Consider the following 72089-nt stretch of genomic DNA (forward strand, 5'->3'; position numbering starts at 1 on the left):
TTTGCGATGAAGACCATTGCGCTACATTTTTGCCCATTGAAGACCATTCAAAAAGCTTACAAAAGTTAGAAAACTACATTAGTACTTCCTTGAAAATGCTGCGTCACTTTCATTGCAAGTAGATAGAACCATTGGAACAAAGTGGTGTTGTGTTGAAAACTCCATGTAGAATAAAATCGCAGATGGTTAGGTTCACTGACAGAGCAAGTCTCTGTGGCGCAACTGGTTAGCGCGTTTGACTGTTAATCTAAAGGTTGGTGGTTCGAGCCCACCCAGGGACTAGTTTTTTCAGTTTGCAGTGCTCCTCGATGTGAAAACCTCTGACTGAACATGTCATGAGCTTTCCTGTGACTTTGGCCTGCTGATGGTCAATCACACCACAAGTCTCTGTGGCGCAATTGGTTAGCGCGTTAGACTGTTAATCTAAAGGTTGGTGGTTCGAGCCCACCCAGGGACGACATCTTCTATTATATGGAAAGACCTTCCTGGACTTGCAGTAAGCATGCTTTTGACCTTCTGTGATTCCAATTTCAGACGTGATTGGTGGGTTGTTGAACATGAAAGATGGCAAGTTACTATACCTACTGGAAAAATGGGGGTCAATTGTCTGTCATCTTCTGTTACTCAATATCTTGACCATTCTGTGGTCTCCAAGGAACATATCATTTATTCGTATTAATCTGGCTAGTATGACATTGTCATTTATGTCAATCTGGCATGAAGATCCTCATCATTTACATTTATGTCTTTAATGACCACAACATTTATCAATATGAATACAGCTATAAGAACATCGTTAGTGTGGAGGAATTATTTGGAGGTCAATGTTGAGATAGTGTGTGTGTGTGTGTGTGTGTGTGTGTGTGTACCTATACTCCATGAAAGTGACTCACCATTACATCATACTTCCATGGTCAGTCCCCTAATATTTTGTATGGGCTTGGCGATTATATATTACATTCACGAAAACGCAGTCGTTTAAGATATATATTAAATGATATTCATGATTGTGCATAAATGTACTTCTGCCAGATACCTTTTTATGACATTTTGCGATGAAGACCATTGCGCTACATTTTTGCCCATTGAAGACCATTCAAAAAGCTTACAAAAGTTAGAAAACTACATTAGTACTTCCTTGAAAATGCTGCGTCACTTTCATTGCAAGTAGATACAACCATTGGAACAAAGTGGTGTTGTGTTGAAAACTCCATGTAGAATAAAATCGCAGATGGTTAGGTTCACTGACAGAGCAAGTCTCTGTGGCGCAACTGGTTAGTGCGTTAGACTGTTAATCTAAAGGTTGGTGGTTCGAGCCCACCCAGGGACGAGATTTTTCAGTTTGCAGTGCTCCTCGATGTGAAAACCTCTCACTGAACATGTCATGAGCTTTCCTGTGACTTTGGCCTGCTGATGGTCAATCACACCACAAGTCTCTGTGGCGCAATTGGTTAGCGCGTTAGACTGTTAATCTAAAGGTTGGTGGTTCGAGCCCACCCAGGGACGACATCTTCTATTAATATGGAAAGACCTTCCTGGACTTGCAGTAAGCATGCTTTTGACCTTCTGTGATTCCAATTTCAGACGTGATTGGTGGGTTGTTGAACATGAAAGATGGCAAGTTACTATACCTACTGGAAAAATGGGGGTCAATTGTCTGTCATCTTCTGTTACTCAATATCTTGACCATTCTGTGGTCTCCAAGGAACATATCATTTATTCGTATTAATCTGGCTAGTATGACATTGTCATTTATGTCAATCTGGCATGAAGATCCTCATCATTTACATTTATGTCTTTAATGACCACAACATTTATCAATATGAATACAGCTATAAGAACATCGTTAGTGTGGAGGAATTATTTGGAGGTCAATGTTGAGATAGTGTGTGTGTGTGTGTGTGTGTGTGTGTGTATGTGTACCTATACTCCATGAAAGTGACTCACCATTACATCATACTTCCATGGTCAGTCCCCTAATATTTTGTATTTGCTTGGCGATTATATATTACATTCACGAAAACGCAGTCGTTTAAGATATATATTAAATGATATTCATGATTGTGCATAAATGTACTTCTGCCAGATACCTTTTTATGACATTTTGCGATGAAGACCATTGCGCTACATTTTTGCCCATTGAAGACCATTCAAAAAGCTTACAAAAGTTAGAAAACTACATTAGTACTTCCTTGAAAATGCTGCGTCACTTTCATTGCAAGTAGATACAACCATTGGAACAAAGTGGTGTTGTGTTGAAAACTCCATGTAGAATAAAATCGCAGATGGTTAGGTTCACTGACAGAGCAAGTCTCTGTGGCGCAACTGGTTAGCGCGTTAGACTGTTAATCTAAAGGTTGGTGGTTCGAGCCCACCCAGGGACGAGATTTTTCAGTTTGCAGTGCTCCTCGATGTGAAAACCTCTGACTGAACATGTCATGAGCTTTCCTGTGACTTTGGCCTGCTGATGGTCAATCACACCACAAGTCTCTGTGGCGCAATTGGTTAGCGCGTTAGACTGTTAATCTAAAGGTTGGTGGTTCGAGCCCACCCAGGGACGACATCTTCTATTGATATGGAAAGACCTTCCTGTACTTGCAGTAAGCATTCTTTTGACCTTCTGTGATTCCAATTTCAGACGTGATTGGTGGGTTGTTGAACATGAAAGATGAAAAGTTACTATACCTACTGGAAAAATGGGGGTCAATTGTCTGTCATCTTCTGTTACTCAATATCTTGACCATTCTGTGGTCTCCAAGGAACATATCATATATTCGTATTAATCTGGCTAGTGTGACATTGTCATTTATGTCAATCTGGCATGAAGATCCTCATCATTTACATTTATGTCTTTAATGACCACAACATTTATCAATATGAATACAGCTATAAGAACATCGTTAGTGTGGAGGAATTATTTGGAGGTAAATGTTGAGATAGTGTGTGTGTGTGTGTGTGTGTGTGTGTACCTATACTCCATGAAAGTGACTCACCATTACATCATACTTCCATGGTCAGTCCCCTAATATTTTGTATGGGCTTGGCGATTATATATTACATTCACGAAAACGCAGTCGTTTAAGATATATATTAAATGATATTCATGATTGTGCATAAATGTACTTCTGCCAGATACCTTTTTATGACATTTTGCGATGAAGACCATTGCGCTACATTTTTGCCCATTGAAGACCATTCAAAAAGCTTACAAAAGTTAGAAAACTACATTAGTACTTCCTTGAAAATGCTGCGTCACTTTCATTGCAAGTAGATACAACCATTGGAACAAAGTGGTGTTGTGTTGAAAACTCCATGTAGAATAAAATCGCAGATGGTTAGGTTCACTGACAGAGCAAGTCTCTGTGGCGCAACTGGTTAGCGCGTTAGACTGTTAATCTAAAGGTTGGTGGTTCGAGCCCACCCAGGGACGAGATTTTTCAGTTTGCAGTGCTCCTCGATGTGAAAACCTCTGACTGAACATGTCATGAGCTTTCCTGTGACTTTGGCCTGCTGATGGTCAATCACACCACAAGTCTCTGTGGCGCAATTGGTTAGCGCGTTAGACTGTTAATCTAAAGGTTGGTGGTTCGAGCCCACCCAGGGACGACATCTTCTATTAATATGGAAAGACCTTCCTGGACTTGCAGTAAGCATGCTTTTGACCTTCTGTGATTCCAATTTCAGACGTGATTGGTGGGTTGTTGAACATGAAAGATGGCAAGTTACTATACCTACTGGAAAAATGGGGGTCAATTGTCTGTCATCTTCTGTTACTCAATATCTTGACCATTCTGTGGTCTCCAAGGAACATATCATTTATTCGTATTAATCTGGCTAGTATGACATTGTCATTTATGTCAATCTGGCATGAAGATCCTCATCATTTACATTTATGTCTTTAATGACCACAACATTTATCAATATGAATACAGCTATAAGAACATCGTTAGTGTGGAGGAATTATTTGGAGGTCAATGTTGAGATAGTGTGTGTGTGTGTGTGTGTGTGTGTGTGTGTGTGTGTGTATGTGTACCTATACTCCATGAAAGTGACTCACCATTACATCATACTTCCATGGTCAGTCCCCTAATATTTTGTATGGGCTTGGCGATTATATATTACATTCACGAAAACGCAGTCGTTTAAGATATATATTAAATGATATTCATGATTGTGCATAAATGTACTTCTGCCAGATACCTTTTTATGACATTTTGCGATGAAGACCATTGCGCTACATTTTTGCCCATTGAAGACCATTCAAAAAGCTTACAAAAGTTAGAAAACTACATTAGTACTTCCTTGAAAATGCTGCGTCACTTTCATTGCAAGTAGATAGAACCATTGGAACAAAGTGGTGTTGTGTTGAAAACTCCATGTAGAATAAAATCGCAGATGGTTAGGTTCACTGACAGAGCAAGTCTCTGTGGCGCAACTGGTTAGCGCGTTAGACTGTTAATCTAAAGGTTGGTGGTTCGAGCCCACCCAGGGACTAGTTTTTTCAGTTTGCAGTGCTCCTCGATGTGAAAACCTCTGACTGAACATGTCATGAGCTTTCCTGTGACTTTGGCCTGCTGATGGTCAATCACACCACAAGTCTCTGTGGCGCAATTGGTTAGCGCGTTAGACTGTTAATCTAAAGGTTGGTGGTTCGAGCCCACCCAGGGACGACATCTTCTATTGATATGGAAAGACCTTCCTGTACTTGCAGTAAGCATTCTTTTGACCTTCTGTGATTCCAATTTCAGACGTGATTGGTGGGTTGTTGAACATGAAAGATGAAAAGTTACTATACCTACTGGAAAAATGGGGGTCAATTGTCTGTCATCTTCTGTTACTCAATATCTTGACCATTCTGTGGTCTCCAAGGAACATATCATTTATTCGTATTAATCTGGCTAGTATGACATTGTCATTTATGTCAATCTGGCATGAAGATCCTCATCATTTACATTTATGTCTTTAATGACCACAACATTTATCAATATGAATACAGCTATAAGAACATCGTTAGTGTGGAGGAATTATTTGGAGGTAAATGTTGAGATAGTGTGTGTGTGTGTGTGTGTGTGTGTGTACCTATACTCCATGAAAGTGACTCACCATTACATCATACTTCCATGGTCAGTCCCCTAATATTTTGTATGGGCTTGGCGATTATATATTACATTCACGAAAACGCAGTCGTTTAAGATATATATTAAATGATATTCATGATTGTGCATAAATGTACTTCTGCCAGATACCTTTTTATGACATTTTGCGATGAAGACCATTGCGCTACATTTTTGCCCATTGAAGACCATTCAAAAAGCTTACAAAAGTTAGAAAACTACATTAGTACTTCCTTGAAAATGCTGCGTCACTTTCATTGCAAGTAGATACAACCATTGGAACAAAGTGGTGTTGTGTTGAAAACTCCATGTAGAATAAAATCGCAGATGGTTAGGTTCACTGACAGAGCAAGTCTCTGTGGCGCAACTGGTTAGCGCGTTAGACTGTTAATCTAAAGGTTGGTGGTTCGAGCCCACCCAGGGAAGAGATTTTTCAGTTTGCAGTGCTCCTCGATGTGAAAACCTCTGACTGAACATGTCATGAGCTTTCCTGTGACTTTGGCCTGCTGATGGTCAATCACACCACAAGTCTCTGTGGCGCAATTGGTTAGCGCGTTAGACTGTTAATCTAAAGGTTGCTGTTTCGAGCCCACCCAGGGACGACATCTTCTATTAATATGGAAAGACCTTCCTGGACTTGCAGTAAGCATGCTTTTGACCTTCTGTGATTCCAATTTCAGACGTGATTGGTGGGTTGTTGAACATGAAAGATGGCAAGTTACTATACCTACTGGAAAAATGGGGGTCAATTGTCTGTCATCTTCTGTTACTCAATATCTTGACCATTCTGTGGTCTCCAAGGAACATATCATTTATTCGTATTAATCTGGCTAGTATGACATTGTCATTTATGTCAATCTGGCATGAAGATCCTCATCATTTACATTTATGTCTTTAATGACCACAACATTTATCAATATGAATACAGCTATAAGAACATCGTTAGTGTGGAGGAATTATTTGGAGGTCAATGTTGAGATAGTGTGTGTGTGTGTGTGTGTGTGTGTGTGTGTGTGTGTGTGTGTGTGTGTGTGTGTGTACCTATACTCCATGAAAGTGACTCACCATTACATCATACTTCCATGGTCAGTCCCCTAATATTTTGTATGGGCTTGGCGATTATATATTACATTCACGAAAACGCAGTCGTTTAAGATATATATTAAATGATATTCATGATTGTGCATAAATGTACTTCTGCCAGATACCTTTTTATGACATTTTGCGATGAAGACCATTGCGCTACATTTTTGCCCATTGAAGACCATTCAAAAAGCTTACAAAAGTTAGAAAACTACATTAGTACTTCCTTGAAAATGCTGCGTCACTTTCATTGCAAGTAGATACAACCATTGGAACAAAGTGGTGTTGTGTTGAAAACTCCATGTAGAATAAAATCGCAGATGGTTAGGTTCACTGACAGAGCAAGTCTCTGTGGCGCAACTGGTTAGCGCGTTAGACTGTTAATCTAAAGGTTGGTGGTTCGAGCCCACCCAGGGAAGAGATTTTTCAGTTTGCAGTGCTCCTCGATGTGAAAACCTCTGACTGAACATGTCATGAGCTTTCCTGTGACTTTGGCCTGCTGATGGTCAATCACACCACAAGTCTCTGTGGCGCAATTGGTTAGCGCGTTAGACTGTTAATCTAAAGGTTGGTGGTTCGAGCCCACCCAGGGACGACATCTTCTATTAATATGGAAAGACCTTCCTGGACTTGCAGTAAGCATGCTTTTGACCTTCTGTGATTCCAATTTCAGACGTGATTGGTGGGTTGTTGAACATGAAAGATGGCAAGTTACTATACCTACTGGAAAAATGGGGGTCAATTGTCTGTCATCTTCTGTTACTCAATATCTTGACCATTCTGTGGTCTCCAAGGAACATATCATTTATTCGTATTAATCTGGCTAGTATGACATTGTCATTTATGTCAATCTGGCATGAAGATCCTCATCATTTACATTTATGTCTTTAATGACCACAACATTTATCAATATGAATACAGCTATAAGAACATCGTTAGTGTGGAGGAATTATTTGGAGGTCAATGTTGAGATAGTGTGTGTGTGTGTGTGTGTGTGTGTGTACCTATACTCCATGAAAGTGACTCACCATTACATCATACTTCCATGGTCAGTCCCCTAATATTTTGTATGGGCTTGGCGATTATATATTACATTCACGAAAACGCAGTCGTTTAAGATATATATTAAATGATATTCATGATTGTGCATAAATGTACTTCTGCCAGATACCTTTTTATGACATTTTGCGATGAAGACCATTGCGCTACATTTTTGCCCATTGAAGACCATTCAAAAAGCTTACAAAAGTTAGAAAACTACATTAGTACTTCCTTGAAAATGCTGCGTCACTTTCATTGCAAGTAGATAGAACCATTGGAACAAAGTGGTGTTGTGTTGAAAACTCCATGTAGAATAAAATCGCAGATGGTTAGGTTCACTGACAGAGCAAGTCTCTGTGGCGCAACTGGTTAGTGCGTTAGACTGTTAATCTAACAGTTGGTGGTTCGAGCCCACCCAGGGACGAGATTTGTCAGTTTGCAGTGCTCCTCGATGTGAAAACCTCTGACTGAACATGTCATGAGCTTTCCTGTGACTTTGGTCTGCTGATGGTCAATCACGGCACAAGTCTCTGTGGCGCAATTGGTTAGCGCGTTAGACTGTTAATCTAAAGGTTGGTGGTTCGAGCCCACCCAGGGACGACATCTTCTATTGATATGGAAAGACCTTCCTGTACTTGCAGTAAGCATTCTTTTGACCTTCTGTGATTCCAATTTCAGACGTGATTGGTGGGTTGTTGAACATGAAAGATGAAAAGTTACTATACCTACTGGAAAAATGGGGGTCAATTGTCTGTCATCTTCTGTTACTCAATATCTTGACCATTCTGTGGTCTCCAAGGAACATATCATTTATTCGTATTAATCTGGCTAGTATGACATTGTCATTTATGTCAATCTGGCATGAAGATCCTCATCATTTACATTTATGTCTTTAATGACCACAACATTTATCAATATGAATACAGCTATAAGAACATCGTTAGTGTGGAGGAATTATTTGGAGGTCAATGTTGAGATAGTGTGTGTGTGTGTGTGTGTGTGTGTGTACCTATACTCCATGAAAGTGACTCACCATTACATCATACTTCCATGGTCAGTCCCCTAATATTTTGTATGGGCTTGGCGATTATATATTACATTCACGAAAACGCAGTCGTTTAAGATATATATTAAATGATATTCATGATTGTGCATAAATGTACTTCTGCCAGATACCTTTTTATGACATTTTGCGATGAAGACCATTGCGCTACATTTTTGCCCATTGAAGACCATTCAAAAAGCTTACAAAAGTTAGAAAACTACATTAGTACTTCCTTGAAAATGCTGCATCACTTTCATTGCAAGTAGATAGAACCATTGGAACAAAGTGGTGTTGTGTTGAAAACTCCATGTAGAATAAAATCGCAGATGGTTAGGTTCACTGACAGAGCAAGTCTCTGTGGCGCAACTGGTTAGCGCGTTAGACTGTTAATCTAAAGGTTGGTGGTTCGAGCCCACCCAGGGACGAGATTTTTCAGTTTGCAGTGCTCCTCGATGTGAAAACCTCTGACTGAACATGTCATGAGCTTTCCTGTGACTTTGGCCTGCTGATGGTCAATCACACCACAAGTCTCTGTGGCGCAATTGGTTAGCGCGTTAGACTGTTAATCTAAAGGTTGGTGGTTCGAGCCCACCCAGGGACGACATCTTCTATTAATATGGAAAGACCTTCCTGGACTTGCAGTAAGCATTCTTTTGACCTTCTGTGATTCCAATTTCAGACGTGATTGGTGGGTTGTTGAACATGAAAGATGGCAAGTTACTATACCTACTGGAAAAATGGGGGTCAATTGTCTGTCATCTTCTGTTACTCAATATCTTGACCATTCTGTGGTCTCCAAGGAACATATCATTTATTCGTATTAATCTGGCTAGTATGACATTGTCATTTATGTCAATCTGGCATGAAGATCCTCATCATTTACATGTATGTCTTTAATGACCACAACATTTATCAATATGAATACAGCTATAAGAACATCGTTAGTGTGGAGGAATTATTTGGAGGTCAATGTTGAGATAGTGTGTGTGTGTGTGTGTGTGTGTGTGTGTGTGTGTGTGTGTGTGTGTATGTGTACCTATACTCCATGAAAGTGACTCACCATTACATCATACTTCCATGGTCAGTCCCCTAATATTTTGTATGGGCTTGGCGATTATATATTACATTCACGAAAACGCAGTCGTTTAAGATATATATTAAATGATATTCATGATTGTGCATAAATGTACTTCTGCCAGATACCTTTTTATGACATTTTGCGATGAAGACCATTGCGCTACATTTTTGCCCATTGAAGACCATTCAAAAAGCTTACAAAAGTTAGAAAACTACATTAGTACTTCCTTGAAAATGCTGCGTCACTTTCATTGCAAGTAGATAGAACCATTGGAACAAAGTGGTGTTGTGTTGAAAACTCCATGTAGAATAAAATCGCAGATGGTTAGGTTCACTGACAGAGCAAGTCTCTGTGGCGCAACTGGTTAGCGCGTTAGACTGTTAATCTAAAGGTTGGTGGTTCGAGCCCACCCAGGGACTAGTTTTTTCAGTTTGCAGTGCTCCTCGATGTGAAAACCTCTGACTGAACATGTCATGAGCTTTCCTGTGACTTTGGCCTGCTGATGGTCAATCACACCACAAGTCTCTGTTGCGCAATTGGTTAGTGCGTTAGACTGTTAATCTAAAGGTTGGTGGTTCGAGCCCACCCAGGGACGACATCTTCTATTGATATGGAAAGACCTTCCTGTACTTGCAGTAAGCATTCTTTTGACCTTCTGTGATTCCAATTTCAGACGTGATTGGTGGGTTGTTGAACATGAAAGATGAAAAGTTACTATACCTACTGGAAAAATGGGGGTCAATTGTCTGTCATCTTCTGTTACTCAATATCTTGACCATTCTGTGGTCTCCAAGGAACATATCATTTATTCGTATTAATCTGGCTAGTATGACATTGTCATTTATGACAATCTGGCATGAAGATCCTCATCATTTACATTTATGTCTTTAATGACCACAACATTTATCAATATGAATACAGCTATAAGAACATCGTTAGTGTGGAGGAATTATTTGGAGGTCAATGTTGAGATAGTGTGTGTGTGTGTGTGTGTGTGTGTGTGTACCTATACTCCATGAAAGTGACTCACCATTACATCATACTTCCATGGTCAGTCCCCTAATATTTTGTATGGGCTTGGCGATTATATATTACATTCACGAAAACGCAGTCGTTTAAGATATATATTAAATGATATTCATGATTGTGCATAAATGTACTTCTGCCAGATACCTTTTTATGACATTTTGCGATGAAGACCATTGCGCTACATTTTTGCCCATTGAAGACCATTCAAAAAGCTTACAAAAGTTAGAAAACTACATTAGTACTTCCTTGAAAATGCTGCGTCACTTTCATTGCAAGTAGATAGAACCATTGGAACAAAGTGGTGTTGTGTTGAAAACTCCATGTAGAATAAAATCGCAGATGGTTAGGTTCACTGACAGAGCAAGTCTCTGTGGCGCAACTGGTTAGCGCGTTAGACTGTTAATCTAAAGGTTGGTGGTTCGAGCCCACCCAGGGACTAGTTTTTTCAGTTTGCAGTGCTCCTCGATGTGAAAGCCTCTGACTGAACATGTCATGAGCTTTCCTGTGACTTTGGCCTGCTGATGGTCAATCACACCACAAGTCTCTGTGACGCAATTGGTTAGCGCGTTAGACTGTTAATCTAAAGGTTGGTGGTTCGAGCCCACCCAGGGACGACATCTTCTATTGATATGGAAAGACCTTCCTGTACTTGCAGTAAGCATTCTTTTGACCTTCTGTGATTCCAATTTCAGACGTGATTGGTGGGTTGTTGAACATGAAAGATGAAAAGTTACTATACCTACTGGAAAAATGGGGGTCAATTGTCTGTCATCTTCTGTTACTCAATATCTTGACCATTCTGTGGTCTCCAAGGAACATATCATTTATTCGTATTAATCTGGCTAGTATGACATTGTCATTTATGTCAATATGGCATGAAGATCCTCATCATTTACATTTATGTCTTTAATGACCACAACATTTATCAATATGAATACAGCTATAAGAACATCGTTAGTGTGGAGGAATTATTTGGAGGTAAATGTTGAGATAGTGTGTGTGTGTGTGTGTGTGTGTGTGTGTGTGTGTACCTATACTCCATGAAAGTGACTCACCATTACATCATACTTCCATGGTCAGTCCCCTAATATTTTGTATGGGCTTGGCGATTATATATTACATTCACGAAAACGCAGTCGTTTAAGATATATATTAAATGATATTCATGATTGTGCATAAATGTACTTCTGCCAGATACCTTTTTATGACATTTTGCGATGAAGACCATTGCGCTACATTTTTGCCCATTGAAGACCATTCAAAAAGCTTACAAAAGTTAGAAAACTACATTAGTACTTCCTTGAAAATGCTGCGTCACTTTCATTGCAAGTAGATACAACCATTGGAACAAAGTGGTGTTGTGTTGAAAACTCCATGTAGAATAAAATCGCAGATGGTTAGGTTCACTGACAGAGCAAGTCTCTGTGGCGCAACTGGTTAGCGCGTTAGACTGTTAATCTAAAGGTTGGTGGTTCGAGCCCACCCAGGGACGAGATTTTTCAGTTTGCAGTGCTCCTCGATGTGAAAACCTCTGACTGAACATGTCATGAGCTTTCCTGTGACTTTGGCCTGCTGATGGTCAATCACACCACAAGTCTCTGTGGCGCAATTGGTTAGCGCGTTAGACTGTTAATCTAAAGGTTGGTGGTTCGAGCCCACCCAGGGACGACATCTTCTATTAATATGGAAAGACCTTCCTGGACTTGCAGTAAGCATGCTTTTGACCTTCTGTGATTCCAATTTCAGACGTGATTGGTGGGTTGTTGAACATGAAAGATGGCAAGTTACTATACCTACTGGAAAAATGGGGGTCAATTGTCTGTAATCTTCTGTTACTCAATATCTTGACCATTCAAGGTTGGTGGTTCGAGCCCACCCAGGGACTAGTTTTTTCAGTTTGCAGTGCTCCTCGATGTGAAAACCTCTGACTGAACATGTCATGAGCTTTCCTGTGACTTTGGCCTGCTGATGGTCAATCACACCACAAGTCTCTGTGGCGCAATTGGTTAGCGCGTTAGACTGTTAATCTAAAGGTTGGTGGTTCGAGCCCACCCAGGGACGACATCTTCTATTGATATGGAAAGACCTTCTTGTACTTGCAGTAAGCGTTCTTTTGACCTTCTGTGATTCCAATTTCAGACGTGATTGGTGGGTTGTTGAACATGAAAGATGAAAAGTTACTATACCTACTGGAAAAATGGGGGTCAATTGTCTGTCATCTTCTGTTACTCAATATCTTGACCATTCTGTGGTCTCCAAGGAACATATCATTTATTCGTATTAATCTGGCTAGTATGACATTGTCATTTATGTCAATCTGGCATGAAGATCCTCATCATTTACATTTATGTCTTTAATGACCACAACATTTATCAATATGAATACAGCTATAAGAACATCGTTAGTGTGGAGGAATTATTTGGAGGTAAATGTTGAGATAGTGTGTGTGTGTGTGTGTGTGTGTGTGTACCTATACTCCATGAAAGTGACTCACCATTACATCATACTTCCATGGTCAGTCCCCTAATATTTTGTATGGGCTTGGCGATTATATATTACATTCACGAAAACGCAGTCGTTTAAGATATATATTAAATGATATTCATGATTGTGCATAAATGTACTTCTGCCAGATACCTTTTTATGACATTTTGCGATGAAGACCATTGCGCTACATTTTTGCCCATTGAAGACCATTCAAAAAGCTTACAAAAGTTAGAAAACTACATTAGTACTTCCTTGAAAATGCTGCGTCACTTTCATTGCAAGTAGATAGAACCATTGGAACAAAGTGGTGTTGTGTTGAAAACTCCATGTAGAATAAAATCGCAGATGGTTAGGTTCACTGACAGAGCAAGTCTCTGTGGCGCAACTGGTTAGTGCGTTAGACTGTTAATCTAACAGTTGGTGGTTCGAGCCCACCCAGGGACGAGATTTGTCAGTTTGCAGTGCTCCTCGATGTGAAAACCTCTGACTGAACATGTCATGAGCTTTCCTGTGACTTTGGTCTGCTGATGGTCAATCACGGCACAAGTCTCTGTGGCGCAATTGGTTAGCGCGTTAGACTGTTAATCTAAAGGTTGGTGGTTCGAGCCCACCCAGGGACGACATCTTCTATTGATATGGAAAGACCTTCCTGTACTTGCAGTAAGCATTCTTTTGACCTTCTGTGATTCCAATTTCAGACGTGATTGGTGGGTTGTTGAACATGAAAGATGAAAAGTTACTATACCTACTGGAAAAATGGGGGTCAATTGTCTGTCATCTTCTGTTACTCAATATCTTGACCATTCTGTGGTCTCCAAGGAACATATCATTTATTCGTATTAATCTGGCTAGTATGACATTGTCATTTATGTCAATCTGGCATGAAGATCCTCATCATTTACATTTATGTCTTTAATGACCACAACATTTATCAATATGAATACAGCTATAAGAACATCGTTAGTGTGGAGGAATTATTTGGAGGTCAATGTTGAGATAGTGTGTGTGTGTGTGTGTGTGTGTGTGTACCTATACTCCATGAAAGTGACTCACCATTACATCATACTTCCATGGTCAGTCCCCTAATATTTTGTATGGGCTTGGCGATTATATATTACATTCACGAAAACGCAGTCGTTTAAGATATATATTAAATGATATTCATGATTGTGCATAAATGTACTTCTGCCAGATACCTTTTTATGACATTTTGCGATGAAGACCATTGCGCTACATTTTTGCCCATTGAAGACCATTCAAAAAGCTTACAAAAGTTAGAAAACTACATTAGTACTTCCTTGAAAATGCTGCATCACTTTCATTGCAAGTAGATAGAACCATTGGAACAAAGTGGTGTTGTGTTGAAAACTCCATGTAGAATAAAATCGCAGATGGTTAGGTTCACTGACAGAGCAAGTCTCTGTGGCGCAACTGGTTAGCGCGTTAGACTGTTAATCTAAAGGTTGGTGGTTCGAGCCCACCCAGGGACGAGATTTTTCAGTTTGCAGTGCTCCTCGATGTGAAAACCTCTGACTGAACATGTCATGAGCTTTCCTGTGACTTTGGCCTGCTGATGGTCAATCACACCACAAGTCTCTGTGGCGCAATTGGTTAGCGCGTTAGACTGTTAATCTAAAGGTTGGTGGTTCGAGCCCACCCAGGGACGACATCTTCTATTAATATGGAAAGACCTTCCTGGACTTGCAGTAAGCATGCTTTTGACCTTCTGTGATTCCAATTTCAGACGTGATTGGTGGGTTGTTGAACATGAAAGATGGCAAGTTACTATACCTACTGGAAAAATGGGGGTCAATTGTCTGTCATCTTCTGTTACTCAATATCTTGACCATTCTGTGGTCTCCAAGGAACATATCATTTATTCGTATTAATCTGGCTAGTATGACATTGTCATTTATGTCAATCTGGCATGAAGATCCTCATCATTTACATGTATGTCTTTAATGACCACAACATTTATCAATATGAATACAGCTATAAGAACATCGTTAGTGTGGAGGAATTATTTGGAGGTCAATGTTGAGATAGTGTGTGTGTGTGTGTGTGTGTGTGTGTGTGTGTGTGTGTGTGTGTGTGTGTATGTGTACCTATACTCCATGAAAGTGACTCACCATTACATCATACTTCCATGGTCAGTCCCCTAATATTTTGTATGGGCTTGGCGATTATATATTACATTCACGAAAACGCAGTCGTTTAAGATATATATTAAATGATATTCATGATTGTGCATAAATGTACTTCTGCCAGATACCTTTTTATGACATTTTGCGATGAAGACCATTGCGCTACATTTTTGCCCATTGAAGACCATTCAAAAAGCTTACAAAAGTTAGAAAACTACATTAGTACTTCCTTGAAAATGCTGCGTCACTTTCATTGCAAGTAGATAGAACCATTGGAACAAAGTGGTGTTGTGTTGAAAACTCCATGTAGAATAAAATCGCAGATGGTTAGGTTCACTGACAGAGCAAGTCTCTGTGGCGCAACTGGTTAGCGCGTTAGACTGTTAATCTAAAGGTTGGTGGTTCGAGCCCACCCAGGGACTAGTTTTTTCAGTTTGCAGTGCTCCTCGATGTGAAAACCTCTGACTGAACATGTCATGAGCTTTCCTGTGACTTTGGCCTGCTGATGGTCAATCACACCACAAGTCTCTGTGGCGCAATTGGTTAGCGCGTTAGACTGTTAATCTAAAGGTTGGTGGTTCGAGCCCACCCAGGGACGACATCTTCTATTGATATGGAAAGACCTTCCTGTACTTGCAGTAAGCATTCTTTTGACCTTCTGTGATTCCAATTTCAGACGTGATTGGTGGGTTGTTGAACATGAAAGATGAAAAGTTACTATACCTACTGGAAAAATGGGGGTCAATTGTCTGTCATCTTCTGTTACTCAATATCTTGACCATTCTGTGGTCTCCAAGGAACATATCATTTATTCGTATTAATCTGGCTAGTATGACATTGTCATTTATGTCAATCTGGCATGAAGATCCTCATCATTTACATTTATGTCTTTAATGACCACAACATTTATCAATATGAATACAGCTATAAGAACATCGTTAGTGTGGAGGAATTATTTGGAGGTCAATGTTGAGATAGTGTGTGTGTGTGTGTGTGTGTGTGTGTACCTATACTCCATGAAAGTGACTCACCATTACATCATACTTCCATGGTCAGTCCCCTAATATTTTGTATGGGCTTGGCGATTATATATTACATTCACGAAAACGCAGTCGTTTAAGATATATATTAAATGATATTCATGATTGTGCATAAATGTACTTCTGCCAGATACCTTTTTATGACATTTTGCGATGAAGACCATTGCGCTACATTTTTGCCCATTGAAGACCATTCAAAAAGCTTACAAAAGTTAGAAAACTACATTAGTACTTCCTTGAAAATGCTGCGTCACTTTCATTGCAAGTAGATACAACCATTGGAACAAAGTGGTGTTGTGTTGAAAACTCCATGTAGAATAAAATCGCAGATGGTTAGGTTCACTGACAGAGCAAGTCTCTGTGGCGCAACTGGTTAGCGCGTTAGACTGTTAATCTAAAGGTTGGTGGTTCGAGCCCACCCAGGGACGAGATTTTTCAGTTTGCAGTGCTCCTCGATGTGAAAACCTCTGACTGAACATGTCATGAGCTTTCCTGTGACTTTGGCCTGCTGATGGTCAATCACACCACAAGTCTCTGTGGCGCAATTGGTTAGCGCGTTAGACTGTTAATCTAAAGGTTGGTGGTTCGAGCCCACCCAGGGACGACATCTTCTATTAATATGGAAAGACCTTCCTGGACTTGCAGTAAGCATGCTTTTGACCTTCTGTGATTCCAATTTCAGACGTGATTGGTGGGTTGTTGAACATGAAAGATGGCAAGTTACTATACCTACTGGAAAAATGGGGGTCAATTGTCTGTCATCTTCTGTTACTCAATATCTTGACCATTCTGTGGTCTCCAAGGAACATATCATTTATTCGTATTAATCTGGCTAGTATGACATTGTCATTTATGTCAATCTGGCATGAAGATCCTCATCATTTACATTTATGTCTTTAATGACCACAACATTTATCAATATGAATACAGCTATAAGAACATCGTTAGTGTGGAGGAATTATTTGGAGGTCAATGTTGAGATAGTGTGTGTGTGTGTGTGTGTGTGTGTGTGTGTGTGTGTGTGTGTGTGTGTATGTGTACCTATACTCCATGAAAGTGACTCACCATTACATCATACTTCCATGGTCAGTCCCCTAATATTTTGTATGGGCTTGGCGATTATATATTACATTCACGAAAACGCAGTCGTTTAAGATATATATTAAATGATATTCATGATTGTGCATAAATGTACTTCTGCCAGATACCTTTTTATGACATTTTGCGATGAAGACCATTGCGCTACATTTTTGCCCATTGAAGACCATTCAAAAAGCTTACAAAAGTTAGAAAACTACATTAGTACTTCCTTGAAAATGCTGCGTCACTTTCATTGCAAGTAGATACAACCATTGGAACAAAGTGGTGTTGTGTTGAAAACTCCATGTAGAATAAAATCGCAGATGGTTAGGTTCACTGACAGAGCAAGTCTCTGTGGCGCAACTGGTTAGCGTGTTAGACTGTTAATCTAAAGGTTGGTGGTTCGAGCCCACCCAGGGACGAGATTTTTCAGTTTGCAGTGCTCCTCGATGTGAAAACCTCTGACTGAACATGTCATGAGCTTTCCTGTGACTTTGGCCTGCTGATGGTCAATCACACCACAAGTCTCTGTGGCGCAATTGGTTAGCGCGTTAGACTGTTAATCTAAAGGTTGGTGGTTCGAGCCCACCCAGGGACGACATCTTCTATTAATATGGAAAGACCTTCCTGTACTTGCAGTAAGCATGCTTTTGACCTTCTGTGATTCCAATTTCAGACGTGATTGGTGGGTTGTTGAACATGAAAGATGGCAAGTTACTATACCTACTGGAAAAATGGGGGTCAATTGTCTGTCATCTTCTGTTACTCAATATCTTGACCATTCTGTGGTCTCCAAGGAACATATCATTTATTCGTATTAATCTGGCTAGTATGACATTGTCATTTATGTCAATCTGGCATGAAGATCCTCATCATTTACATGTATGTCTTTAATGACCACAACATTTATCAATATGAATACAGCTATAAGAACATCGTTAGTGTGGAGGAATTATTTGGAGGTCAATGTTGAGATAGTGTGTGTGTGTGTGTGTGTGTGTGTGTGTGTGTGTGTGTGTGTGTGTGTGTGTGTGTGTGTGTGTGTGTATGTGTACCTATACTCCATGAAAGTGACTCACCATTACATCATACTTCCATGGTCAGTCCCCTAATATTTTGTATGGGCTTGGCGATTATATATTACATTCACGAAAACGCAGTCGTTTAAGATATATATTAAATGATATTCATGATTGTGCATAAATGTACTTCTGCCAGATACCTTTTTATGACATTTTGCGATGAAGACCATTGCGCTACATTTTTGCCCATTGAAGACCATTCAAAAAGCTTACAAAAGTTAGAAAACTACATTAGTACTTCCTTGAAAATGCTGCGTCACTTTCATTGCAAGTAGATAGAACCATTGGAACAAAGTGGTGTTGTGTTGAAAACTCCATGTAGAATAAAATCGCAGATGGTTAGGTTCACTGACAGAGCAAGTCTCTGTGGCGCAACTGGTTAGCGCGTTAGACTGTTAATCTAAAGGTTGGTGGTTCGAGCCCACCCAGGGACTAGTTTTTTCAGTTTGCAGTGCTCCTCGATGTGAAAACCTCTGACTGAACATGTCATGAGCTTTCCTGTGACTTTGGCCTGCTGATGGTCAATCACACCACAAGTCTCTGTGGCGCAATTGGTTAGCGCGTTAGACTGTTAATCGAAAGGTTGGTGGTTCGAGCCCACCCAGGGACGACATCTTCTATTAATATGGAAAGACCTTCCTGTACTTGCAGTAAGCATTCTTTTGACCTTCTGTGATTCCAATTTCAGACGTGATTGGTGGGTTGTTGAACATGAAAGATGAAAAGTTACTATACCTACTGGAAAAATGGGGGTCAATTGTCTGTCATCTTCTGTTACTCAATATCTTGACCATTCTGTGGTCTCCAAGGAACATATCATTTATTCGTATTAATCTGGCTAGTATGACATTGTCATTTATGTCAATCTGGCATGAAGATCCTCATCATTTACATTTATGTCTTTAATGACCACAACATTTATCAATATGAATACAGCTATAAGAACATCGTTAGTGTGGAGGAATTATTTGGAGGTCAATGTTGAGATAGTGTGTGTGTGTGTGTGTGTGTGTGTGTACCTATACTCCATGAAAGTGACTCACCATTACATCATACTTCCATGGTCAGTCCCCTAATATTTTGTATGGGCTTGGCGATTATATATTACATTCACGAAAACGCAGTCGTTTAAGATATATATTAAATGATATTCATGATTGTGCATAAATGTACTTCTGCCAGATACCTTTTTATGACATTTTGCGATGAAGACCATTGCGCTACATTTTTGCCCATTGAAGACCATTCAAAAAGCTTACAAAAGTTAGAAAACTACATTAGTACTTCCTTGAAAATGCTGCGTCACTTTCATTGCAAGTAGATACAACCATTGGAACAAAGTGGTGTTGTGTTGAAAACTCCATGTAGAATAAAATCGCAGATGGTTAGGTTCACTGACAGAGCAAGTCTCTGTGGCGCAACTGGTTAGCGCGTTAGACTGTTAATCTAAAGGTTGGTGGTTCGAGCCCACCCAGGGACGAGATTTTTCAGTTTGCAGTGCTCCTCGATGTGAAAACCTCTGACTGAACATGTCATGAGATTTCCTGTGACTTTGGCCTGCTGATGGTCAATCACACCACAAGTCTCTGTGGCGCAATTGGTTAGCGCGTTAGACTGTTAATCTAAAGGTTGGTGGTTCGAGCCCACCCAGGGACGACATCTTCTATTAATATGGAAAGACCTTCCTGGACTTGCAGTAAGCATGCTTTTGACCTTCTGTGATTCCAATTTCAGACGTGATTGGTGGGTTGTTGAACATGAAAGATGGCAAGTTACTATACCTACTGGAAAAATGGGGGTCAATTGTCTGTCATCTTCTGTTACTCAATATCTTGACCATTCTGTGGTCTCCAAGGAACATATCATTTATTCGTATTAATCTGGCTAGTATGACATTGTCATTTATGTCAATCTGGCATGAAGATCCTCATCATTTACATTTATGTCTTTAATGACCACAACATTTATCAATATGAATACAGCTATAAGAACATCGTTAGTGTGGAGGAATTATTTGGAGGTCAATGTTGAGATAGTGTGTGTGTGTGTGTGTGTGTGTGTGTGTGTGTGTGTGTGTGTGTGTGTGTATGTGTACCTATACTCCATGAAAGTGACTCACCATTACATCATACTTCCATGGTCAGTCCCCTAATATTTTGTATGGGCTTGGCGATTATATATTACATTCACAAAAACGCAGTCGTTTAAGATATATATTAAATGATATTCATGATTGTGCATAAATGTACTTCTGCCAGATACCTTTTTATGACATTTTGCGATGAAGACCATTGCGCTACATTTTTGCCCATTGAAGACCATTCAAAAAGCTTACAAAAGTTAGAAAACTACATTAGTACTTCCTTGAAAATGCTGCGTCACTTTCATTGCAAGTAGATACAACCATTGGAACAAAGTGGTGTTGTGTTGAAAACTCCATGTAGAATAAAATCGCAGATGGTTAGGTTCACTGACAGAGCAAGTCTCTGTGGCGCAACTGGTTAGCGCGTTAGACTGTTAATCTAAAGGTTGGTGGTTCGAGCCCACCCAGGGACTAGTTTTTTCAGTTTGCAGTGCTCCTCGATGTGAAAACCTCTGACTGAACATGTCATTAGCTTTCCTGTGACTTTGGCCTGCTGATGGTCAATCACACCACAAGTCTCTGTGGCGCAATTGGTTAGCGCGTTAGACTGTTAATCTAAAGGTTGGTGGTTTGAGCCCACCCAGGGACGACATCTTCTATTGATATGGAAAGACCTTCCTGTACTTGCAGTAAGCATTCTTTTGACCTTCTGTGATTCCAATTTCAGACGTGATTGGTGGGTTGTTGAACATGAAAGATGAAAAGTTACTATACCTACTGGAAAAATGGGGGTCAATTGTCTGTCATCTTCTGTTACTCAATATCTTGACCATTCTGTGGTCTCCAAGGAACATATCATTTATTCGTATTAATCTGGCTAGTATGACATTGTCATTTATGTCAATCTGGCATGAAGATCCTCATCATTTACATTTATGTCTTTAATGACCACAACATTTATCAATATGAATACAGCTATAAGAACATCGTTAGTGTGGAGGAATTATTTGGAGGTCAATGTTGAGATAGTGTGTGTGTGTGTGTGTGTGTGTGTGTACCTATACTCCATGAAAGTGACTCACCATTACATCATACTTCCATGGTCAGTCCCCTAATATTTTGTATGGGCTTGGCGATTATATATTACATTCACGAAAACGCAGTCGTTTAAGATATATATTAAATGATATTCATGATTGTGCATAAATGTACTTCTGCCAGATACCTTTTTATGACATTTTGCGATGAAGACCATTGCGCTACATTTTTGCCCATTGAAGACCATTCAAAAAGCTTACAAAAGTTAGAAAACTACATTAGTACTTCCTTGAAAATGCTGCGTCACTTTCATTGCAAGTAGATACAACCATTGGAACAAAGTGGTGTTGTGTTGAAAACTCCATGTAGAATAAAATCGCAGATGGTTAGGTTCACTGACAGAGCAAGTCTCTGTGGCGCAACTGGTTAGCGCGTTAGACTGTTAATCTAAAGGTTGGTGGTTCGAGCCCACCCAGGGACTAGTTTTTTCAGTTTGCAGTGCTCCTCGATGTGAAAACCTCTGACTGAACATGTCATGAGCTTTCCTGTGACTTTGGCCTGCTGATGGTCAATCACACCACAAGTCTCTGTGGCGCAATTGGTTAGCGCGTTAGACTGTTAATCTAAAGGTTGGTGGTTTGAGCCCACCCAGGGACGACATCTTCTATTGATATGGAAAGACCTTCCTGTACTTGCAGTAAGCATTCTTTTGACCTTCTGTGATTCCAATTTCAGACGTGATTGGTGGGTTGTTGAACATGAAAGATGAAAAGTTACTATACCTACTGGAAAAATGGGGGTCAATTGTCTGTCATCTTCTGTTACTCAATATCTTGACCATTCTGTGGTCTCCAAGGAACATATCATTTATTCGTATTAATCTGGCTAGTATGACATTGTCATTTATGTCAATCTGGCATGAAGATCCTCATCATTTACATTTATGTCTTTAATGACCACAACATTTATCAATATGAATACAGCTATAAGAACATCGTTAGTGTGGAGGAATTATTTGGAGGTCAATGTTGAGATAGTGTGTGTGTGTGTGTGTGTGTGTGTGTACCTATACTCCATGAAAGTGACTCACCATTACATCATACTTCCATGGTCAGTCCCCTAATATTTTGTATGGGCTTGGCGATTATATATTACATTCACGAAAACGCAGTCGTTTAAGATATATATTAAATGATATTCATGATTGTGCATAAATGTACTTCTGCCAGATACCTTTTTATGACATTTTGCGATGAAGACCATTGCGCTACATTTTTGCCCATTGAAGACCATTCAAAAAGCTTACAAAAGTTAGAAAACTACATTAGTACTTCCTTGAAAATGCTGCGTCACTTTCATTGCAAGTAGATACAACCATTGGAACAAAGTGGTGTTGTGTTGAAAACTCCATGTAGAATAAAATCGCAGATGGTTAGGTTCACTGACAGAGCAAGTCTCTGTGGCGCAACTGGTTAGCGCGTTAGACTGTTAATCTAAAGGTTGGTGGTTCGAGCCCACCCAGGGACGAGATTTTTCAGTTTGCAGTGTTCCTCGATGTGAAAACCTCTGACTGAACATGTCATGAGCTTTCCTGTGACTTTGGCCTGCTGATGGTCAATCACACCACAATTCTCTGTGGCGCAATTGGTTAGCGCGTTAGACTGTTAATCTAAAGGTTGGTGGTTCGAGCCCACCCAGGGACGACATCTTCTATTAATATGGAAAGACCTTCCTGGACTTGCAGTAAGCATGCTTTTGACCTTCTGTGATTCCAATTTCAGACGTGATTGGTGGGTTGTTGAACATGAAAGATGGCAAGTTACTATACCTACTGGAAAAATGGGGGTCAATTGTCTGTCATCTTCTGTTACTCAATATCTTGACCATTCTGTGGTCTCCAAGGAACATATCATTTATTCGTATTAATCTGGCTAGTATGACATTGTCATTTATGTCAATCTGGCATGAAGATCCTCATCATTTACATTTATGTCTTTAATGACCACAACATTTATCAATATGAATACAGCTATAAGAACATCGTTAGTGTGGAGGAATTATTTGGAGGTCAATGTTGAGATAGTGTGTGTGTGTGTGTGTGTGTGTGTGTGTGTGTGTGTGTGTGTGTGTGTGTGTATGTGTACCTATACTCCATGAAAGTGACTCACCATTACATCATACTTCCATGGTCAGTCCCCTAATATTTTGTATGGGCTTGGCGATTATATATTACATTCACGAAAACGCAGTCGTTTAAGATATATATTAAATGATATTCATGATTGTGCATAAATGTACTTCTGCCAGATACCTTTTTATGACATTTTGCGATGAAGACCATTGCGCTACATTTTTGCCCATTGAAGACCATTCAAAAAGCTTACAAAAGTTAGAAAACTACATTAGTACTTCCTTGAAAATGCTGCGTCACTTTCATTGCAAGTAGATACAACCATTGGAACAAAGTGGTGTTGTGTTGAAAACTCCATGTAGAATAAAATCGCAGATGGTTAGGTTCACTGACAGAGCAAGTCTCTGTGGCGCAACTGGTTAGCGCGTTAGACTGTTAATCTAAAGGTTGGTGGTTCGAGCCCACCCAGGGACGAGATTTTTCAGTTTGCAGTGCTCCTCGATGTGAAAACCTCTGACTGAACATGTCATGAGCTTTCCTGTGACTTTGGCCTGCTGATGGTCAATCACACCACAAGTCTCTGTGGCGCAATTGGTTAGCGCGTTAGACTGTTAATCTAAAGGTTGGTGGTTCGAGCCCACCCAGGGACGACATCTTCTATTAATATGGAAAGACCTTCCTGTACTTGCAGTAAGCATGCTTTTGACCTTCTGTGATTCCAATTTCAGACGTGATTGGTGGGTTGTTGAACATGAAAGATGGCAAGTTACTATACCTACTGGAAAAATGGGGGTCAATTGTCTGTCATCTTCTGTTACTCAATATCTTGACCATTCTGTGGTCTCCAAGGAACATATCATTTATTCGTATTAATCTGGCTAGTATGACATTGTCATTTATGTCAATCTGGCATGAAGATCCTCATCATTTACATGTATGTCTTTAATGACCACAACATTTATCAATATGAATACAGCTATAAGAACATCGTTAGTGTGGAGGAATTATTTGGAGGTCAATGTTGAGATAGTGTGTGTGTGTGTGTGTGTGTGTGTGTGTGTGTGTGTGTGTGTGTGTGTGTGTGTGTGTGTATGTGTACCTATACTCCATGAAAGTGACTCACCATTACATCATACTTCCATGGTCAGTCCCCTAATATTTTGTATGGGCTTGGCGATTATATATTACATTCACGAAAACGCAGTCGTTTAAGATATATATTAAATGATATTCATGATTGTGCATAAATGTACTTCTGCCAGATACCTTTTTATGACATTTTGCGATGAAGACCATTGCGCTACATTTTTGCCCATTGAAGACCATTCAAAAAGCTTACAAAAGTTAGAAAACTACATTAGTACTTCCTTGAAAATGCTGCGTCACTTTCATTGCAAGTAGATAGAACCATTGGAACAAAGTGGTGTTGTGTTGAAAACTCCATGTAGAATAAAATCGCAGATGGTTAGGTTCACTGACAGAGCAAGTCTCTGTGGCGCAACTGGTTAGCGCGTTAGACTGTTAATCTAAAGGTTGGTGGTTCGAGCCCACCCAGGGACTAGTTTTTTCAGTTTGCAGTGCTCCTCGATGTGAAAACCTCTGACTGAACATGTCATGAGCTTTCCTGTGACTTTGGCCTGCTGATGGTCAATCACACCACAAGTCTCTGTGGCGCAATTGGTTAGCGCGTTAGACTGTTAATCTAAAGGTTGGTGGTTCGAGCCCACCCAGGGACGACATCTTCTATTGATATGGAAAGACCTTCCTGTACTTGCAGTAAGCATTCTTTTGACCTTCTGTGATTCCAATTTCAGACGTGATTGGTGGGTTGTTGAACATGAAAGATGAAAAGTTACTATACCTACTGGAAAAATGGGGGTCAATTGTCTGTCATCTTCTGTTACTCAATATCTTGACCATTCTGTGGTCTCCAAGGAACATATCATTTATTCGTATTAATCTGGCTAGTATGACATTGTCATTTATGTCAATCTGGCATGAAGATCCTCATCATTTACATTTATGTCTTTAATGACCACAACATTTATCAATATGAATACAGCTATAAGAACATCGTTAGTGTGGAGGAATTATTTGGAGGTCAATGTTGAGATAGTGTGTGTGTGTGTGTGTGTGTGTGTGTACCTATACTCCATGAAAGTGACTCACCATTACATCATACTTCCATGGTCAGTCCCCTAATATTTTGTATGGGCTTGGCGATTATATATTACATTCACGAAAACGCAGTCGTTTAAGATATATATTAAATGATATTCATGATTGTGCATAAATGTACTTCTGCCAGATACCTTTTTATGACATTTTGCGATGAAGACCATTGCGCTACATTTTTGCCCATTGAAGACCATTCAAAAAGCTTACAAAAGTTAGAAAACTACATTAGTACTTCCTTGAAAATGCTGCGTCACTTTCATTGCAAGTAGATACAACCATTGGAACAAAGTGGTGTTGTGTTGAAAACTCCATGTAGAATAAAATCGCAGATGGTTAGGTTCACTGACAGAGCAAGTCTCTGTGGCGCAACTGGTTAGCGCGTTAGACTGTTAATCTAAAGGTTGGTGGTTCGAGCCCACCCAGGGACGAGATTTTTCAGTTTGCAGTGCTCCTCGATGTGAAAACCTCTGACTGAACATGTCATGAGCTTTCCTGTGACTTTGGCCTGCTGATGGTCAATCACACCACAAGTCTCTGTGGCGCAATTGGTTAGCGCGTTAGACTGTTAATCTAAAGGTTGGTGGTTCGAGCCCACCCAGGGACGACATCTTCTATTAATATGGAAAGACCTTCCTGGACTTGCAGTAAGCATGCTTTTGACCTTCTGTGATTCCAATTTCAGACGTGATTGGTGGGTTGTTGAACATGAAAGATGGCAAGTTACTATACCTACTGGAAAAATGGGGGTCAATTGTCTGTCATCTTCTGTTACTCAATATCTTGACCATTCTGTGGTCTCCAAGGAACATATAATTTATTCGTATTAATCTGGCTAGTATGACATTGTCATTTATGTCAATCTGGCATGAAGATCCTCATCATTTACATTTATGTCTTTAATGACCACAACATTTATCAATATGAATACAGCTATAAGAACATCGTTAGTGTGGAGGAATTATTTGGAGGTCAATGTTGAGATAGTGTGTGTGTGTGTGTGTGTGTGTGTGTGTGTGTGTGTGTGTGTGTGTGTGTATGTGTACCTATACTCCATGAAAGTGACTCACCATTACATCATACTTCCATGGTCAGTCCCCTAATATTTTGTATGGGCTTGGCGATTATATATTACATTCACGAAAACGCAGTCGTTTAAGATATATATTAAATGATATTCATGATTGTGCATAAATGTACTTCTGCCAGATACCTTTTTATGACATTTTGCGATGAAGACCATTGCGCTACATTTTTGCCCATTGAAGACCATTCAAAAAGCTTACAAAAGTTAGAAAACTACATTAGTACTTCCTTGAAAATGCTGCGTCACTTTCATTGCAAGTAGATACAACCATTGGAACAAAGTGGTGTTGTGTTGAAAACTCCATGTAGAATAAAATCGCAGATGGTTAGGTTCACTGACAGAGCAAGTCTCTGTGGCGCAACTGGTTAGCGCGTTAGACTGTTAACCTAAAGGTTGGTGGTTCGAGCCCACCCAGGGACGAGATTTTTCAGTTTGCAGTGCTCCTCGATGTGAAAACCTCTGACTGAACATGTCATGAGCTTTCCTGTGACTTTGGCCTGCTGATGGTCAATCACACCACAAGTCTCTGTGGCGCAATTGGTTAGCGCGTTAGACTGTTAATCTAAAGGTTGGTGGTTCGAGCCCACCCAGGGACGACATCTTCTATTAATATGGAAAGACCTTCCTGGACTTGCAGTAAGCATGCTTTTGACCTTCTGTGATTCCAATTTCAGACGTGATTGGTGGGTTGTTGAACATGAAAGATGGCAAGTTACTATACCTACTGGAAAAATGGGGGTCAATTGTCTGTCATCTTCTGTTACTCAATATCTTGACCATTCTGTGGTCTCCAAGGAACATATCATTTATTCGTATTAATCTGGCTAGTATGACATTGTCATTTATGTCAATCTGGCATGAAGATCCTCATCATTTACATTTATGTCTTTAATGACCACAACATTTATCAATATGAATACAGCTATAAGAACATCGTTAGTGTGGAGGAATTATTTGGAGGTCAATGTTGAGATAGTGTGTGTGTGTGTGTGTGTGTGTGTGTGTGTGTGTGTGTGTGTGTGTGTATGTGTACCTATACTCCATGAAAGTGACTCACCATTACATCATACTTCCATGGTCAGTCCCCTAATATTTTGTATGGGCTTGGCGATTATATATTACATTCACGAAAACGCAGTCGTTTAAGATATATATTAAATGATATTCATGATTGTGCATAAATGTACTTCTGCCAGATACCTTTTTATGACATTTTGCGATGAAGACCATTGCGCTACATTTTTGCCCATTGAAGACCATTCAAAAAGCTTACAAAAGTTAGAAAACTACATTAGTACTTCCTTGAAAATGCTGCGTCACTTTCATTGCAAGTAGATAGAACCATTGGAACAAAGTGGTGTTGTGTTGAAAACTCCATGTAGAATAAAATCGCAGATGGTTAGGTTCACTGACAGAGCAAGTCTCTGTGGCGCAACTGGTTAGCGCGTTAGACTGTTAATCTAAAGGTTGGTGGTTCGAGCCCACCCAGGGAAGAGATTTTTCAGTTTGCAGTGCTCCTCGATGTGAAAACCTCTGACTGAACATGTCATGAGCTTTCCTGTGACTTTGGCCTGCTGATGGTCAATCACACCACAAGTCTCTGTGGCGCAATTGGTTAGCGCGTTAGACTGTTAATCTAAAGGTTGGTGGTTCGAGCCCACCCAGGGACGACATCTTCTATTGATATGGAAAGACCTTCCTGTACTTGCAGTAAGCATTCTTTTGACCTTCTGTGATTCCAATTTCAGACGTGATTGGTGGGTTGTTGAACATGAAAGATGAAAAGTTACTATACCTACTGGAAAAATGGGGGTCAATTGTCTGTCATCTTCTGTTACTCAATATCTTGACCATTCTGTGGTCTCCAAGGAACATATCATTTATTCGTATTAATCTGGCTAGTATGACATTGTCATTTATGTCAATCTGGCATGAAGATCCTCATCATTTACATTTATGTCTTTAATGACCACAACATTTATCAATATGAATACAGCTATAAGAACATCGTTAGTGTGGAGGAATTATTTGGAGGTCAATGTTGAGATAGTGTGTGTGTGTGTGTGTGTGTGTGTGTACCTATACTCCATGAAAGTGACTCACCATTACATCATACTTCCATGGTCAGTCCCCTAATATTTTGTATGGGCTTGGCGATTATATATTACATTCACGAAAACGCAGTCGTTTAAGATATATATTAAATGATATTCATGATTGTGCATAAATGTACTTCTGCCAGATACCTTTTTATGACATTTTGCGATGAAGACCATTGCGCTACATTTTTGCCCATTGAAGACCATTCAAAAAGCTTACAAAAGTTAGAAAACTACATTAGTACTTCCTTGAAAATGCTGCGTCACTTTCATTGCAAGTAGATACAACCATTGGAACAAAGTGGTGTTGTGTTGAAAACTCCATGTAGAATAAAATCGCAGATGGTTAGGTTCACTGACAGAGCAAGTCTCTGTGGCGCAACTGGTTAGCGCGTTAGACTGTTAATCTAAAGGTTGGTGGTTCGAGCCCACCCAGGGAAGAGATTTTTCAGTTTGCAGTGCTCCTCGATGTGAAAACCTCTGACTGAACATGTCATGAGCTTTCCTGTGACTTTGGCCTGCTGATGGTCAATCACACCACAAGTCTCTGTGGCGCAATTGGTTAGCGCGTTAGACTGTTAATCTAAAGGTTGGTGGTTCGAGCCCACCCAGGGACGACATCTTCTATTGATATGGAAAGACCTTCCTGTACTTGCAGTAAGCATTCTTTTGACCTTCTGTGATTCCAATTTCAGACGTGATTGGTGGGTTGTTGAACATGAAAGATGAAAAGTTACTATACCTACTGGAAAAATGGGGGTCAATTGTCTGTCATCTTCTGTTACTCAATATCTTGACCATTCTGTGGTCTCCAAGGAACATATCATTTATTCGTATTAATCTGGCTAGTATGACATTGTCATTTATGTCAATCTGGCATGAAGATCCTCATCATTTACATTTATGTCTTTAATGACCACAACATTTATCAATATGAATACAGCTATAAGAACATCGTTAGTGTGGAGGAATTATTTGGAGGTCAATGTTGAGATAGTGTGTGTGTGTGTGTGTGTGTGTGTGTACCTATACTCCATGAAAGTGACTCACCATTACATCATACTTCCATGGTCAGTCCCCTAATATTTTGTATGGGCTTGGCGATTATATATTACATTCACGAAAACGCAGTCGTTTAAGATATATATTAAATGATATTCATGATTGTGCATAAATGTACTTCTGCCAGATACCTTTTTATGACATTTTGCGATGAAGACCATTGCGCTACATTTTTGCCCATTGAAGACCATTCAAAAAGCTTACAAAAGTTAGAAAACTACATTAGTACTTCCTTGAAAATGCTGCGTCACTTTCATTGCAAGTAGATACAACCATTGGAACAAAGTGGTGTTGTGTTGAAAACTCCATGTAGAATAAAATCGCAGATGGTTAGGTTCACTGACAGAGCAAGTCTCTGTGGCGCAACTGGTTAGCGCGTTAGACTGTTAATCTAAAGGTTGGTGGTTCGAGCCCACCCAGGGATGAGATTTTTCAGTTTGCAGTGCTCCTCGATGTGAAAACCTCTGACTGAACATGTCATGAGCTTTCCTGTGACTTTGGCCTGCTGATGGTCAATCACACCACAAGTCTCTGTGGCGCAATTGGTTAGTGCGTTAGACTGTTAATCTAAAGGTTGGTGGTTCGAGCCCACCCAGGGACGACATCTTCTATTGATATGGAAAGACCTTCCTGTACTTGCAGTAAGCATTCTTTTGACCTTCTGTGATTCCAATTTCAGACGTGATTGGTGGGTTGTTGAACATGAAAGATGAAAAGTTACTATACCTACTGGAAAAATGGGGGTCAATTGTCTGTCATCTTCTGTTACTCAATATCTTGACCATTCTGTGGTCTCCAAGGAACATATCATTTATTCGTATTAATCTGGCTAGTATGACATTGTCATTTATGTCAATCTGGCATGAAGATCCTCATCATTTACATTTATGTCTTTAATGACCACAACATTTATCAATATGAATACAGCTATAAGAACATCGTTAGTGTGGAGGAATTATTTGGAGGTAAATGTTGAGATAGTGTGTGTGTGTGTGTGTGTGTGTGTGTACCTATACTCCATGAAAGTGACTCACCATTACATCATACTTCCATGGTCAGTCCCCTAATATTTTGTATGGGCTTGGCGATTATATATTACATTCACGAAAACGCAGTCGTTTAAGATATATATTAAATGATATTCATGATTGTGCATAAATGTACTTCTGCCAGATACCTTTTTATGACATTTTGCGATGAAGACCATTGCGCTACATTTTTGCCCATTGAAGACCATTCAAAAAGCTTACAAAAGTTAGAAAACTACATTAGTACTTCCTTGAAAATGCTGCGTCACTTTCATTGCAAGTAGATACAACCATTGGAACAAAGTGGTGTTGTGTTGAAAACTCCATGTAGAATAAAATCGCAGATGGTTAGGTTCACTGACAGAGCAAGTCTCTGTGGCGCAACTGGTTAGCGCGTTAGACTGTTAATCTAAAGGTTGGTGGTTCGAGCCCACCCAGGGACGAGATTTTTCAGTTTGCAGTGCTCCTCGATGTGAAAACCTCTGACTGAACATGTCATGAGCTTTCCTGTGACTTTGGCCTGCTGATGGTCAATCACACCACAAGTCTCTGTGGCGCAATTGGTTAGCGCGTTAGACTGTTAATCTAAAGGTTGGTGGTTCGAGCCCACCCAGGGACGACATCTTCTATTAATATGGAAAGACCTTCCTGGACTTGCAGTAAGCATGCTTTTGACCTTCTGTGATTCCAATTTCAGACGTGATTGGTGGGTTGTTGAACATGAAAGATGGCAAGTTACTATACCTACTGGAAAAATGGGGGTCAATTGTCTGTCATCTTCTGTTACTCAATATCTTGACCATTCTGTGGTCTCCAAGGAACATATCATTTATTCGTATTAATCTGGCTAGTATGACATTGTCATTTATGTCAATCTGGCATGAAGATCCTCATCATTTACATTTATGTCTTTAATGACCACAACATTTATCAATATGAATACAGCTATAAGAACATCGTTAGTGTGGAGGAATTATTTGGAGGTCAATGTTGAGATAGTGTGTGTGTGTGTGTGTGTGTGTGTGTACCTATACTCCATGAAAGTGACTCACCATTACATCATACTTCCATGGTCAGTCCCCTAATATTTTGTATGGGCTTGGCGATTATATATTACATTCACGAAAACGCAGTCGTTTAAGATATATATTAAATGATATTCATGATTGTGCATAAATGTACTTCTGCCAGATACCTTTTTATGACATTTTGCGATGAAGACCATTGCGCTACATTTTTGCCCATTGAAGACCATTCAAAAAGCTTACAAAAGTTAGAAAACTACATTAGTACTTCCTTGAAAATGCTGCGTCACTTTCATTGCAAGTAGATACAACCATTGGAACAAAGTGGTGTTGTGTTGAAAACTCCATGTAGAATAAAATCGCAGATGGTTAGGTTCACTGACAGAGCAAGTCTCTGTGGCGCAACTGGTTAGCGCGTTAGACTGTTAATCTAAAGGTTGGTGGTTCGAGCCCACCCAGGGAAGAGATTTTTCAGTTTGCAGTGCTCCTCGATGTGAAAACCTCTGACTGAACATGTCATGAGCTTTCCTGTGACTTTGGCCTGCTGATGGTCAATCACACCACAAGTCTCTGTGGCGCAATTGGTTAGCGCGTTAGACTGTTAATCTAAAGGTTGGTGGTTCGAGCCCACCCAGGGACGACATCTTCTATTGATATGGAAAGACCTTCCTGTACTTGCAGTAAGCATTCTTTTGACCTTCTGTGATTCCAATTTCAGACGTGATTGGTGGGTTGTTGAACATGAAAGATGAAAAGTTACTATACCTACTGGAAAAATGGGGGTCAATTGTCTGTCATCTTCTGTTACTCAATATCTTGACCATTCTGTGGTCTCCAAGGAACATATCATTTATTCGTATTAATCTGGCTAGTATGACATTGTCATTTATGTCAATCTGGCATGAAGATCCTCATCATTTACATTTATGTCTTTAATGACCACAACATTTATCAATATGAATACAGCTATAAGAACATCGTTAGTGTGGAGGAATTATTTGGAGGTCAATGTTGAGATAGTGTGTGTGTGTGTGTGTGTGTGTGTGTACCTATACTCCATGAAAGTGACTCACCATTACATCATACTTCCATGGTCAGTCCCCTAATATTTTGTATGGGCTTGGCGATTATATATTACATTCACGAAAACGCAGTCGTTTAAGATATATATTAAATGATATTCATGATTGTGCATAAATGTACTTCTGCCAGATACCTTTTTATGACATTTTGCGATGAAGACCATTGCGCTACATTTTTGCCCATTGAAGACCATTCAAAAAGCTTACAAAAGTTAGAAAACTACATTAGTACTTCCTTGAAAATGCTGCGTCACTTTCATTGCAAGTAGATACAACCATTGGAACAAAGTGGTGTTGTGTTGAAAACTCCATGTAGAATAAAATCGCAGATGGTTAGGTTCACTGACAGAGCAAGTCTCTGTGGCGCAACTGGTTAGCGCGTTAGACTGTTAATCTAAAGGTTGGTGGTTCGAGCCCACCCAGGGACGAGATTTTTCAGTTTGCAGTGCTCCTCGATGTGAAAACCTCTGACTGAACATGTCATGAGCTTTCCTGTGACTTTGGCCTGCTGATGGTCAATCACACCACAAGTCTCTGTGGCGCAATTGGTTAGTGCGTTAGACTGTTAATCTAAAGGTTGGTGGTTCGAGCCCACCCAGGGACGACATCTTCTATTGATATGGAAAGACCTTCCTGTACTTGCAGTAAGCATTCTTTTGACCTTCTGTGATTCCAATTTCAGACGTGATTGGTGGGTTGTTGAACATGAAAGATGAAAAGTTACTATACCTACTGGAAAAATGGGGGTCAATTGTCTGTCATCTTCTGTTACTCAATATCTTGACCATTCTGTGGTCTCCAAGGAACATATCATTTATTCGTATTAATCTGGCTAGTATGACATTGTCATTTATGTCAATCTGGCATGAAGATCCTCATCATTTACATTTATGTCTTTAATGACCACAACATTTATCAATATGAATACAGCTATAAGAACATCGTTAGTGTGGAGGAATTATTTGGAGGTAAATGTTGAGATAGTGTGTGTGTGTGTGTGTGTGTGTGTGTACCTATACTCCATGAAAGTGACTCACCATTACATCATACTTCCATGGTCAGTCCCCTAATATTTTGTATGGGCTTGGCGATTATATATTACATTCACGAAAACGCAGTCGTTTAAGATATATATTAAATGATATTCATGATTGTGCATAAATGTACTTCTGCCAGATACCTTTTTATGACATTTTGCGATGAAGACCATTGCGCTACATTTTTGCCCATTGAAGACCATTCAAAAAGCTTACAAAAGTTAGAAAACTACATTAGTACTTCCTTGAAAATGCTGCGTCACTTTCATTGCAAGTAGATACAACCATTGGAACAAAGTGGTGTTGTGTTGAAAACTCCATGTAGAATAAAATCGCAGATGGTTAGGTTCACTGACAGAGCAAGTCTCTGTGGCGCAACTGGTTAGCGCGTTAGACTGTTAATCTAAAGGTTGGTGGTTCGAGCCCACCCAGGGACGAGATTTTTCAGTTTGCAGTGCTCCTCGATGTGAAAACCTCTGACTGAACATGTCATGAGCTTTCCTGTGACTTTGGCCTGCTGATGGTCACTCACACCACAAGTCTCTGTGGCGCAATTGGTTAGCGCGTTAGACTGTTAATCTAAAGGTTGGTGGTTCGAGCCCACCCAGGGACGACATCTTCTATTAATATGGAAAGACCTTCCTGGACTTGCAGTAAGCATGCTTTTGACCTTCTGTGATTCCAATTTCAGACGTGATTGGTGGGTTGTTGAACATGAAAGATGGCAAGTTACTATACCTACTGGAAAAATGGGGGTCAATTGTCTGTCATCTTCTGTTACTCAATATCTTGACCATTCTGTGGTCTCCAAGGAACATATCATTTATTCGTATTAATCTGGCTAGTATGACATTGTCATTTATGTCAATCTGGCATGAAGATCCTCATCATTTACATTTATGTCTTTAATGACCACAACATTTATCAATATGAATACAGCTATAAGAACATCGTTAGTGTGGAGGAATTATTTGGAGGTCAATGTTGAGATAGTGTGTGTGTGTGTGTGTGTGTGTGTGTGTGTGTGTGTGTGTGTGTGTGTGTGTGTGTATGTGTACCTATACTCCATGAAAGTGACTCACCATTACATCATACTTCCATGGTCAGTCCCCTAATATTTTGTATGGGCTTGGCGATTATATATTACATTCACGAAAACGCAGTCGTTTAAGATATATATTAAATGATATTCATGATTGTGCATAAATGTACTTCTGCCAGATACCTTTTTATGACATTTTGCGATGAAGACCATTGCGCTACATTTTTGCCCATTGAAGACCATTCAAAAAGCTTACAAAAGTTAGAAAACTACATTAGTACTTCCTTGAAAATGCTGCGTCACTTTCATTGCAAGTAGATAGAACCATTGGAACAAAGTGGTGTTGTGTTGAAAACTCCATGTAGAATAAAATCGCAGATGGTTAGGTTCACTGACAGAGCAAGTCTCTGTGGCGCAACTGGTTAGCGCGTTAGACTGTTAATCTAAAGGTTGGTGGTTCGAGCCCACCCAGGGAAGAGATTTTTCAGTTTGCAGTGCTCCTCGATGTGAAAACCTCTGACTGAACATGTCATGAGCTTTCCTGTGACTTTGGCCTGCTGATGGTCAATCACACCACAAGTCTCTGTGGCGCAATTGGTTAGCGCGTTAGACTGTTAATCTAAAGGTTGGTGGTTCGAGCCCACCCAGGGACGACATCTTCTATTGATATGGAAAGACCTTCCTGTACTTGCAGTAAGCATTCTTTTGACCTTCTGTGATTCCAATTTCAGACGTGATTGGTGGGTTGTTGAACATGAAAGATGAAAAGTTACTATACCTACTGGAAAAATGGGGGTCAATTGTCTGTCATCTTCTGTTACTCAATATCTTGACCATTCTGTGGTCTCCAAGGAACATATCATTTATTCGTATTAATCTGGCTAGTATGACATTGTCATTTATGTCAATCTGGCATGAAGATCCTCATCATTTACATTTATGTCTTTAATGACCACAACATTTATCAATATGAATACAGCTATAAGAACATCGTTAGTGTGGAGGAATTATTTGGAGGTCAATGTTGAGATAGTGTGTGTGTGTGTGTGTGTGTGTGTGTACCTATACTCCATGAAAGTGACTCACCATTACATCATACTTCCATGGTCAGTCCCCTAATATTTTGTATGGGCTTGGCGATTATATATTACATTCACGAAAACGCAGTCGTTTAAGATATATATTAAATGATATTCATGATTGTGCATAAATGTACTTCTGCCAGATACCTTTTTATGACATTTTGCGATGAAGACCATTGCGCTACATTTTTGCCCATTGAAGACCATTCAAAAAGCTTACAAAAGTTAGAAAACTACATTAGTACTTCCTTGAAAATGCTGCGTCACTTTCATTGCAAGTAGATACAACCATTGGAACAAAGTGGTGTTGTGTTGAAAACTCCATGTAGAATAAAATCGCAGATGGTTAGGTTCACTGACAGAGCAAGTCTCTGTGGCGCAACTGGTTAGCGCGTTAGACTGTTAATCTAAAGGTTGGTGGTTCGAGCCCACCCAGGGACGAGATTTTTCAGTTTGCAGTGCTCCTCGATGTGAAAACCTCTGACTGAACATGTCATGAGCTTTCCTGTGACTTTGGCCTGCTGATGGTCAATCACACCACAAGTCTCTGTGGCGCAATTGGTTAGTGCGTTAGACTGTTAATCTAAAGGTTGGTGGTTCGAGCCCACCCAGGGACGACATCTTCTATTGATATGGAAAGACCTTCCTGTACTTGCAGTAAGCATTCTTTTGACCTTCTGTGATTCCAATTTCAGACGTGATTGGTGGGTTGTTGAACATGAAAGATGAAAAGTTACTATACCTACTGGAAAAATGGGGGTCAATTGTCTGTCATCTTCTGTTACTCAATATCTTGACCATTCTGTGGTCTCCAAGGAACATATCATTTATTCGTATTAATCTGGCTAGTATGACATTGTCATTTATGTCAATCTGGCATGAAGATCCTCATCATTTACATTTATGTCTTTAATGACCACAACATTTATCAATATGAATACAGCTATAAGAACATCGTTAGTGTGGAGGAATTATTTGGAGGTAAATGTTGAGATAGTGTGTGTGTGTGTGTGTGTGTGTGTGTACCTATACTCCATGAAAGTGACTCACCATTACATCATACTTCCATGGTCAGTCCCCTAATATTTTGTATGGGCTTGGCGATTATATATTACATTCACGAAAACGCAGTCGTTTAAGATATATATTAAATGATATTCATGATTGTGCATAAATGTACTTCTGCCAGATACCTTTTTATGACATTTTGCGATGAAGACCATTGCGCTACATTTTTGCCCATTGAAGACCATTCAAAAAGCTTACAAAAGTTAGAAAACTACATTAGTACTTCCTTGAAAATGCTGCGTCACTTTCATTGCAAGTAGATACAACCATTGGAACAAAGTGGTGTTGTGTTGAAAACTCCATGTAGAATAAAATCGCAGATGGTTAGGTTCACTGACAGAGCAAGTCTCTGTGGCGCAACTGGTTAGCGCGTTAGACTGTTAATCTAAAGGTTGGTGGTTCGAGCCCACCCAGGGACGAGATTTTTCAGTTTGCAGTGCTCCTCGATGTGAAAACCTCTGACTGAACATGTCATGAGCTTTCCTGTGACTTTGGCCTGCTGATGGTCAATCACACCACAAGTCTCTGTGGCGCAATTGGTTAGCGCGTTAGACTGTTAATCTAAAGGTTGGTGGTTCGAGCCCACCCAGGGATGACATCTTCTATTAATATGGAAAGACCTTCCTGGACTTGCAGTAAGCATGCTTTTGACCTTCTGTGATTCCAATTTCAGACGTGATTGGTGGGTTGTTGAACATGAAAGATGGCAAGTTACTATACCTACTGGAAAAATGGGGGTCAATTGTCTGTCATCTTCTGTTACTCAATATCTTGACCATTCTGTGGTCTCCAAGGAACATATCATTTATTCGTATTAATCTGGCTAGTATGACATTGTCATTTATGTCAATCTGGCATGAAGATCCTCATCATTTACATTTATGTCTTTAATGACCACAACATTTATCAATATGAATACAGCTATAAGAACATCGTTAGTGTGGAGGAATTATTTGGAGGTCAATGTTGAGATAGTGTGTGTGTGTGTGTGTGTGTGTGTGTGTGTGTGTGTGTGTGTGTGTGTGTGTGTATGTGTACCTATACTCCATGAAAGTGACTCACCATTACATCATACTTCCATGGTCAGTCCCCTAATATTTTGTATGGGCTTGGCGATTATATATTACATTCACGAAAACGCAGTCGTTTAAGATATATATTAAATGATATTCATGATTGTGCATAAATGTACTTCTGCCAGATACCTTTTTATGACATTTTGCGATGAAGACCATTGCGCTACATTTTTGCCCATTGAAGACCATTCAAAAAGCTTACAAAAGTTAGAAAACTACATTAGTACTTCCTTGAAAATGCTGCGTCACTTTCATTGCAAGTAGATACAACCATTGGAACAAAGTGGTGTTGTGTTGAAAACTCCATGTAGAATAAAATCGCAGATGGTTAGGTTCACTGACAGAGCAAGTCTCTGTGGCGCAACTGTTTAGCGCGTTAGACTGTTAATCTAAAGGTTGGTGGTTCGAGCCCACCCAGGGACGAGATTTTTCAGTTTGCAGTGCTCCTCGATGTGAAAACCTCTGACTGAACATGTCATGAGCTTTCCTGTGACTTTGGCCTGCTGATGGTCAATCACACCACAAGTCTCTGTGGCGCAATTGGTTAGCGCGTTAGACTGTTAATCTAAAGGTTGGTGGTTCGAGCCCACCCAGGGACGACATCTTCTATTAATATGGAAAGACCTTCCTGGACTTGCAGTAAGCATGCTTTTGACCTTCTGTGATTCCAATTTCAGACGTGATTGGTGGGTTGTTGAACATGAAAGATGGCAAGTTACTATACCTACTGGAAAAATGGGGGTCAATTGTCTGTCATCTTCTGTTACTCAATATCTTGACCATTCTGTGGTCTCCAAGGAACATATCATTTATTCGTATTAATCTGGCTAGTATGACATTGTCATTTATGTCAATCTGGCATGAAGATCCTCATCATTTACATTTATGTCTTTAATGACCACAACATTTATCAATATGAATACAGCTATAAGAACATCGTTAGTGTGGAGGAATTATTTGGAGGTCAATGTTGAGATAGTGTGTGTGTGTGTGTGTGTGTGTGTGTGTGTGTGTGTGTGTGTATGTGTACCTATACTCCATGAAAGTGACTCACCATTACATCATACTTCCATGGTCAGTCCCCTAATATTTTGTATGGGCTTGGCGATTATATATTACATTCACGAAAACGCAGTCGTTTAAGATATATATTAAATGATATTCATGATTGTGCATAAATGTACTTCTGCCAGATACCTTTTTATGACATTTTGCGATGAAGACCATTGCGCTACATTTTTGCCCATTGAAGACCATTCAAAAAGCTTACAAAAGTTAGAAAACTACATTAGTACTTCCTTGAAAATGCTGCGTCACTTTCATTGCAAGTAGATAGAACCATTGGAACAAAGTGGTGTTGTGTTGAAAACTCCATGTAGAATAAAATCGCAGATGGTTAGGTTCACTGACAGAGCAAGTCTCTGTGGCGCAACTGGTTAGCGCGTTTGACTGTTAATCTAAAGGTTGGTGGTTCGAGCCCACCCAGGGACTAGTTTTTTCAGTTTGCAGTGCTCCTCGATGTGAAAACCTCTGACTGAACATGTCATGAGCTTTCCTGTGACTTTGGCCTGCTGATGGTCAATCACACCACAAGTCTCTGTGGCGCAATTGGTTATGGCGTTAGACTGTTAATCTAAAGGTTGGTGGTTCGAGCCCACCCAGGGACGACATCTTCTATTGATATGGAAAGACCTTCCTGTACTTGCAGTAAGCATTCTTTTGACCTTCTGTGATTCCAATTTCAGACGTGATTGGTGGGTTGTTGAACATGAAAGATGAAAAGTTACTATACCTACTGGAAAAATGGGGGTCAATTGTCTGTCATCTTCTGTTACTCAATATCTTGACCATTCTGTGGTCTCCAAGGAACATATCATTTATTCGTATTAATCTGGCTAGTATGACATTGTCATTTATGTCAATCTGGCATGAAGATCCTCATCATTTACATTTATGTCTTTAATGACCACAACATTAATCAATATGAATACAGCTATAAGAACATCGTTAGTGTGGAGGAATTATTTGGAGGTCAATGTTGAGATAGTGTGTGTGTGTGTGTGTGTGTGTGTGTGTGTGTGTGTGTGTGTATGTGTACCTATACTCCATGAAAGTGACTCACCATTACATCATACTTCCATGGTCAGTCCCCTAATATTTTGTATGGGCTTGGCGATTATATATTACATTCACGAAAACGCAGTCGTTTAAGATATATATTAAATGATATTCATGATTGTGCATAAATGTACTTCTGCCAGATACCTTTTTATGACATTTTGCGATGAAGACCATTGCGCTACATTTTTGCCCATTGAAGACCATTCAAAAAGCTTACAAAAGTTAGAAAACTACATTAGTACTTCCTTGAAAATGCTGCGTCACTTTCATTGCAAGTAGATAGAACCATTGGAACAAAGTGGTGTTGTGTTGAAAACTCCATGTAGAATAAAATCGCAGATGGTTAGGTTCACTGACAGAGCAAGTCTCTGTGGCGCAACTGGTTAGCGCGTTTGACTGTTAATCTAAAGGTTGGTGGTTCGAGCCCACCCAGGGACTAGTTTTTTCAGTTTGCAGTGCTCCTCGATGTGAAAACCTCTGACTGAACATGTCATGAGCTTTCCTGTGACTTTGGCCTGCTGATGGTCAATCACACCACAAGTCTCTGTGGCGCAATTGGTTAGGGCGTTAGACTGTTAATCTAAAGGTTGGTGGTTCGAGCCCACCCAGGGACGACATCTTCTATTGATATGGAAAGACCTTCCTGTACTTGCAGTAAGCATTCTTTTGACCTTCTGTGATTCCAATTTCAGACGTGATTGGTGGGTTGTTGAACATGAAAGATGAAAAGTTACTATACCTACTGGAAAAATGGGGGTCAATTGTCTGTCATCTTCTGTTACTCAATATCTTGACCATTCTGTGGTCTCCAAGGAACATATCATTTATTCGTATTAATCTGGCTAGTATGACATTGTCATTTATGTCAATCTGGCATGAAGATCCTCATCATTTACATTTATGTCTTTAATGACCACAACATTTATCAATATGAATACAGCTATAAGAACATCGTTAGTGTGGAGGAATTATTTGGAGGTCAATGTTGAGATAGTGTGTGTGTGTGTGTGTGTGTGTGTGTACCTATACTCCATGAAAGTGACTCACCATTACATCATACTTCCATGGTCAGTCCCCTAATATTTTGTATGGGCTTGGCGATTATATATTACATTCACGAAAACGCAGTCGTTTAAGATATATATTAAATGATATTCATGATTGTGCATAAATGTACTTCTGCCAGATACCTTTTTATGACATTTTGCGATGAAGACCATTGCGCTACATTTTTGCCCATTGAAGACCATTCAAAAAGCTTACAAAAGTTAGAAAACTACATTAGTACTTCCTTGAAAATGCTGCGTCACTTTCATTGCAAGTAGATACAACCATTGGAACAAAGTGGTGTTGTGTTGAAAACTCCATGTAGAATAAAATCGCAGATGGTTAGGTTCACTGACAGAGCAAGTCTCTGTGGCGCAACTGGTTAGCGCGTTAGACTGTTAATCTAAAGGTTGGTGGTTCGAGCCCACCCAGGGACGAGATTTTTCAGTTTGCAGTGCTCCTCGATGTGAAAACCTCTGACTGAACATGTCATGAGCTTTCCTGTGACTTTGGCCTGCTGATGGTCAATCACACCACAAGTCTCTGTGGCGCAATTGGTTAGCGCGTTAGACTGTTAATCTAAAGGTTGGTGGTTCGAGCCCACCCAGGGACGACATCTTCTATTAATATGGAAAGACCTTCCTGGACTTGCAGTAAGCATGCTTTTGACCTTCTGTGATTCCAATTTCAGACGTGATTGGTGGGTTGTTGAACATGAAAGATGGCAAGTTACTATACCTACTGGAAAAATGGGGGTCAATTGTCTGTCATCTTCTGTTACTCAATATCTTGACCATTCTGTGGTCTCCAAGGAACATATCATTTATTCGTATTAATCTGGCTAGTATGACATTGTCATTTATGTCAATCTGGCATGAAGATCCTCATCATTTACATTTATGTCTTTAATGACCACAACATTTATCAATATGAATACAGCTATAAGAACATCGTTAGTGTGGAGGAATTATTTGGAGGTCAATGTTGAGATAGTGTGTGTGTGTGTGTGTGTGTGTGTGTGTGTGTGTGTGTGTGTGTGTGTATGTGTACCTATACTCCATGAAAGTGACTCACCATTACATCATACTTCCATGGTCAGTCCCCTAATATTTTGTATGGGCTTGGCGATTATATATTACATTCACGAAAACGCAGTCGTTTAAGATATATATTAAATGATATTCATGATTGTGCATAAATGTACTTCTGCCAGATACCTTTTTATGACATTTTGCGATGAAGACCATTGCGCTACATTTTTGCCCATTGAAGACCATTCAAAAAGCTTACAAAAGTTAGAAAACTACATTAGTACTTCCTTGAAAATGCTGCGTCACTTTCATTGCAAGTAGATACAACCATTGGAACAAAGTGGTGTTGTGTTGAAAACTCCATGTAGAATAAAATCGCAGATGGTTAGGTTCACTGACAGAGCAAGTCTCTGTGGCGCAACTGGTTAGCGCGTTAGACTGTTAATCTAAAGGTTGGTGGTTCGAGCCCACCCAGGGACGAGATTTTTCAGTTTGCAGTGCTCCTCGATGTGAAAACCTCTGACTGAACATGTCATGAGCTTTCCTGTGACTTTGGCCTGCTGATGGTCAATCACACCACAAGTCTCTGTGGCGCAATTGGTTAGCGCGTTAGACTGTTAATCTAAAGGTTGGTGGTTCGAGCCCACCCAGGGACGACATCTTCTATTAATATGGAAAGACCTTCCTGGACTTGCAGTAAGCATGCTTTTGACCTTCTGTGATTCCAATTTCAGACGTGATTGGTGGGTTGTTGAACATGAAAGATGGCAAGTTACTATACCTACTGGAAAAATGGGGGTCAATTGTCTGTCATCTTCTGTTACTCAATATCTTGACCATTCTGTGGTCTCCAAGGAACATATCATTTATTCGTATTAATCTGGCTAGTATGACATTGTCATTTATGTCAATCTGGCATGAAGATCCTCATCATTTACATTTATGTCTTTAATGACCACAGCATTTATCAATATGAATACAGCTATAAGAACATCGTTAGTGTGGAGGAATTATTTGGAGGTCAATGTTGAGATAGTGTGTGTGTGTGTGTGTGTGTGTGTGTGTGTGTGTGTGTGTGTGTGTGTGTGTGTGTATGTGTACCTATACTCCATGAAAGTGACTCACCATTACATCATACTTCCATGGTCAGTCCCCTAATATTTTGTATGGGCTTGGCGATTATATATTACATTCACGAAAACGCAGTCGTTTAAGATATATATTAAATGATATTCATGATTGTGCATAAATGTACTTCTGCCAGATACCTTTTTATGACATTTTGCGATGAAGACCATTGCGCTACATTTTTGCCCATTGAAGACCATTCAAAAAGCTTACAAAAGTTAGAAAACTACATTAGTACTTCCTTGAAAATGCTGCGTCACTTTCATTGCAAGTAGATAGAACCATTGGAACAAAGTGGTGTTGTGTTGAAAACTCCATGTAGAATAAAATCGCAGATGGTTAGGTTCACTGACAGAGCAAGTCTCTGTGGCGCAACTGGTTAGCGCGTTTGACTGTTAATCTAAAGGTTGGTGGTTCGAGCCCACCCAGGGACTAGTTTTTTCAGTTTGCAGTGCTCCTCGATGTGAAAACCTCTGACTGAACATGTCATGAGCTTTCCTGTGACTTTGGCCTGCTGATGGTCAATCACACCACAAGTCTCTGTGGCGCAATTGGTTAGGGCGTTAGACTGTTAATCTAAAGGTTGGTGGTTCGAGCCCACCCAGGGACGACATCTTCTATTGATATGGAAAGACCTTCCTGTACTTGCAGTAAGCATTCTTTTGACCTTCTGTGATTCCAATTTCAGACGTGATTGGTGGGTTGTTGAACATGAAAGATGAAAAGTTACTATACCTACTGGAAAAATGGGGGTCAATTGTCTGTCATCTTCTGTTACTCAATATCTTGACCATTCTGTGGTCTCCAAGGAACATATCATTTATTCGTATTAATCTGGCTAGTATGACATTGTCATTTATGTCAATCTGGCATGAAGATCCTCATCATTTACATTTATGTCTTTAATGACCACAACATTAATCAATATGAATACAGCTATAAGAACATCGTTAGTGTGGAGGAATTATTTGGAGGTCAATGTTGAGATAGTGTGTGTGTGTGTGTGTGTGTGTGTACCTATACTCCATGAAAGTGACTCACCATTACATCATACTTCCATGGTCAGTCCCCTAATATTTTGTATGGGCTTGGCGATTATATATTACATTCACGAAAACGCAGTCGTTTAAGATATATATTAAATGATATTCATGATTGTGCATAAATGTACTTCTGCCAGATACCTTTTTATGACATTTTGCGATGAAGACCATTGCGCTACATTTTTGCCCATTGAAGACCATTCAAAAAGCTTACAAAAGTTAGAAAACTACATTAGTACTTCCTTGAAAATGCTGCGTCACTTTCATTGCAAGTAGATACAACCATTGGAACAAAGTGGTGTTGTGTTGAAAACTCCATGTAGAATAAAATCGCAGATGGTTAGGTTCACTGACAGAGCAAGTCTCTGTGGCGCAACTGGTTAGCGCGTTAGACTGTTAATCTAAAGGTTGGTGGTTCGAGCCCACCCAGGGACGAGATTTTTCAGTTTGCAGTGCTCCTCGATGTGAAAACCTCTGACTGAACATGTCATGAGCTTTCCTGTGACTTTGGCCTGCTGATGGTCAATCACACCACAAGTCTCTGTGGCGCAATTGGTTAGTGCGTTAGACTGTTAATCTAAAGGTTGGTGGTTCGAGCCCACCCAGGGACGACATCTTCTATTAATATGGAAAGACCTTCCTGGACTTGCAGTAAGCATGCTTTTGACCTTCTGTGATTCCAATTTCAGACGTGATTGGTGGGTTGTTGAACATGAAAGATGGCAAGTTACTATACCTACTGGAAAAATGGGGGTCAATTGTCTGTCATCTTCTGTTACTCAATATCTTGACCATTCTGTGGTCTCCAAGGAACATATCATTTATTCGTATTAATCTGGCTAGTATGACATTGTCATTTATGTCAATCTGGCATGAAGATCCTCATCATTTACATTTATGTCTTTAATGACCACAACATTTATCAATATGAATACAGCTATAAGAACATCGTTAGTGTGGAGGAATTATTTGGAGGTCAATGTTGAGATAGTGTGTGTGTGTGTGTGTGTGTGTGTGTGTGTGTGTGTGTGTGTGTGTGTATGTGTACCTATACTCCATGAAAGTGACTCACCATTACATCATACTTCCATGGTCAGTCCCCTAATATTTTGTATGGGCTTGGCGATTATATATTACATTCACGAAAACGCAGTCGTTTAAGATATATATTAAATGATATTCATGATTGTGCATAAATGTACTTCTGCCAGATACCTTTTTATGACATTTTGCGATGAAGACCATTGCGCTACATTTTTGCCCATTGAAGACCATTCAAAAAGCTTACAAAAGTTAGAAAACTACATTAGTACTTCCTTGAAAATGCTGCGTCACTTTCATTGCAAGTAGATAGAACCATTGGAACAAAGTGGTGTTGTGTTGAAAACTCCATGTAGAATAAAATCGCAGATGGTTAGGTTCACTGACAGAGCAAGTCTCTGTGGCGCAACTGGTTAGCGCGTTTGACTGTTAATCTAAAGGTTGGTGGTTCGAGCCCACCCAGGGACTAGTTTTTTCAGTTTGCAGTGCTCCTCGATGTGAAAACCTCTGACTGAACATGTCATGAGCTTTCCTGTGACTTTGGCCTGCTGATGGTCAATCACACCACAAGTCTCTGTGGCGCAATTGGTTAGGGCGTTAGACTGTTAATCTAAAGGTTGGTGGTTCGAGCCCACCCAGGGACGACATCTTCTATTGATATGGAAAGACCTTCCTGTACTTGCAGTAAGCATTCTTTTGACCTTCTGTGATTCCAATTTCAGACGTGATTGGTGGGTTGTTGAACATGAAAGATGAAAAGTTACTATACCTACTGGAAAAATGGGGGTCAATTGTCTGTCATCTTCTGTTACTCAATATCTTGACCATTCTGTGGTCTCCAAGGAACATATCATTTATTCGTATTAATCTGGCTAGTATGACATTGTCATTTATGTCAATCTGGCATGAAGATCCTCATCATTTACATTTATGTCTTTAATGACCACAACATTTATCAATATGAATACAGCTATAAGAACATCGTTAGTGTGGAGGAATTATTTGGAGGTCAATGTTGAGATAGTGTGTGTGTGTGTGTGTGTGTGTGTGTACCTATACTCCATGAAAGTGACTCACCATTACATCATACTTCCATGGTCAGTCCCCTAATATTTTGTATGGGCTTGGCGATTATATATTACATTCACGAAAACGCAGTCGTTTAAGATATATATTAAATGATATTCATGATTGTGCATAAATGTACTTCTGCCAGATACCTTTTTATGACATTTTGCGATGAAGACCATTGCGCTACATTTTTGCCCATTGAAGACCATTCAAAAAGCTTACAAAAGTTAGAAAACTACATTAGTACTTCCTTGAAAATGCTGCGTCACTTTCATTGCAAGTAGATACAACCATTGGAACAAAGTGGTGTTGTGTTGAAAACTCCATGTAGAATAAAATCGCAGATGGTTAGGTTCACTGACAGAGCAAGTCTCTGTGGCGCAACTGGTTAGCGCGTTAGACTGTTAATCTAAAGGTTGGTGGTTCGAGCCCACCCAGGGATGAGATTTTTCAGTTTGCAGTGCTCCTCGATGTGAAAACCTCTGACTGAACATGTCATGAGCTTTCCTGTGACTTTGGCCTGCTGATGGTCAATCACACCACAAGTCTCTGTGGCGCAATTGGTTAGCGCGTTAGACTGTTAATCTAAAGGTTGGTGGTTCGAGCCCACCCAGGGACGACATCTTCTATTAATATGGAAAGACCTTCCTGGACTTGCAGTAAGCATGCTTTTGACCTTCTGTGATTCCAATTTCAGACGTGATTGGTGGGTTGTTGAACATGAAAGATGGCAAGTTACTATACCTACTGGAAAAATGGGGGTCAATTGTCTGTCATCTTCTGTTACTCAATATCTTGACCATTCTGTGGTCTCCAAGGAACATATCATTTATTCGTATTAATCTGGCTAGTATGACATTGTCATTTATGTCAATCTGGCATGAAGATCCTCATCATTTACATTTATGTCTTTAATGACCACAACATTTATCAATATGAATACAGCTATAAGAACATCGTTAGTGTGGAGGAATTATTTGGAGGTCAATGTTGAGATAGTGTGTGTGTGTGTGTGTGTGTGTGTGTGTGTGTGTGTGTGTGTGTGTGTGTGTATGTGTACCTATACTCCATGAAAGTGACTCACCATTACATCATACTTCCATGGTCAGTCCCCTAATATTTTGTATGGGCTTGGCGATTATATATTACATTCACGAAAACGCAGTCGTTTAAGATATATATTAAATGATATTCATGATTGTGCATAAATGTACTTCTGCCAGATACCTTTTTATGACATTTTGCGATGAAGACCATTGCGCTACATTTTTGCCCATTGAAGACCATTCAAAAAGCTTACAAAAGTTAGAAAACTACATTAGTACTTCCTTGAAAATGCTGCGTCACTTTCATTGCAAGTAGATAGAACCATTGGAACAAAGTGGTGTTGTGTTGAAAACTCCATGTAGAATAAAATCGCAGATGGTTAGGTTCACTGACAGAGCAAGTCTCTGTGGCGCAACTGGTTAGCGCGTTTGACTGTTAATCTAAAGGTTGGTGGTTCGAGCCCACCCAGGGACTAGTTTTTTCAGTTTGCAGTGCTCCTCGATGTGAAAACCTCTGACTGAACATGTCATGAGCTTTCCTGTGACTTTGGCCTGCTGATGGTCAATCACACCACAAGTCTCTGTGGCGCAATTGGTTAGCGCGTTAGACTGTTAATCTAAAGGTTGGTGGTTCGAGCCCACCCAGGGACGACATCTTCTATTGATATGGAAAGACCTTCCTGTACTTGCAGTAAGCATTCTTTTGACCTTCTGTGATTCCAATTTCAGACGTGATTGGTGGGTTGTTGAACATGAAAGATGAAAAGTTACTATACCTACTGGAAAAATGGGGGTCAATTGTCTGTCATCTTCTGTTACTCAATATCTTGACCATTCTGTGGTCTCCAAGGAACATATCATTTATTCGTATTAATCTGGCTAGTATGACATTGTCATTTATGTCAATCTGGCATGAAGATCCTCATCATTTACATTTATGTCTTTAATGACCACAACATTTATCAATATGAATACAGCTATAAGAACATCGTTAGTGTGGAGGAATTATTTGGAGGTCAATGTTGAGATAGTGTGTGTGTGTGTGTGTGTGTGTGTGTACCTATACTCCATGAAAGTGACTCACCATTACATCATACTTCCATGGTCAGTCCCCTAATATTTTGTATGGGCTTGGCGATTATATATTACATTCACGAAAACGCAGTCGTTTAAGATATATATTAAATGATATTCATGATTGTGCATAAATGTACTTCTGCCAGATACCTTTTTATGACATTTTGCGATGAAGACCATTGCGCTACATTTTTGCCCATTGAAGACCATTCAAAAAGCTTACAAAAGTTAGAAACTACATTAGTACTTCCTTGAAAATGCTGCGTCACTTTCATTGCAAGTAGATACAACCATTGGAACAAAGTGGTGTTGTGTTGAAAACTCCATGTAGAATAAAATCGCAGATGGTTAGGTTCACTGACAGAGCAAGTCTCTGTGGCGCAACTGGTTAGCGCGTTAGACTGTTAATCTAAAGGTTGGTGGTTCGAGCCCACCCAGGGACGAGATTTTTCAGTTTGCAGTGCTCCTCGATGTGAAAACCTCTGACTGAACATGTCATGAGCTTTCCTGTGACTTTGGCCTGCTGATGGTCAATCACACCACAAGTCTCTGTGGCGCAATTGGTTAGCGCGTTAGACTGTTAATCTAAAGGTTGGTGGTTCGAGCCCACCCAGGGACGACATCTTCTATTAATATGGAAAGACCTTCCTGGACTTGCAGTAAGCATGCTTTTGACCTTCTGTGATTCCAATTTCAGACGTGATTGGTGGGTTGTTGAACATGAAAGATGGCAAGTTACTATACCTACTGGAAAAATGGGGGTCAATTGTCTGTCATCTTCTGTTACTCAATATCTTGACCATTCTGTGGTCTCCAAGGAACATATCATTTATTCGTATTAATCTGGCTAGTATGACATTGTCATTTATGTCAATCTGGCATGAAGATCCTCATCATTTACATTTATGTCTTTAATGACCACAACATTTATCAATATGAATACAGCTATAAGAACATCGTTAGTGTGGAGGAATTATTTGGAGGTCAATGTTGAGATAGTGTGTGTGTGTGTGTGTGTGTGTGTGTGTGTGTGTGTGTGTGTGTGTGTGTGTGTATGTGTACCTATACTCCATGAAAGTGACTCACCATTACATCATACTTCCATGGTCAGTCCCCTAATATTTTGTATGGGCTTGGCGATTATATATTACATTCACGAAAACGCAGTCGTTTAAGATATATATTAAATGATATTCATGATTGTGCATAAATGTACTTCTGCCAGATACCTTTTTATGACATTTTGCGATGAAGACCATTGCGCTACATTTTTGCCCATTGAAGACCATTCAAAAAGCTTACAAAAGTTAGAAAACTACATTAGTACTTCCTTGAAAATGCTGCGTCACTTTCATTGCAAGTAGATAGAACCATTGGAACAAAGTGGTGTTGTGTTGAAAACTCCATGTAGAATAAAATCGCAGATGGTTAGGTTCACTGACAGAGCAAGTCTCTGTGGCGCAACTGGTTAGCGCGTTTGACTGTTAATCTAAAGGTTGGTGGTTCGAGCCCACCCAGGGACTAGTTTTTTCAGTTTGCAGTGCTCCTCGATGTGAAAACCTCTGACTGAACATGTCATGAGCTTTCCTGTGACTTTGGCCTGCTGATGGTCAATCACACCACAAGTCTCTGTGGCGCAATTGGTTAGCGCGTTAGACTGTTAATCTAAAGGTTGGTGGTTCGAGCCCACCCAGGGACGACATCTTCTATTGATATGGAAAGACCTTCCTGTACTTGCAGTAAGCATTCTTTTGACCTTCTGTGATTCCAATTTCAGACGTGATTGGTGGGTTGTTGAACATGAAAGATGAAAAGTTACTATACCTACTGGAAAAATGGGGGTCAATTGTCTGTCATCTTCTGTTACTCAATATCTTGACCATTCTGTGGTCTCCAAGGAACATATCATTTATTCGTATTAATCTGGCTAGTATGACATTGTCATTTATGTCAATCTGGCATGAAGATCCTCATCATTTACATTTATGTCTTTAATGACCACAACATTTATCAATATGAATACAGCTATAAGAACATCGTTAGTGTGGAGGAATTATTTGGAGGTCAATGTTGAGATAGTGTGTGTGTGTGTGTGTGTGTGTGTACCTATACTCCATGAAAGTGACTCACCATTACATCATACTTCCATGGTCAGTCCCCTAATATTTTGTATGGGCTTGGCGATTATATATTACATTCACGAAAACGCAGTCGTTTAAGATATATATTAAATGATATTCATGATTGTGCATAAATGTACTTCTGCCAGATACCTTTTTATGACATTTTGCGATGAAGACCATTGCGCTACATTTTTGCCCATTGAAGACCATTCAAAAAGCTTACAAAAGTTAGAAAACTACATTAGTACTTCCTTGAAAATGCTGCGTCACTTTCATTGCAAGTAGATACAACCATTGGAACAAAGTGGTGTTGTGTTGAAAACTCCATGTAGAATAAAATCGCAGATGGTTAGGTTCACTGACAGAGCAAGTCTCTGTGGCGCAACTGGTTAGCGCGTTAGACTGTTAATCTAAAGGTTGGTGGTTCGAGCCCACCCAGGGACGAGATTTTTCAGTTTGCAGTGCTCCTCGATGTGAAAACCTCTGACTGAACATGTCATGAGCTTTCCTGTGACTTTGGCCTGCTGATGGTCAATCACACCACAAGTCTCTGTGGCGCAATTGGTTAGCGCGTTAGACTGTTAATCTAAAGGTTGGTGGTTCGAGCCCACCCAGGGACGACATCTTCTATTAATATGGAAAGACCTTCCTGGACTTGCAGTAAGCATGCTTTTGACCTTCTGTGATTCCAATTTCAGACGTGATTGGTGGGTTGTTGAACATGAAAGATGGCAAGTTACTATACCTACTGGAAAAATGGGGGTCAATTGTCTGTCATCTTCTGTTACTCAATATCTTGACCATTCTGTGGTCTCCAAGGAACATATCATTTATTCGTATTAATCTGGCTAGTATGACATTGTCATTTATGTCAATCTGGCATGAAGATCCTCATCATTTACATTTATGTCTTTAATGACCACAACATTTATCAATATGAATACAGCTATAAGAACATCGTTAGTGTGGAGGAATTATTTGGAGGTCAATGTTGAGATAGTGTGTGTGTGTGTGTGTGTGTGTGTGTGTGTGTGTGTGTGTGTGTGTGTGTGTGTGTATGTGTACCTATACTCCATGAAAGTGACTCACCATTACATCATACTTCCATGGTCAGTCCCCTAATATTTTGTATGGGCTTGGCGATTATATATTACATTCACGAAAACGCAGTCGTTTAAGATATATATTAAATGATATTCATGATTGTGCATAAATGTACTTCTGCCAGATACCTTTTTATGACATTTTGCGATGAAGACCATTGCGCTACATTTTTGCCCATTGAAGACCATTCAAAAAGCTTACAAAAGTTAGAAAACTACATTAGTACTTCCTTGAAAATGCTGCGTCACTTTCATTGCAAGTAGATAGAACCATTGGAACAAAGTGGTGTTGTGTTGAAAACTCCATGTAGAATAAAATCGCAGATGGTTAGGTTCACTGACAGAGCAAGTCTCTGTGGCGCAACTGGTTAGCGCGTTTGACTGTTAATCTAAAGGTTGGTGGTTCGAGCCCACCCAGGGACTAGTTTTTTCAGTTTGCAGTGCTCCTCGATGTGAAAACCTCTGACTGAACATGTCATGAGCTTTCCTGTGACTTTGGCCTGCTGATGGTCAATCACACCACAAGTCTCTGTGGCGCAATTGGTTAGCGCGTTAGACTGTTAATCTAAAGGTTGGTGGTTCGAGCCCACCCAGGGACGACATCTTCTATTGATATGGAAAGACCTTCCTGTACTTGCAGTAAGCATTCTTTTGACCTTCTGTGATTCCAATTTCAGACGTGATTGGTGGGTTGTTGAACATGAAAGATGAAAAGTTACTATACCTACTGGAAAAATGGGGGTCAATTGTCTGTCATCTTCTGTTACTCAATATCTTGACCATTCTGTGGTCTCCAAGGAACATATCATTTATTCGTATTAATCTGGCTAGTATGACATTGTCATTTATGTCAATCTGGCATGAAGATCCTCATCATTTACATTTATGTCTTTAATGACCACAACATTTATCAATATGAATACAGCTATAAGAACATCGTTAGTGTGGAGGAATTATTTGGAGGTCAATGTTGAGATAGTGTGTGTGTGTGTGTGTGTGTGTGTGTACCTATACTCCATGAAAGTGACTCACCATTACATCATACTTCCATGGTCAGTCCCCTAATATTTTGTATGGGCTTGGCGATTATATATTACATTCACGAAAACGCAGTCGTTTAAGATATATATTAAATGATATTCATGATTGTGCATAAATGTACTTCTGCCAGATACCTTTTTATGACATTTTGCGATGAAGACCATTGCGCTACATTTTTTCCCATTGAAGACCATTCAAAAAGCTTACAAAAGTTAGAAAACTACATTAGTACTTCCTTGAAAATGCTGCGTCACTTTCATTGCAAGTAGATACAACCATTGGAACAAAGTGGTGTTGTGTTGAAAACTCCATGTAGAATAAAATCGCAGATGGTTAGGTTCACTGACAGAGCAAGTCTCTGTGGCGCAACTGGTTAGCGCGTTAGACTGTTAATCTAAAGGTTGGTGGTTCGAGCCCACCCAGGGACGAGATTTTTCAGTTTGCAGTGCTCCTCGATGTGAAAACCTCTGACTGAACATGTCATGAGCTTTCCTGTGACTTTGGCCTGCTGATGGTCAATCGCACCACAAGTCTCTGTGGCGCAATTGGTTAGCGCGTTAGACTGTTAATCTAAAGGTTGGTGGTTCGAGCCCACCCAGGGACGACATCTTCTATTGATATGGAAAGACCTTCCTGGACTTGCAGTAAGCATGCTTTTGACCTTCTGTTATTCCAATTTCAGACGTGATTGGTGGGTTATTGAACATGAAAGATGACAAGTTACTATACCTACTGGAAAATGGGGGTCAATTGTCTGTCATCTTCTGTTACTCAATATCTTGACCATTCTGTGGTCTCCAAGGAACATATCATTTATTCGTATTAATCTGGCTAGTATGACATTGTCATTTATGTCAATCTGGCATGAAGATCCTCATCATTTACATTTATGTCTTTAATGACCACAACATTTATCAATATGAATACAGCTATAAGAACATCGTTAGTGTGGAGGAATTATTTGGAGGTCAATGTTGAGATAGTGTGTGTGTGTGTGTGTGTGTGTGTGTATGTGTACCTATACTCCATGAAAGTGACTCACCATTACATCATACTTCCATGGTCAGTCCCCTAATATTTTGTATGGGCTTGGCGATTATATATTACATTCACGAAACGCAGTCGTTTAAGATATATATTAAATGATATTCATGATTGTGCATAAATGTACTTCTGCCAGATACCTTTTTATGACATTTTGCGATGAAGACCATTGCGCTACATTTTTTCCCATTGAAGACCATTCAAAAAGCTTACAAAAGTTAGAAAACTACATTAGTACTTCCTTGAAAATGCTGCGTCACTTTCATTGCAAGTAGATACAACCATTGGAACAAAGTGGTGTTGTGTTGAAAACTCCATGTAGAATAAAATCGCAGATGGTTAGGTTCACTGACAGAGCAAGTCTCTGTGGCGCAACTGGTTAGCGCGTTAGACTGTTAATCTAAAGGTTGGTGGTTCGAGCCCACCCAGGGACGAGATTTTTCAGTTTGCAGTGCTCCTCGATGTGAAAACCTCTGACTGAACATGTCATGAGCTTTCCTGTGACTTTGGCCTGCTGATGGTCAATCACACCACAAGTCTCTGTGGCGCAATTGGTTAGCGCGTTAGACTGTTAATCTAAAGGTTGGTGGTTCGAGCCCACCCAGGGACGACATCTTCTATTGATATGGAAAGACCTTCCTGGACTTGCAGTAAGCATGCTTTTGACCTTCTGTTATTCCAATTTCAGACGTGATTGGTGGGTTATTGAACATGAAAGATGACAAGTTACTATACCTACTGGAAAATGGGGGTCAATTCTCTGTCATCTTCTGTTACTCAATATCTTGACCATTCTGTGGTCTCCAAGGAACATATCATTTATCCGTATTAATCCGGCTAGTGTGACAACGTCATTTATGTCAATCTGGCATGAAGATCCTCATCATTTACATTTATGTCTTTAATGACCACAACATTTATCAATATGAATACAGCTATAAGAACATCGTTAGTGTGGAGGAATTATTTGGAGGTCAATGTTGAGATAGTGTGTGTGTGTGTGTGTGTGTGTGTGTGTGTGTATGTGTACCTATACTCCATGAAAGTGACTCACCATTACATCATACTTCCATGGTCAGTCCCCTAATATTTTGTATGGGCTTGGCGATTATATATTACATTCACGAAAACGCAGTCGTTTAAGATATATATTAAATGATATTCATGATTGTGCATAAATGTACTTCTGCCAGATACCTTTTTATGACATTTTGCGATGAAGACCATTGCGCTACATTTTTTCCCATTGAAGACCATTCAAAAAGCTTACAAAAGTTAGAAAACTACATTAGTACTTCCTTGAAAATGCTGCGTCACTTTCATTGCAAGTAGATACAACCATTGGAACAAAGTGGTGTTGTGTTGAAAACTCCATGTAGAATAAAATCGCAGATGGTTAGGTTCACTGACAGAGCAAGTCTCTGTGGCGCAACTGGTTAGCGCGTTAGACTGTTAATCTAAAGGTTGGTGGTTCGAGCCCACCCAGGGATGAGATTTTTCAGTTTGCAGTGCTCCTCGATGTGAAAACCTCTTACTGAACATGTCATGAGCTTTCCTGTGACTTTGGCCTGCTGATGGTCAATCACACCACAAGTCTCTGTGGCGCAATTGGTTAGCGCGTTAGACTGTTAATCTAAAGGTTGGTGGTTCGAGCCCACCCAGGGACGACATCTTCTATTAATATGGAAAGACCTTCCTGGACTTGCAGTAAGCATGCTTTTGACCTTCTGTGATTCCAATTTCAGACGTGATTGGTGGGTTGTTGAACATGAAAGATGACAAGTTACTATACCTACTGGAAAAATGGGGGTCAATTGTCTGTCATCTTCTGTTACTCAATATCTTGACCATTCTGTGGTCTCCAAGGAACATATCATTTATTCGTATTAATCTGGCTAGTATGACATTGTCATTTATGTCAATCTGGCATGAAGATCCTCATCATTTACATTTATGTCTTTAATGACCACAACATTTATCAATATGAATACAGCTATAAGAACATCGTTAGTGTATAGGAATTATTTGGAGGTCAATGTTGAGATAGTGTGTGTGTGTGTGTGTGTGTGTGTGTGTGTGTATGTGTACCTATACTCCATGAAAGTGACTCACCATTACATCATACTTCCATGGTCAGTCCCCTAATATTTTGTATGGGCTTGGCGATTATATATTACATTCACGAAAACGCAGTCGTTTAAGATATATATTAAATGATATTCATGATTGTGCATAAATGTACTTCTGCCAGATACCTTTTTATGACATTTTGCGATGAAGACCATTGCGCTACATTTTTGCCCATTGAAGACCATTCAAAAAGCTTACAAAAGTTAGAAAACTACATTAGTACTTCCTTGAAAATGCTGCGTCACTTTCATTGCAAGTAGATAGAACCATTGGAACAAAGTGGTGTTGTGTTGAAAACTCCATGTAGAATAAATTCGCAGATGGTTAGGTTCACTGACAGGGCAAGTCTCTGTGGCGCAACTGGTTAGCGCGTTAGACTGTTAATCTAACAGTTGGTGGTTCGAGCCCACCCAGGGACGAGATTTGTCAGTTTGCAGTGCTCCTCGATGTGAAAACATCTGACTGAACATGTCATGAGCTTTCCTGTGACTTTGGCCTGCTGATGGTCAATCACACCACAAGTCTCTGTGGCGCAATTGGTTAGCGCGTTAGACTGTTAATCTAAAGGTTGGTGGTTCGAGCCCACCCAGGGACAACATCTTCTATTGATATGGAAAGACCTTCCTGTACTTGCAGTAAGCAATCTTTTGACCTTCTGTGATTCCAATTTCAGACGTGATTGGTGGGTTGTTGAACATGAAAGATGAAAAGTTACTATACCTACTGGAAAAATGGGGGTCAATTGTCTGTCATCTTCTGTTACTCAATATCTTGACCATTCTGTGGTCTCCAAGGAACATATCATTTATTCGTATTAATCTGGCTAGTATGACATTGTCATTTATGTCAATCTGGCATGAAGATCCTCATCATTTACATTTATGTCTTTAATGACCACAACATTTATCAATATGAATACAGCTATAAGAACATCGTTAGTGTGGAGGAATTATTTGGAGGTCAATGTTGAGATAGTGTGTGTGTGTGTGTGTGTGTGTGTGTGTGTGTGTGTGTGTGTGTGTGTGTATGTGTACCTATACTCCATGAAAGTGACTCACCATTACATCATACTTCCATGGTCAGTCCCCTAATATTTTGTATGGGCTTGGCGATTATATATTACATTCACGAAAACGCAGTCGTTTAAGATATATATTAAATGATATTCATGATTGTGCATAAATGTACTTCTGCCAGATACCTTTTTATGACATTTTGCGATGAAGACCATTGCGCTACATTTTTGCCCATTGAAGACCATTCAAAATGCTTACAAAAGTTAGAAAACTACATTAGTACTTCCTTGAAAATGCTGCGTCACTTTCATTGCAAGTAGATACAACCATTGGAACAAAGTGGTGTTGTGTTGAAAACTCCATGTAGAATAAAATCGCAGATGGTTAGGTTCACTGACAGAGCAAGTCTCTGTGGCGCAACTGGTTAGCGCGTTAGACTGTTAATCTAAAGGTTGGTGGTTCGAGCCCACCCAGGGACGAGATTTTTCAGTTTGCAGTGCTCCTCGATGTGAAAACCTCTGACTGAACATGTCATGAGCTTTCCTGTGACTTTGGCCTGCTGATGGTCAATCACACCACAAGTCTCTGTGGCGCAATTGGTTAGCGCGTTAGACTGTTAATCTAAAGGTTGGTGGTTCGAGCCCACCCAGGGACGACATCTTCTATTGATATGGAAAGACCTTCCTGGACTTGCAGTAAGCATGCTTTTGACCTTCTGTTATTCCAATTTCAGACGTGATTGGTGGGTTATTGAACATGAAAGATGACAAGTTACTATACCTACTGGAAAATGGGGGTCAATTCTCTGTCATCTTCTGTTACTCAATATCTTGACCATTCTGTGGTCTCCAAGGAACATATCATTTATCCGTATTAATCCGGCTAGTATGACAACGTCATTTATGTCAATCTGGCATGAAGATCCTCATCATTTACATTTATGTCTTTAATGACCACAACATTTATCAATATGAATACAGCTATAAGAACATCGTTAGTGTGGAGGAATTATTTGGAGGTCAATGTTGAGATAGTGTGTGTGTGTGTGTGTGTGTGTGTGTGTGTGTATGTATACCTATACTCCATGAAAGTGACTCACCATTACATCATACTTCCATGGTCAGTCCCCTAATATTTTGTATGGGCTTGGCGATTATATATTACATTCACGAAAACGCAGTCGTTTAAGATATATATTAAATGATATTCATGATTGTGCATAAATGTACTTCTGCCAGATACCTTTTTATGACATTTTGCGATGAAGACCATTGCGCTACATTTTTGCCCATTGAAGACCATTCAAAAAGCTTACAAAAGTTAGAAAACTACATTAGTACTTCCTTGAAAATGCTGCGTCACTTTCATTGCAAGTAGATACAACCATTGGAACAAAGTGGTGTTGTGTTGAAAACTCCATGTAGAATAAAATCGCAGATGGTTAGGTTCACTGACAGAGCAAGTCTCTGTGGCGCAACTGGTTAGCGCGTTAGACTGTTAATCTAAAGGTTGGTGGTTCGAGCCCACCCAGGGAAGAGATTTTTCAGTTTGCAGTGCTCCTCGATGTGAAAACCTCTGACTGAACATGTCATGAGCTTTCCTGTGACTTTGGCCTGCTGATGGTCAATCACACCACAAGTCTCTGTGGCGCAATTGGTTAGCGCGTTAGACTGTTAATCTAAAGGTTGGTGGTTCGAGCCCACCCAGGGACGACATCTTCTATTGATATGGAAAGACCTTCCTGGACTTGCAGTAAGCATGCTTTTGACCTTCTGTTATTCCAATTTCAGACGTGATTGGTGGGTTATTGAACATGAAAGATGACAAGTTACTATACCTACTGGAAAATGGGGGTCAATTGTCTGTCATCTTCTGTTACTCAATATCTTGACCATTCTGTGGTCTCCAAGGAACATATCATTTATTCGTATTAATCTGGCTAGTATGACATTGTCATTTATGTCAATCTGGCATGAAGATCCTCATCATTTACATTTATGTCTTTAATGACCACAACATTTATCAATATGAATACAGCTATAAGAACATCGTTAGTGTGGAGGAATTATTTGGAGGTCAATGTTGAGATAGTGTGTGTGTGTGTGTGTGTGTGTGTGTGTGTGTGTGTGTGTGTATGTGTACCTATACTCCATGAAAGTGACTCACCATTACATCATACTTCCATGGTCAGTCCCCTAATATTTTGTATGGGCTTGGCGATTATATATTACATTCACGAAAACGCAGTCGTTTAAGATATATATTAAATGATATTCATGATTGTGCATAAATGTACTTCTGCCAGATACCTTTTTATGACATTTTGTGATGAAGACCATTGCGCTACATTTTTGCCCATTGAAGACCATTCAAAAAGCTTACAAAAGTTAGAAAACTACATTAGTACTTCCTTGAAAATGCTGCGTCACTTTCATTGCAAGTAGATAGAACCATTGGAACAAAGTGGTGTTGTGTTGAAAACTCCATGTAGAATAAAATCGCAGATGGTTAGGTTCACTGACAGAGCAAGTCTCTGTGGCGCAACTGGTTAGCGCGTTAGACTGTTAATCTAAAGGTTGGTGGTTCGAGCCCACCCAGGGACGAGATTTGTCAGTTTGCAGTGCTCCTCGATGTGAAAACCTCTGACTGAACATGTCATGAGCTTTCCTGTGACTTTGGCCTGCTGATGGTCAATCACACCACAAGTCTCTGTGGCGCAATTGGTTAGCGCGTTAGACTGTTAATCTAAAGGTTGGTGGTTTGAGCCCACCCAGGGACGACATCTTCTATTGATATGGAAAGACCTTCCTGTACTTGCAGTAAGCATTCTTTTGACCTTCTGTGATTCCAATTTCAGACGTGATTGGTGGGTTGTTGAACATGAAAGATGACAAGTTACTATACCTACTGGAAAAATGGGGGTCAATTGTCTGTCATCTTCTGTTACTCAATATCTTGACCATTCTGTGGTCTCCAAGGAACATATCATTTATTCGTATTAATCTGGCTAGTATGACATTGTCATTTATGTCAATCTGGCATGAAGATCCTCATCATTTACATTTATGTCTTTAATGACCACAACATTTATCAATATGAATACAGCTATAAGAACATCGTTAGTGTGGAGCAATTATTTGGAGGTCAATGTTGAGATAGTGTGTGTGTGTGTGTGTGTGTGTGTGTGTGTGTGTGTGTATGTGTACCTATACTCCATGAAAGTGACTCACCATTACATCATACTTCCATGGTCAGTCCCCTAATATTTTGTATGGGCTTGGCGATTATATATTACATTCACGAAAACGCAGTCGTTTAAGATATATATTAAATGATATTCATGATTGTGCATAAATGTACTTCTGCCAGATACCTTTTTATGACATTTTGCGATGAAGACCATTGCGCTACATTTTTTCCCATTGAAGACCATTCAAAAAGCTTACAAAAGTTAGAAAACTACATTACTACTTCCTTGAAAATGCTGCGTCACTTTCATTGCAAGTAGATACAACCATTGGAACAAAGTTTTGTCGTGTTGAAAACTCCATGTAGAATAAAATCGCAGATGGTTAGGTTCACTGACAGAGCAAGTCTCTGTGGCGCAACTGGTTAGCGCGTTAGACTGTTAATCTAAAGGTTGGTGGTTCGAGCCCACCCAGGGACGAGATTTTTCAGTTTGCAGTGCTCCTCGATGTGAAAACCTCTGACTGAACATGTCATGAGCTTTCCTGTGACTTTGGCCTGCTGATGGTCAATCACACCACAAGTCTCTGTGGCGCAATTGGTTAGCGCGTTAGACTGTTAATCTAAAGGTTGGTGGTTCGAGCCCACCCAGGGACGACATCTTCTATTGATATGGAAAGACCTTCCTGGACTTGCAGTAAGCATGCTTTTGACCTTCTGTTATTCCAATTTCAGACGTGATTGGTGGGTTATTGAACATGAAAGATGACAAGTTACTATACCTACTGGAAAATGGGGGTCAATTCTCTGTCATCTTCTGTTACTCAATATCTTGACCATTCTGTGGTCTCCAAGGAACATATCATTTATCCGTATTAATCCGGCTAGTGTGACAACGTCATTTATGTCAATCTGGCATGAAGATCCTCATCATTTACATTTATGTCTTTAATGACCACAACATTTATCAATATGAATACAGCTATAAGAACATCGTTAGTGTGGAGGAATTATTTGGAGGTCAATGTTGAGATAGTGTGTGTGTGTGTGTGTGTGTGTGTGTGTGTGTATGTGTACCTATACTCCATGAAAGTGACTCACCATTACATCATACTTCCATGGTCAGTCCCCTAATATTTTGTATGGGCTTGGCGATTATATATTACATTCACGAAAACGCAGTCGTTTAAGATATATATTAAATGATATTCATGATTGTGCATAAATGTACTTCTGCCAGATACCTTTTTATGACATTTTGCGATGAAGACCATTGCGCTACATTTTTTCCCATTGAAGACCATTCAAAAAGCTTACAAAAGTTAGAAAACTACATTAGTACTTCCTTGAAAATGCTGCGTCACTTTCATTGCAAGTAGATACAACCATTGGAACAAAGTGGTGTTGTGTTGAAAACTCCATGTAGAATAAAATCGCAGATGGTTAGGTTCACTGACAGAGCAAGTCTCTGTGGCGCAACTGGTTAGCGCGTTAGACTGTTAATCTAAAGGTTGGTGGTTCGAGCCCACCCAGGGATGAGATTTTTCAGTTTGCAGTGCTCCTCGATGTGAAAACCTCTTACTGAACATGTCATGAGCTTTCCTGTGACTTTGGCCTGCTGATGGTCAATCACACCACAAGTCTCTGTGGCGCAATTGGTTAGCGCGTTAGACTGTTAATCTAAAGGTTGGTGGTTCGAGCCCACCCAGGGACGACATCTTCTATTAATATGGAAAGACCTTCCTGGACTTGCAGTAAGCATGCTTTTGACCTTCTGTGATTCCAATTTCAGACGTGATTGGTGGGTTGTTGAACATGAAAGATGACAAGTTACTATACCTACTGGAAAAATGGGGGTCAATTGTCTGTCATCTTCTGTTACTCAATATCTTGACCATTCTGTGGTCTCCAAGGAACATATCATTTATTCGTATTAATCTGGCTAGTATGACATTGTCATTTATGTCAATCTGGCATGAAGATCCTCATCATTTACATTTATGTCTTTAATGACCACAACATTTATCAATATGAATACAGCTATAAGAACATCGTTAGTGTATAGGAATTATTTGGAGGTCAATGTTGAGATAGTGTGTGTGTGTGTGTGTGTGTGTGTGTGTGTGTATGTGTACCTATACTCCATGAAAGTGACTCACCATTACATCATACTTCCATGGTCAGTCCCCTAATATTTTGTATGGGCTTGGCGATTATATATTACATTCACGAAAACGCAGTCGTTTAAGATATATATTAAATGATATTCATGATTGTGCATAAATGTACTTCTGCCAGATACCTTTTTATGACATTTTGCGATGAAGACCATTGCGCTACATTTTTGCCCATTGAAGACCATTCAAAAAGCTTACAAAAGTTAGAAAACTACATTAGTACTTCCTTGAAAATGCTGCGTCACTTTCATTGCAAGTAGATAGAACCATTGGAACAAAGTGGTGTTGTGTTGAAAACTCCATGTAGAATAAATTCGCAGATGGTTAGGTTCACTGACAGGGCAAGTCTCTGTGGCGCAACTGGTTAGCGCGTTAGACTGTTAATCTAACAGTTGGTGGTTCGAGCCCACCCAGGGACGAGATTTGTCAGTTTGCAGTGCTCCTCGATGTGAAAACATCTGACTGAACATGTCATGAGCTTTCCTGTGACTTTGGCCTGCTGATGGTCAATCACACCACAAGTCTCTGTGGCGCAATTGGTTAGCGCGTTAGACTGTTAATCTAAAGGTTGGTGGTTCGAGCCCACCCAGGGACAACATCTTCTATTGATATGGAAAGACCTTCCTGTACTTGCAGTAAGCAATCTTTTGACCTTCTGTGATTCCAATTTCAGACGTGATTGGTGGGTTGTTGAACATGAAAGATGAAAAGTTACTATACCTACTGGAAAAATGGGGGTCAATTGTCTGTCATCTTCTGTTACTCAATATCTTGACCATTCTGTGGTCTCCAAGGAACATATCATTTATTCGTATTAATCTGGCTAGTATGACATTGTCATTTATGTCAATCTGGCATGAAGATCCTCATCATTTACATTTATGTCTTTAATGACCACAACATTTATCAATATGAATACAGCTATAAGAACATCGTTAGTGTGGAGGAATTATTTGGAGGTCAATGTTGAGATAGTGTGTGTGTGTGTGTGTGTGTGTGTGTGTGTGTGTGTGTGTGTGTGTGTGTATGTGTACCTATACTCCATGAAAGTGACTCACCATTACATCATACTTCCATGGTCAGTCCCCTAATATTTTGTATGGGCTTGGCGATTATATATTACATTCACGAAAACGCAGTCGTTTAAGATATATATTAAATGATATTCATGATTGTGCATAAATGTACTTCTGCCAGATACCTTTTTATGACATTTTGCGATGAAGACCATTGCGCTACATTTTTGCCCATTGAAGACCATTCAAAATGCTTACAAAAGTTAGAAAACTACATTAGTACTTCCTTGAAAATGCTGCGTCACTTTCATTGCAAGTAGATACAACCATTGGAACAAAGTGGTGTTGTGTTGAAAACTCCATGTAGAATAAAATCGCAGATGGTTAGGTTCACTGACAGAGCAAGTCTCTGTGGCGCAACTGGTTAGCGCGTTAGACTGTTAATCTAAAGGTTGGTGGTTCGAGCCCACCCAGGGACGAGATTTTTCAGTTTGCAGTGCTCCTCGATGTGAAAACCTCTGACTGAACATGTCATGAGCTTTCCTGTGACTTTGGCCTGCTGATGGTCAATCACACCACAAGTCTCTGTGGCGCAATTGGTTAGCGCGTTAGACTGTTAATCTAAAGGTTGGTGGTTCGAGCCCACCCAGGGACGACATCTTCTATTGATATGGAAAGACCTTCCTGGACTTGCAGTAAGCATGCTTTTGACCTTCTGTTATTCCAATTTCAGACGTGATTGGTGGGTTATTGAACATGAAAGATGACAAGTTACTATACCTACTGGAAAATGGGGGTCAATTCTCTGTCATCTTCTGTTACTCAATATCTTGACCATTCTGTGGTCTCCAAGGAACATATCATTTATCCGTATTAATCCGGCTAGTATGACAACGTCATTTATGTCAATCTGGCATGAAGATCCTCATCATTTACATTTATGTCTTTAATGACCACAACATTTATCAATATGAATACAGCTATAAGAACATCGTTAGTGTGGAGGAATTATTTGGAGGTCAATGTTGAGATAGTGTGTGTGTGTGTGTGTGTGTGTGTGTGTGTGTATGTATACCTATACTCCATGAAAGTGACTCACCATTACATCATACTTCCATGGTCAGTCCCCTAATATTTTGTATGGGCTTGGCGATTATATATTACATTCACGAAAACGCAGTCGTTTAAGATATATATTAAATGATATTCATGATTGTGCATAAATGTACTTCTGCCAGATACCTTTTTATGACATTTTGCGATGAAGACCATTGCGCTACATTTTTGCCCATTGAAGACCATTCAAAAAGCTTACAAAAGTTAGAAAACTACATTAGTACTTCCTTGAAAATGCTGCGTCACTTTCATTGCAAGTAGATACAACCATTGGAACAAAGTGGTGTTGTGTTGAAAACTCCATGTAGAATAAAATCGCAGATGGTTAGGTTCACTGACAGAGCAAGTCTCTGTGGCGCAACTGGTTAGCGCGTTAGACTGTTAATCTAAAGGTTGGTGGTTCGAGCCCACCCAGGGAAGAGATTTTTCAGTTTGCAGTGCTCCTCGATGTGAAAACCTCTGACTGAACATGTCATGAGCTTTCCTGTGACTTTGGCCTGCTGATGGTCAATCACACCACAAGTCTCTGTGGCGCAATTGGTTAGCGCGTTAGACTGTTAATCTAAAGGTTGGTGGTTCGAGCCCACCCAGGGACGACATCTTCTATTGATATGGAAAGACCTTCCTGGACTTGCAGTAAGCATGCTTTTGACCTTCTGTTATTCCAATTTCAGACGTGATTGGTGGGTTATTGAACATGAAAGATGACAAGTTACTATACCTACTGGAAAATGGGGGTCAATTGTCTGTCATCTTCTGTTACTCAATATCTTGACCATTCTGTGGTCTCCAAGGAACATATCATTTATTCGTATTAATCTGGCTAGTATGACATTGTCATTTATGTCAATCTGGCATGAAGATCCTCATCATTTACATTTATGTCTTTAATGACCACAACATTTATCAATATGAATACAGCTATAAGAACATCGTTAGTGTGGAGGAATTATTTGGAGGTCAATGTTGAGATAGTGTGTGTGTGTGTGTGTGTGTGTGTGTGTGTGTGTGTGTGTATGTGTACCTATACTCCATGAAAGTGACTCACCATTACATCATACTTCCATGGTCAGTCCCCTAATATTTTGTATGGGCTTGGCGATTATATATTACATTCACGAAAACGCAGTCGTTTAAGATATATATTAAATGATATTCATGATTGTGCATAAATGTACTTCTGCCAGATACCTTTTTATGACATTTTGTGATGAAGACCATTGCGCTACATTTTTGCCCATTGAAGACCATTCAAAAAGCTTACAAAAGTTAGAAAACTACATTAGTACTTCCTTGAAAATGCTGCGTCACTTTCATTGCAAGTAGATAGAACCATTGGAACAAAGTGGTGTTGTGTTGAAAACTCCATGTAGAATAAAATCGCAGATGGTTAGGTTCACTGACAGAGCAAGTCTCTGTGGCGCAACTGGTTAGCGCGTTAGACTGTTAATCTAAAGGTTGGTGGTTCGAGCCCACCCAGGGACGAGATTTGTCAGTTTGCAGTGCTCCTCGATGTGAAAACCTCTGACTGAACATGTCATGAGCTTTCCTGTGACTTTGGCCTGCTGATGGTCAATCACACCACAAGTCTCTGTGGCGCAATTGGTTAGCGCGTTAGACTGTTAATCTAAAGGTTGGTGGTTTGAGCCCACCCAGGGACGACATCTTCTATTGATATGGAAAGACCTTCCTGTACTTGCAGTAAGCATTCTTTTGACCTTCTGTGATTCCAATTTCAGACGTGATTGGTGGGTTGTTGAACATGAAAGATGACAAGTTACTATACCTACTGGAAAAATGGGGGTCAATTGTCTGTCATCTTCTGTTACTCAATATCTTGACCATTCTGTGGTCTCCAAGGAACATATCATTTATTCGTATTAATCTGGCTAGTATGACATTGTCATTTATGTCAATCTGGCATGAAGATCCTCATCATTTACATTTATGTCTTTAATGACCACAACATTTATCAATATGAATACAGCTATAAGAACATCGTTAGTGTGGAGCAATTATTTGGAGGTCAATGTTGAGATAGTGTGTGTGTGTGTGTGTGTGTGTGTGTGTGTGTGTGTGTATGTGTACCTATACTCCATGAAAGTGACTCACCATTACATCATACTTCCATGGTCAGTCCCCTAATATTTTGTATGGGCTTGGCGATTATATATTACATTCACGAAAACGCAGTCGTTTAAGATATATATTAAATGATATTCATGATTGTGCATAAATGTACTTCTGCCAGATACCTTTTTATGACATTTTGCGATGAAGACCATTGCGCTACATTTTTGCCCATTGAAGACCATTCAAAAAGCTTACAAAAGTTAGAAAACTACATTAGTACTTCCTTGAAAATGCTGCGTCACTTTCATTGCAAGTAGATACAACCATTGGAACAAAGTGGTGTTGTGTTGAAAACTCCATGTAGAATAAGATCGCAGATGGTTAGGTTCACTGACAGAGCAAGTCTCTGTGGCGCAACTGGTTAGTGTGTTACACTGTTAATATAAAGGTTGTTGGTTCGAGCCCACCCAGGGATGAGATTTTTCAGTTTGCAGTGCTCCTCGATGTGAAAACCTCTCACTGAACATGTCTTGAGCTTTCCTGTGACTTTGGCCTGCTGATGGTCAATCACACCACAAGTCTCTGTGGCGCAATTGGTTAGCGCGTTAGACTGTTAATCTAAAGGTTGGTGGTTCGAGCCCACCCAGGGAAGACATCTTCTATTGATATGGAAAGACCTTCCTGGACTTGCAGTAAGCATGCTTTTGACCTTCTGTGATTCCAATTTCAGACGTGATTGGTGGGTTGTTGAACATGAAAAATGACAAGTTACTATACCTACTGGAAAATGGTGGTCAATTGTCTGTCATCTTCTGTTACTCAATATCTTGACCATTCTGTGGTCTCCAAGGAACATATCATTTATCCGTATTAATCCGGCTAGTATGACAATGTCATTTATGTCAATCTGGCATGAAGATCCTCATCATTTACATTTATGTCTTTAATGACCACAACATTTATCAATATGAATACAGCTATAAGAACATCGTTAGTGTGGAGGAATTGTTTGGAGGTCAATGTTGAGATACTGTGTGTGTGTATGTGTATGTGTACCTATACGCCATGAAAGTGACTCACCATTACATCATACTTCCATGGTCAGTACCCTAATATTTTGAATGGGCTTGGCGATTATATATTACATTCACGAAAACGCAGTCGTTTAAGATATATATGAAATGATATTCATGATTGTGCATAAATGTACTTCTGCCAGATACCTTTTTATGACATTTTGCGATGAAGACCATTGCGCTACATTTTTGCCCATTGAAGACCATTCAAAAAGCTTACAAAAGTTAGAAAACTACATTACTACTTCCTTGAAAATGCTGCGTCACTTTCATTGCAAGTAGATACAACCATTGGAACAAAGTGTTGTCGTGTTGAAAACTCCATGTAGAATAAGATCGCAGATGGTTAGGTTCACTGACAGAGCAAGTCTCTGTGGCGCAACTGGTTAGCGCGTTAGACTGTTAATCTAAAGGTTGGTGGTTCGAGCCCACCCAGGGATGAGATTTTTCAGTTTGCAGTGCTCCTCGATGTGAAAACCTCTGACTGAACATGTCATGAGCTTTCCTGTGACTTTGGCCTGCTGATGGTCAATCACACCACAAGTCTCTGTGGCGCAATTGGTTAGCGCGGTAGACTGTTAATCTAAAGGTTGGTGGTTCGAGCCCACCCAGGGACGACATCTTCTATTGATAAGGAAAGACCTTCCTGTACTTGCAGTAAGCATGCTTTTGACCTTCTGTGATTCCAATTTCAGACGTGATTGGTGGGTTGTTGAACATGAAAGATGACAAGTTACTATACCTACTGGAAAAATGGGGGTCAATTGTCTGTCATCTTCTGTTACTCAATATCTTGACCATTCTGTGGTCTCCAAGGAACATATCATTTATTCGTATTAATCTGGCTAGTATGACATTGTCATTTATGTCAATCTGGCATGAAGATCCTCATCATTTACATTTATGTCTTTAATGACCACAACATTTATCAATATGAATACAGCTATAAGAACATCGTTAGTGTGGAGGAATTATTTGGAGGTAAATGTTGAGATAGTGTGTGTGTGTGTGTGTATGTGTATGTGTACCTATACTCCATGAAAGTGACTCACCATTACATCATACTTCCATGGTCAGTCCCCTAATATTTTGTATGGGCTTGGCGATTATATATTACATTCACGAAAACGCAGTCGTTTAAGATATATATTAAATGATATTCATGATTGTGCATAAATGTACTTCTGCCAGATACCTTTTTATGACATTTTGCGATGAAGACCATTGCGCTACATTTTTGCCCATTGAAGACCATTCAAAAAGCTTACAAAAGTTAGAAAACTACATTAGTACTTCCTTGAAAATGCTGCGTCACTTTCATTGCAAGTAGATACAACCATTGGAACAAAGTGGTGTTGTGTTGAAAACTCCATGTAGAATAAAATCGCAGATGGTTAGGTTCACTGACAGAGCAAGTCTCTGTGGCGCAACTGGTTAGCGCGTTAGACTGTTAATCTAAAGGTTGGTGGTTCAAGCCCACCCAGGGATGAGATTTTTCAGTTTGCAGTGCTCCTCGATGTGAAAACCTCTGACTGAACATGTCATGAGCTTTCCTGTGACTTTGGCCTGCTGATGGTCAATCACACCACAAGTCTCTGTGGTGCAATTGGTTAGCGCGTTTGACTGTTAATCTAAAGGTTGATGGTTCGAGCCCACCCAGGGACGACATCTTCTATTGATATGGAAAGACCTTCCTGGACTTGCAGTAAGCATGCTTTTGACCTTCTGTGATTCCAATTTCAGACGTGATTGGTGGGTTGTTGAACATGAAAAATGACAAGTTACTATACCTACTGGAAAATGGTGGTCAATTGTCTGTCATCTTCTGTTACTCAATATCTTGACCATTCTGTGGTCTCCAAGGAACATATCATTTGTCCGTATTAATCCGGCTAGTATGACAATGTCATTTATGTCAATCTGGCATGAAGATCCTCATCATTTACATTTATGTCTTTAATGACCACAACATTTATCAATATGAATACAGCTATAAGAACATCGTTATTGTGGAGGAATTGTTTGGAGGTCAATGTTGAGATACTGTGTGTGTGTATGTGTATGTGTACCTATACGCCATGAAAGTGACTCACCATTACATCATACTTCCATGGTCAGTACCCTAATATTTTGAATGGGCTTGGCGATTATATATTACATTCACGAAAACGCAGTCGTTTAAGATATATATGAAATGATATTCATGATTGTGCATAAATGTACTTCTGCCAGATACCTTTTTATGACATTTTGCGATGAAGACCATTGCGCTACATTTTTGCCCATTGAAGACCATTCAAAAAGCTTACAAAAGTTAGAAAACTACATTACTACTTCCTTGAAAATGCTGCGTCACTTTCATTGCAAGTAGATACAACCATTGGAACAAAGTGTTGTCGTGTTGAAAACTCCATGTAGAATAAGATCGCAGATGGTTAGGTTCACTGACAGAGCAAGTCTCTGTGGCGCAACTGGTTAGCGCGTTAGACTGTTAATCTAAAGGTTGGTGGTTCGAGCCCACCCAGGGATGAGATTTTTCAGTTTGCAGTGCTCCTCGATGTGAAAACCTCTGACTGAACATGTCATGAGCTTTCCTGTGACTTTGGCCTGCTGATGGTCAATCACACCACAAGTCTCTGTGGCGCAATTGGTTAGCGCGGTAGACTGTTAATCCAAAGGTTGGTGGTTCGAGCCCACCCAGGGACGACATCTTCTATTGATAAGGAAAGACCTTCCTGTACTTGCAGTAAGCATGCTTTTGACCTTCTGTGATTCCAATTTCAGACGTGATTGGTGGGTTGTTGAACATGAAAGATGACAAGTTACTATACCTACTGGAAAAATGGGGGTCAATTGTCTGTCATCTTCTGTTACTCAATATCTTGACCATTCTGTGGTCTCCAAGGAACATATCATTTATTCGTATTAATCTGGCTAGTATGACATTGTCATTTATGTCAATCTGGCATGAAGATCCTCATCATTTACATTTATGTCTTTAATGACCACAACATTTATCAATATGAATACAGCTATAAGAACATCGTTAGTGTGGAGGAATTATTTGGAGGTAAATGTTGAGATAGTGTGTGTGTGTGTGTGTGTGTGTGTATGTGTATGTGTACCTATACTCCATGAAAGTGACTCACCATTACATCATACTTCCATGGTCAGTCCCCTAATATTTTGTATGGGCTTGGCGATTATATATTACATTCACGAAAACGCAGTCGTTTAAGATATATATTAAATGATATTCATGATTGTGCATAAATGTACTTCTGCCAGATACCTTTTTATGACATTTTGCGATGAAGACCATTGCGCTACATTTTTGCCCATTGAAGACCATTCAAAAAGCTTACAAAAGTTAGAAAACTACATTAGTACTTCCTTGAAAATGCTGCGTCACTTTCATTGCAAGTAGATAGAACCATTGGAACAAAGTGGTGTTGTGTTGAAAACTCCATGTAGAATAAAATCGCAGATGGTTAGGTTCACTGACAGAGCAAGTCTCTGTGGCGCAACTGGTTAGCGCGTTAGACTGTTAATCTAAAGGTTGGTGGTTCGAGCCCACCCAGGGACGAGATTTTTCAGTTTGCAGTGCTCCTCGATGTGAAAACCTCTGACTGAACATGTCATGAGCTTTCCTGTGACTTTGGCCTGCTGATGGTCAATCACACCACAAGTCTCTGTGGCGCAATTGGTTAGCGCGTTAGACTGTTCATCTAAAGGTTGGTGGTTCGAGCCCACCCAGGGACGACATCTTCTATTGATATGGAAAGACCTTCCTGGACTTGCAGTAAGCATGCTTTTGACCTTCTGTTATTCCAATTTCAGACGTGATTGGTGGGTTATTGAACATGAAAGATGACAAGTTACTATACCTACTGGAAAATGGGGGTCAATTGTCTGTCATCTTCTGTTACTCAATATCTTGACCATTCTGTGGTCTCCAAGGAACATATCATTTATTCGTATTAATCTGGCTAGTATGACATTGTCATTTATGTCAATCTGGCATGAAGATCCTCATCATTTACAT

The sequence above is a fragment of the Coregonus lavaretus genome, assembly GCF_964263955.1.
Source record: "Coregonus lavaretus genome assembly, chromosome: 7".
NCBI classification, from domain to species: Eukaryota; Metazoa; Chordata; class Actinopteri; order Salmoniformes; family Salmonidae; genus Coregonus; species Coregonus lavaretus.